The 72,089-nt window shown below is 37.2% G+C and overlaps 1 protein-coding gene and 1 non-coding gene across 2 annotated transcripts; both read left to right on the top strand.

Annotated features, from left to right (window-relative positions):
- The first annotated feature begins 33,530 nt into the window (after nt 1-33,530).
- On the top strand, nt 33,531-33,638 carry LOC112768492 (small nucleolar RNA R71). The gene has a single exon (XR_003185912.1). It is a non-coding gene; the product is annotated as a small nucleolar RNA R71 (small nucleolar RNA).
- A 12,864-nt stretch (nt 33,639-46,502) lies between these two features.
- Nucleotides 46,503-50,460, top strand: LOC112765134 (rhodanese-like domain-containing protein 7). The gene is made up of 5 exons (XM_025810998.3): nt 46,503-47,057; nt 47,743-47,994; nt 48,121-48,219; nt 48,713-49,000; nt 49,920-50,460. The coding sequence occupies exons 1-5, from the start codon at nt 46,638-46,640 to the stop codon at nt 50,295-50,297; spliced, it is 1,437 nt and encodes a 478-aa protein (XP_025666783.1). The 5' UTR covers nt 46,503-46,637; the 3' UTR covers nt 50,298-50,460.
- Nucleotides 50,461-72,089: the final 21,629 nt, after the last annotated feature.

Below are 72,089 nucleotides of genomic sequence, written 5' to 3'. Positions count from 1 at the left end.
TAGAAGTTCCTTTTCGGTAGTAGTGTAGTTGGATTGGGCTCCGTCTAATGTTTTGGAAGCATAAGCTATGACATAGGGAATCTTACCCTCGCGTTGTGCTAACGCGGCTCCTATGGCATAATTCGAAGCATCACACATGATTTCAAAGGGTTGAGTCCAATTGGGTCCTCGTACAATAGGGGCTTGTGTCAATGCTACCTTGAGTTTGTCATATGCTTCCATACATTCCTTGCTCATCTCAAATTCGGTGTCTTTTTGTAGTAATCGAGAGAGAGGTAAGGCCACCTTGCTAAAGTCCTTGATGAATCTCCGGTAGAATCCTGCATGTCCAAGAAAAGAACGGACTTCCCTCTCGGAGGAGGGGTAAGGTAAACTGGATATGACATTTATCTTTGCCGGATCTACGGAGATGCCTTCCTTTGATACTATGTGTCCCAAAACAATGCCTTGTTTGACCATGAAATGACATTTTTCAAAATTTAAGACAAGGTTTGTTTTGGTGCATCTTTCTAAGACTTTTTCAAGGTTACCTAAGCAATGCTCAAATGACTCACCATACACACTAAAATCATCCATGAAAACTTCCATCGATTGCTCTAGAAAGTCCGCAAATAGGCTCATCATGCATCTTTGAAACGTTGCCGGTGCATTGCATAGGCCAAATGGCATACGCTTGTAAGCATACGTTCCAAAGGGGCAAGTAAATGTGGTTTTTTCTTGGTCTTCTAGAGCAATATGAATTTGGAAGTATCCGGAGTAGCTATCAAGAAAACAATAATATGATTTACCGGCTAACCGATCAAGCATTTGATCGATAAATGGTAGTGGAAAGTGATCTTTTCTTGTGGCCGCATTCAATCTTCGGTAGTCTATGCATACTCTCCAAGAATTCTGCACTCTTGTTGCTATTAGTTCACCACTTTCGTTTTTGATTGTTGTCACTCCGGACTTCTTTGGCACTACTTGGACCGGGCTTACCCATTCGCTATCCGAGATAGGATAGATGATGTCCGCTTCAAGTAGCTTAGTGACTTCTTTCTTCACCACCTCAAGAATGGTTGGGTTAAGTCTCCTTTGAGGTTGTCGGACCGGTCTTGCTCCTTCTTCAAGAAATATGCAGTGCTCGCATACTTGGGGGCTTATTCCCACTAGATCCGCCAAACTCCACCCAATTGCCCTTTTGTTTTTCCTCAATACATTCAGCAATTTTTCTTCTTGTTGAGGAGTTAACTCTTGTGCAATTATCACGGGTAGCTTTTGGGCTTCATCAAGGTATGAATACCTTAAGTGAGGTGGTAGTGGCTTCAATTCCATCTTCTTGTCATTCCTTGAAGTTTGAGTTTCCGGATGGTTTGTATGGTGTGTGGTATTTAGTTCGCTCGACTCTTCATTTGCTTCTTTGACCATGCACTTCTCATCTAATCTTGCAAGATGCACTTCGGCTACTATGTTATCGATTGGGTCACACCGAAATAGAGAGTGGTTCTCCGGTGGATGCTTCATTGCTTCCTCTAGGCTAAAGCTTACAATTCTCCCATCTATTTCAAATGAGTAGTTCCCCGAGTAAGCATCAAGCTTAAATCTAGAAGTTCTCAAGAAGGGCCTTCCAAGTAGGATAGATGATGCTCTCTCGGTTTCGCTTGACGGCATTTCAAGGACATAGAATTCAATCGGAAACACCAACCCTTTTATATTCACCAATACATCTTCCGCAACACCCGCTACGGTTATTATGCTTTTATCCGCTAGGACAAATCTTGCCGTCGACCTTTTTAGTGGGGGCAAGTTCAATACCCGATAAACGGAGAGCGGCATGATGCTAACACATGCTCCGAGATCACACATACAATCTCTAAATTGAACTCCATTGACGGTGCAAGTGACCATACAAGGGCCCGGGTCATCACACTTCTCTGGTAGTGTTCCCATCAAAGCGGAAATAGAACTCCCTAATGGGATGGTTTCCAATTCAAGAATTCTATCCTTGTTTATGCATAAATCTTTGAGGAATTTGGCATATCTAGGAACTTGATGGATGGCATCAAAGAGGGGGATGGTTACCTCAACTTTCTTGAACATTTCTACCATTTTGGGGTCGAGTTCTATGCGCTTTTTAGCTTTCTTTGCAAGTGTTGGAAATGGAATTGGTTGAGCGATTTCTTCTTCCAAGGTTCTTTTGGCCTTGGTTGTCTCCCTTGTTGGTTGGGCTTCATCCTCAACTATGGCTTGTGGTGTCTCCTCTTCTACTACCTCTTCTATATCTATTCTCTCTTCCTCTTGGGTGGTTGTGATAGGACTTGGATCCTTTGCTTCCTTTTCTTTTAGTTGTGTACCGGATCTAAGGGTGATGGCATTGATGCCCCCTTTTGGATTTGGTTGAGGTTGAGAGGGAATGACACTTTGGATTGGGGGTTGAGGAGTAGGGGTCGATGGTGTGTCCATACGTGCAAGAAGAGCTTGTAGTGTAGAGGTGAGGCCGGTGAGGCCGGAAGCAAGTGTGTTTTGTAATTCCTTTTGGCCTTGGATGATGGTCTGGAGTGTTTCATCTTGGTTGGAAGGGGTGGTTGCATATGTGAGTTGAGGAGCTTGTGATTGGTTGGGTGGTGGTCTTTGATGTGGTGGTTGATATGTTTGGTAGTTTCTTTGTGGGTTTTGTTGATTGTATGGTTGATTTTGGAAGTTGTATGGTCGGTTTTGTGAGAAATTTTGCGAGTTGTTATTCCATCTTTGACCTCCTCCATTGTTGTTGTTATCCCTATTCCCTTGTTGATGATTGTCTTTCCAATTTTGATTATTGTGTCCACTTCCTTGGTTGTAGCTTCCTCCTTGATAAGGGTGTCCTTGGTTAGGATTACCTCCTTGGTAGTACCCTTGATTAGGGCGGTCATAGAAATTATGGGTAGCCGCCAAAGTGTTATCTTCTTGAAGGTTTGGGCACTCATCCGTGTAGTGAGAGTAGCAAGAGCAAATGCCACATACTCTTTGAGGGACCAATTGTTGGTTGTGTTGTTGAGGTGGTGGAGGTTGTTGTTGATATGTTTGAGGTTGTTGTGGTTGTTGTTGATTCAATTGGAGTTGCCTCAAGACGGATGTCATCTCATTCAAGGATTGAGTTAGGGCGGTAGCTTCACTACTAGTTGATACCTCGTTCACGGTCCTTGGACGGTTGACTCTTCGCCTCATATGTTGATTGGATTCAGCTAAGTCAATAATAAGTTGCCATGCCTCCTCCGCGGTTTTATATTTGGACAAAGAACCATTGCTAGAGGTGTCCAAGAGGGTTCTATCTTGCTCTCGCATCCCTTGACATATGTATCCAAGCAATACTTGAGTGTCGAGCATGTGATTAGGGCATGCATCTAGTAGTTTGCGAAACCGTTCCCAATACTCATAGAGTGGTTCCGTCTCACCTTGCACAATACAAGACATTTCTTTCCTTAGCCTATCCATCTTTTCCGGGGGTAAGAATTTATCCAAGAACCCCTTCTAAGTAGGTCCCAATCGGAGGTAACTTCTCTAGAGAGAGTGTAGAACCATTATTTGGCCTTGTCCTCAAGAGAGAAAGGGAAAGCAAACAACCATATAGCAACTTCATCGGACCCTTCCCGTCTAGTAGTCGAGCATATGCGGTGGAAGTCCTTGAGATGTCGAATAGGGTCTTGTGCGGGAAGCCCATGAAACTTGGGTAGGAGGTTGATCAAAGCGGTCTTCAATTCAAAGTTCGCATTCAAATTGGGGTGAGTTACATGAAGGGGTTGAAGGACATAATCCAGTGCACCCGCTTCCTTGATGGTAACTCTCCTTGGAGTGTCCATGGTATTAGTACCTAAAACAAAAGAAGAATTGTTAGTGAGATTGATGGGAGTATGATTAATGCCTTCTTTGAGTGACGGTTCAATGTTCACTTCTAGTAAGGTGGTTGAGGTGGTGAAAACCTCTTCACCTTTTCCAAATCTTAGCCGCCTCCGAGCTTGTCTAATATGAAACAAAGTTCGTTCTATTTCCGGATCAAAAGGGGCTAAGCTCGGATTTGGTTGTGAACGCGTCATGCAATGAAGGGGAAATGGGATTCATTGTAACGATGAGGAGTTAGTCAATTGAGCAATTTACAATGAAGTGCAACTATGTACATATATACATGCTTAATCCAAAACAATAACATGGCACACTAAGCAAAATTCCCCGGCAACGGCGCCATTTTGACAAATGAATTTTTGCCGGTATAGAAATTATCAAATGATCAATCGTAGTATAGTCTAAACCGACGCAAAATCCTTCATCAAACAAATCTACAATCTATATCCGAGAGTACTATTCTCCCGAGTCGTTCTCCCTTGGAATTGCCAAAGTGTGCATCTTATTGATTTAGTAAGCCTTGTTGGAATTCTTTGAGGGTTTTTTAGCAAGGTAATGAGAGACAAACAATCAATTATCAAAAGACTTGGCTTAGGGTTGGCATTAGAAATTCTATCCTTATAGTCCATTCAATGTTGATAACAATTAGGCCTTGCTTCATTTAGTTATCCCCTAGGTATAGAGGGAGGTCAAATGAAAGTAATCAACTTGAGTCACAAGTCCTAGCTTCACCTTATGGGAATCTAGCTTTAGTGCACTCCAAGCCAACTAGCAATCCCTAATTCCAAATCAACTATTGATGCAACTATTCAACTTCTTCCAAAGACCAAACCCTATGCCAAGTGTGAGAATTCTACTCCATAGCTAGTGTTGTCATTTTATCAAACATGTGATGAGCAAGAAGGAAAGTCATAGTAAAATGAGAAGAAAAGTCAAATTGAAAGTATTGCAACACAAAGATCTAACAACAAGTCTCAAAGAGTAGCAATGGAAATCAAATTCTCAAAATAGGAATCCAAAATTACAAAGTTGAATCTTAGATCTATGAGAGTGGATCAATTACATCTACTACTTGAAATTGGAGAAGAAAATCTATGACATGAACAAAGTGGAGTGAGAATTGTAATGGATCTCACCAAAAAGTCATTGAAAATTCAGAAATTAGATGAGGATGAACCCTAGTGAAGCTTGGAATCTCCCTCTTCTTCTCCCCAAAAGTGTAACTAACTCTCTCTTCTCCCAAAAAAAGGAAAATATCTAGATCTAGAAAAAAATGAACTAAAAGTGTCCTTAACCCTTGTTCCTTTGGTCTTCTTAAGCTTTTCCCGCCAAGGTGTTTCTCCAAGAGTGGGATCCTTAACTGCCTCCATGCCTAAGTCACGTGACTTCTTAAAAAATCATATTCGCAAATCGGCGCGCACGCGCAAGGCACGCGCACACGCCGTTGAGACGTCTTGTAATGTGCGCGGAGGCGTGATGTACGCGTGCGCGCCCATGAAGATCCTGGCTTAGCTGCTTCTCAAGCCGGCTCTTGGCTTTGGCTCCACAATGCCTTATCCGCGCGGGCGCGCAAGGTGCGCGCACGCTCCCATGCGGAGATTTCCAAAGCTTAATCCTCATGTTTTCTTCCTTTGTACCCGTCTTCCTTCTCTCTTTCGGTCCATTCCTACTCTATATCCTGAAACCACTTAACACACAAGTCACGGCATCGAATGGCATCAAGAGAAGATTAGAAATGTATCCATTTTAGTGCGAAATAAGCATGTTTTCATTCATGAGGCGAAACTAGGAAAGGAATGCAAAATCTTGTATTTTCATATAGAAAGTGTGTGGAATCATTGATAAAACCCCTGAAATCATCACAAGATAAATCCTCAAATTGGGGTTTGTCAAAGATCAAGTCGCTCAGTACCTAGGAGCTCTTATTAAGCTGAATGCCCAGCTGTTTGGTACAAAATCTTTGAAGGATGAACCTCCAGTGCTTACCAAAGAACTCAATGCTTTAATTCAGCAGAAGCTGCCTCAGAAGCTTCTAGATTCCGAATGCTTTCTAATTTCTTGCACCATAGGCACCATGACCTTTGAGAAGGCTCTGTGTGACCTAGGGTCAAGTATAAACCTCATGCCACTCTCTGTAATGGAGAAGCTGGAAATATTTGAGGTACAAGCTACAAATATCTTACTAGAGATGGCAGACAAATCAATGAAGAAAGCATATAGCTTAGTAAAGGATGTCTTGGTACAGGTTGAAGACCTTTACATCCCTACAAACTTCATAATCCTAGATACTGGGGAAGATGAGGATGAATCCATCATCCTTGAAAGACCTTTCCTAGCCATTATCAATGCTATCATTGATGTAGCTAAAGGAGAACTGATTTTTCAATTAGGGGAGGATCACATCTTGTTCAATATGCCTCACCCCAACTCTCCCTCTAAAAAAAGAGAGATAACTGTGCAACACTCAGTGTTCCAACTATCTCTTTCAGTGCAGAGCTTTACTAAGCCCCCAAACACTAATCCTAAGTTTGGTGTTGAGCAGCCATCAACAAGCACTGAGAACAAAGGTACTAAGAAGAAAGTACCTAAAGGCTAAAGGGACAAGAAAGTCCCTACTGAAGGCCTCTCACCTGACATGAGAGTTGTCTTCACCAAGAAGCCAGGCATACCACATACAGTGAGTTGTGTCCTGTCTCTCGAGCATGTGGAGCTTATCCATGAGAAGACAAAAAGAAAATTCACTGTAAAGGGCGAAATTCTGAGCCCATATCAATCTCCGTAAGGAGCTAACCGTCAAGCTAGTAACGTTATAGAAGCACTTGTTGGGAGGCAATCCAACCTTATTTAGTTATTTCTATTTCCTCTAATTTCTTAGGTTTGTTTTTCTTTAGTTATTTCTTTAGGTTCATGATCATATGTAGCAGTCAGAACAGAGACAGAAAGGTTCAACAATAAAAATAGAACACTCTAGATGGAGTGTCTTGCTAGCGTTGAACGCTAACCAGGGAGCACTGGCTGGGCATTCAATGCCCAAATTGGCAGACTTGCTAGCGTTGAACACTAGCCAGGGGCATAGCCTGGGCGTTCAACACCCCAATTAGCAGCATAGCTAGTGTTGAATGCCAACCAAGAGCATAGTGCTGAGCATTCAACGCCCATGAAAAAAGTAGGGATTTTGAATACCCTAGCCTCTCAGGACCAGTGGGTCCCAAAACATCTTTACCTACCCCACTTCTTCCTTCTTACTTTCACTCTTCCCCATACACTCTTCCCTATAAACCCTAACCCATTCAAATCCATATCACTTCCCCAAAACCATCATAACTCCCACCAACCCCCACCCACTTCAAAATCAAATATCCCTCCCATTTATCCTACCCATGACCGAACGCTAACCTAGCCCCCTCCTATAAATACCCCCTCTTACTAACCCTTCGTACACACACTTCATACACTCTAAAGCCCCCTTGGCCAAATTCCTTCTCTCCCTCTATCTCCACTTATTTTCTTCTTCTTCTTCTACTCCATTCTTTTCTTTTATTTATTTTTTGCTTGAGAACGAGCAAAGCTTTTAAGTTTGGTGTGGAAAAAGCGTTGCTTTTTACTTTCTATTACCACTTATGGCACCCAAGGTTGGAGAATCCTCTAGAAAGAGGAAAGGAAAGACAATAGCCACCACCTCTGAATCTTGGGAGATGGAGAGATTCATCACCAAAGCCCACCAAGACCACTTCTATGAAATAGTAGCAGAGAAGAAGGTGATCCTTGAGGTCCCTTTTTGGCTTAAGAAGAATGAATGTCCGGAAATTCGAAGAGAGATCTGGAGAAGAGGTTGGGAAGTCCTAACCAATCCCATCCAAGAGGTTGGGATCTTAATGGTGCAAGAGTTCTATGCTAATGGATGGGTCACGAAAAATCATGACATTAGTTTGAACCCAAATCCTAAGAATTAGAGCACCATGGTCTGAGGGAGAATCTTGGACTTTAGTTCGGAAAGTGTGAGGTTGGCATTCAACTTGCCTTTGATGCAAGAAGACCAACATCCTTACACTAGAAGAGTCAACCTTGATCAAAGACTAAATCAAGTGCTCTCAGACATCTGTGTGGAAGGAGCACAGTAGAAAAGGGATTCCCAATGCAAGGCAAGCCCATTCAACTAAGAAGCCTTGATCTCAAGCCTATAGCTAGAGGATGGTTGGAATTCATCCAACGCTCTATCACCCCTACTAGCAATTGGTCAAAAGTGACCATAGACTGAGCTATCATGATCCATTGCATCATGATTGGGAGTGAGGTAGAAGTACATGAGGTGATACCTCAAGAATTGTACAAGATAGCTGAAAAGCCTTCCACCAAAGCAAGGTTGGCATTCCCTCACCTCATTTGTCACCTATACAATTCAGCTGGAATTGTCAAAGAAGAATACATCTTCATTGAGGGAGACAAGCCCATCACTAAGAAGAGGATGGAGCAAACTAGAGAGCATGCACATGAGCCTGTGCAACTGCCTCAGCAAGAAATTCCTGGGATACCTCAAGGGATGCAATTTCCTTCTTAAGGCTATTGGGACCAATTGCATAATTCTCTTGGAGAATTGAACACTAATATGGAGCAATTGAGGTTGGAGTATCAAGAGCATTCCACCATCCTCAATGAAATTAGAGAAGATCAAAGGGCTATGAAGGAAGAACAACAGAGACAAGGGCGTGACATTGAAGAGATCAAGCACTACATTGGATCCTCAAGGAGGAGTAGTAGCCGCCATCACTAAGGTGGATTCGTTCTCTTAATCCCCTTTTCTTATGTTATTTTTCTGTTTTCTGTTATGTTTTATTGTCTATTCTCTTATTCTTATTGCATGATCATTTCTATCTATGTCTTAAAGTTATAAAATGTTCTATATATCTCTCACCTCACTTAAAAGAAAATTTTATTTGAAAAGAATTGAGAGATACATGAATTTCGACTTTATCTTAAGAATAGTTCAATTATCTTGATGTTGTGGCAATGCTTTTGTTTTCTGAATGTATGAATGAATAATGTATATTTGAAATTAAAATTAAGAATGTTGGCTCTTGAAAGAATGATGATAAAAGTGAAGTATTATTGGTAATCTAAAAAATAAAAAAAATTGATTCTTGAAGCAAGAAAAATAGCAAAAAAGCAATAAAAGAAAAAAAAATATATATATATATATATATATATATATATATGCTTGCGAAAAAAACGGAGAAGAAATAAAAAGCAGAAAAAGCCAATAGCTCTTTAAACCAAAAGGCAAGAGAAAAAATCCAATGACCCTTTAAACCAAAAGGCAAGGATAAAAGGATCCAAGGCTTTGAGCATCAATGGTTAGGAGGGCCTAAAAGGAGTAAAATCTTAGCCTAAACACTCCAAATGGACAGTGTCCTTAACTATATGCATATGGTGTGAAGGTGTCAAGTAAAAAGCTTGAGACTAAGCAGTTAAAGTCGTGATCCAAAGCAAAAAGAGTGTGCTTAAGAACTTTGGACACCTCTATCTGGGGATTCTAGCAAAGCTGAATCACAATCCAAAAGGGTTCACCCAGTTAAGTGTTTGTGGTATTTATGTATTCGGTGGTAATACTGAAAAACAAAGTGCTTAGGGTCACGACCAAGACTCTAAAAAGCTATGTTCAAGAATCAAAAGAACTGAACTAGGAGAGTCAATAATATCATCTGGATTCTAAGTTTCTAAGGATGCCAACACTTATGAGTTTCAATGGATAGTGAGATGCCAAAACTATTCAAAAGCAAAAAGCTGCTATGTCCCGCTCATCTAATTGAAACTGAGCTTCATTGAAAACTCTGAGATTTATTGTGTTTAACTCTAATTTTTATCCTACTTTGTTTTTGGTTGCTTGGGAACAAGCAACAGTTTAAGTTTGGTGTTCTGATGAGCGGATATTTTATACACTTTTTGCCATCATTTTTATATAGTTTTTAACATGTTTTATTTAAGTTTTATTAAGTTTTCATAGGTTTTAGTGCAAAATTCACATTTTTGGATTCTACTTTGAGTTTGTGTGTTTTTATGCAATTTTAGGTATTTTCTGGCTGAAATTGAGGAGCTGGAGCAAAAGTCTGATTTAGAGGTAGAGAAAGCACTGCAGATGCTATTATGATCTGACCTCCTTGCACTCAAAAGAGATTTTCTAGAGCTACAGAAGTCAAAATGGAGCGTTCTCAACGGCTATAAAAAGCTAACATTCAGAGCTTTCCAGTAATGTATAATAGTTTATACCTTGCTTCAGAATTGAAAGCCCAAAACTGGCATTCAACACCAACTTCCAGCCCTATTCTGGCGTCCAACTCCCAAGGGAGAAGAGACCAGCGTCCAACGCCCAAAAAGGACCCCCTAGCCAGTGTTCAATGCCCTAGAGGCCTCCTAGCACATGGATCTCAATCAAGTTCAGCCCAAACACTCACCAAGTGGGCCCTGGAAGTGGATTTTAGTACTAAAAGACTATTTTACCCTTCTTATGCAATCCTTAATCATTAGTCTAGTATTTATTTGAGAACTTTTACACTTTTGACAGAGACTTCCAGCATATTTTCGAATTCCACATTGTATTTTCTATCATTATGAGTTTCTAAACCTCCTAGGTTGAGGGCAGGAGCTCTGCTGAGTTTTATGGATTAATAAAGTATTACTGTTCTACTTCAATTCGTGTCTGATTCTCTATTCTAAGATGTATCTTTGTTCTTCATCCTTATGAATGCGTTGAACTGGCATAAGGTCATCTCATTCTACATGGGTTCAGAGTGAGTCTTTCATCGGACAATGACAAACCACTAGCTTGATTATACATCTCTTAGACGGCTAATCCACGACTTTGTTGGAGACTTCTCGAGACACCAGTTCAGCCGAGGTATGGGGAGATTAGAGTCTTTGTGGTAAAGGCTAGAACTAAAGGCACAGCATTCTCTGATCTGGAAGATTCGACCTTGCTGTGGTGTTTTGAGTAGGATCATCAAGGGGGATCGATCCGCACTAACCTTGGGGTTCAGATCTGGAGGAGCATTGGCGACCTCTCAAGAAAGGCGTTGATCACATACAACCTGCCATAAAAGAAAACATTCACAATTGGAGGAGGCAGTGAAACTGAATTGATCCAGAAGAACAAAGCATCTCCAAGCCTTAACCATCTTCTTATCATTGCATTCACCATCAACTGAGTAACGTTATCTTTATTTTACTTTTATGTGTTCTAAATAATCCAACAACTTTTCTATCCACCTGACTAAGATCTACAAGATAACCATAGCTTGCTTCAAATTACAATCCTCGTGGGATCGACCCTAACTCACTCAGGTATTACTTGGATGACCTAGTGCACTTACTGGTTCAGTTGTGCGAAGTTTAATTCCGCGCACCATGAGTTAATAAGGTTGTGGCATTGATGAAAATAGTGCGTGAATTCTAAGTTGCGTATAGTTTAGAACTCACACTAGCCTTTAAAAGCTATGTTACAACTACACAAAAGACGCATGTACTTCAGTCATTCTAGTGTGCTTGAGATACTGATAAACCCATATTTTATGATATATTTTGTGCTCAATTTAAGTGATTTATTCAATCTTTCACTCACTTATTCATGTTAATTGCTTGGTTTTACTTTCCCTTCCTTATTATGTGATGTATGTGAAAAACATGTTTTCTATGCTTTAAAAATAATTATTTTAATTACCCTTTTATTACCATTCGATGCCGTGATTTGTGTGTTGAGTAGTTTCAGATCTTCTAAGGCAGGAATGACTTAAAAGATGGAAAGGAAACATACAAAAATGGAAGGAAAGCACAAAATGGAGTTTTTGAAGAAGCTGACAGCGACGTGAACGCATGGACGACGCGGCCGCATGCCTAGCGCGAAAAGGCAGTGACGCGAACGCGTGAATGACGCGATCGCGCGCCATGAGCAAAACGCAGATGACGCGGGCGCTTGACCGAAGCGAACGCGTGACAAGGAAAACTCCAAATGACGCGACCGCGTGACCCACGCGGACGCGTGACAGAGGCCACGCACCAGAAATTGCAAAAAATGCTCCCAGCAATTTCTGAACCCCTTTTTGGCCCAAATCCAAGTCCAGAAGGCACAGATCAGAGGTTATGAAGTGGGAGAATGCATCCATTCAAAGGAGAGTCTCCAATTAGTTACTTTTGATGATTTAGATGTAGTTTTTAGAGAGAGGTTCTCTCCTCTCTCTTTTAGGATTTAGAATTAGGATTTCTTTTGCTTTCAGGGTTATCTCTTTTCATCAGGTTCAATTTTCCTTTTTATTATCTTCTCAATTTAATTTATGAATTTTTCTATGTCACAGATAATTCTCTTAATTAATGTTATTTGAGGTATTTCAGTTTATGATTGCTCTCTTTTGTTTATGTTATTATTATTTCCAATCTGAAGATATTTTTATTCGAATAGATTTACTTTTTCCCTTTTGGTCTTGGTTAAGAAATCAGTAACTCAGGAGTTATCAAACTCAACGTGATCGATAATGGTTATCTTTGCTAATTGAATTGAACTTCAATAATTTCAGTCTCTTCTTAGGGATTGACCAGAACCTGAAGTTCAGACTAATTAATCCACTTGATCTTCCTTTACTTTAGTAAAGGCTAACTAAGTGGGATTAAGACTCAATTCTCATCACCATTGATAAGGATAACTAGGATAGGACTTCCAATTTCTTATACCTTGCCAAGAGTTTATTTTACAGTTATTTATTTATTTTATTTGCCATTTAAATTACTCATTCCTTATTTTCAAAGACCCCAATTTACAATCTTCATAACCAATAATAAGAACATACTTCCCTACAGTTCCTTGAGAAGACAACCCGAGGTTTAAACACTTCGGTTATCAATTTTAAAGGGGTTTGTTACTTGTGAAAACCAAAACTTTTGTACGAAGGGATTTTCTGTTGGTTTAGAAACTATATTTACAACACGATTATTTTCATTCTTTACCGACATTGAATCTCGCTCGTCAAAATGGCGCCGTTGCCGGGGAACTGCAATCGTGTGCCTTATTATTGGTTATTGTAAATATTTCTCTTTTACTTGTTTATTTGTTCTTATTTTCTTCTTTTATTTTTATTAGCTACTATGAATTCTCACCCCTCTTGCTTTGAGTTTGGTTCTAATATTGTTGAAAGGAGTGAAAGTAATAACAAGAACGTGCATCAAGGTCTGAGCAATCAAAGATGGATGGAGCCAAGAGGATCTGATCAACTATTTAGGCAACAACACCCTCCAAGATATCATGGGCAAAGACCATTTTACAATGCATACCAAGCTAATAGATGTGGTGGACAACCTTGTAGTTACCAACAAGCCCCACCCTATGCTTATAGACCATCCTCTCAACATAACTTCGAACCACAACACTCACAAGCTGCTTTTCACCATTCACCACCATATGATCCTTATTTACCCCGATTCAAATCCAATTACTCCCAAATACCACCACTTCCCTATGTACCACGTCCAAATCTCTCACCTCCAGAATCACAGGTTCGCCTCAAGGAAATAGTAGATCAACTTCAAACAACCCTTCATCAACTGGAGCAAGAAATAAGTCAATTATCTTCTAGACGTTCGAACATTCAAGGACCTCCCACAGCCCCATGTGGACAATCTAATGAAGAGCGTAGCATGAAGGAGATACTAGAAACTCCAGTGGACAAGACAGAGCATGACTTCGTATTGGAGCAAGTAGAGGAAGCTGTCATTATAGAAGAAGAAGAGTTAGTTGAAGACTTAGGAGATGCTGAACTTCCATGGGAATCCAGAGTTGTGGAGAATTCTGTCAAGGACGTTACAATTGATGCTAAGGAGGATAGTGCACAACCCCCAAGGCAAATCTTTTATGAAGAACTAGACGGAATAATCCAAGAAGCAAGTTTCCTTGATGATGATAATATCAAGTCAAGTTCTCCTAGTAATGAACTTGCATCTGTGAGTGAATTCTTTGAGATTGAAGAATCTTCCCCAAGTGAATACAAAGATGATGCGGAGGTAGATTTCTCTCAACCTTCAGTTTATGACTTAAGTGACGAGGAAGACATAGAAGGCTTTGATCAGGACATGGATGCATTTGAAGAATTTTTCAAAGAAGTGGAGAAATTCACAGAAGAGCACAAGGGAGTAGAACTCATAGAACCACTGGAAACACCTATCCCAAGGCCATTACCACCCAATACAGGCTTCAAGTGGGTACAATCCTTAACCTTTAACTTTATCTTTCCACTCGAATATGGGTTGCTTGAAACAGATGGCCAGCTTAGAGCTCTCTACGGCTTTAAGAGTAAGAGGGAAATGGCTCGCACTCAGAGCTGGTACACAAGGTTCAATAAGGTTCCACGCTTCAACTCGAAGTGCGCGGATTGGCATCTTGTTCAATCGAATGGATCACGGAAGATATTTGGTCATCTTGGTGAGAATACAATTTCTAAACCGCCCGGATGGAAAAATATAGATCAAGATGAAGGCGGATTTAAAAGAAAAATTTGAGATCCTGAAATCTATTCTGACATTCGTCACCCCGGGAGCCTGAGAATCTGTTTGAAGTTGCTCAGAAGCTTTACATGCCTAGTTTGGGACCCCGGAGGCTATTGGCATTCCAAGCATTGGTGGAAATTTCTGGATGAATTTAAGCATAAGCCACCATAACAGGAAGCTCATCCAATGTCCAACTTAAGGACTTTAACTAAAAGTGCTAGGTGGGAGACAACCCACCATGGTATGGTCGTTTCGTTTTCAGTTTTATTTCGTGTTATTTATTTTTATTCTTTTTCAAATTGAACCTGAATATTATTCATTAGCATTGCATACTGCATAATTGCATGATTGCATTTTAGTTTAAAAAAAAAGAGGGCGTGTGACGCGACCGCATCACTCATGTGATCGCGTCAGTTGCGTAAAACACTCCCCACGCGTCCGCGTCATTCACGCGGCCACCTGGAGATCGGCGTAAAGATCCAACGTCCAGAAAGTTGGGCTGGAATCATGCGGCCGTTGTGCGTTTAGCACAAAACAACCCACGCGGTCGCGTCTATGACGCGATCGCATCACTTGCACAACACCTTTCTCACGCGAAAGCGTGAGCGACGCGATCGCGTCGCGTGGATTGCACAACACCCCAAAGGAGACAGAGAGTTGTGCTGAAACGACGCTGGAATTGTGCGTTTCGCCCAATTTCCAGCGACGCGGTCGCATGTCTCATGCGACCGCGTCATTCACCATTTTTTCCATTCCATGCGATCGCGCCACCCACGCGATCGCGTCAACCCCCATTCCACCCCAGCCACGCGACCGCGTGCCCCACGCGATCGCGTGGATTCAAATTCATTAACCCCCTCAGCCACACGAAACCCTACCCGTTCGCGCCCCCCCAACCCCATTCTCCTTTCTCTCTTCTCTGCAACCGTCCACCACCCAACCACCATCATCACTCCCAGTCACCACCTCCGACCGCCGCACCGCCAAACCCCCCCAGACCCCACCGCAACGCCACCTCACCCTCATTCTTCCTTCTTCTTCTTACACCCCCTTCCCTTTCTTCCATCGCCGCGCCCAACCACCGACCACCGCACCGTCACCGCCGCGCCTCCACGCCAGCCACCACCACCCTCACCCCCTCCCATCCTTCCTCCTTAACCCCTACCCCCATTACCCTACCCGAAACCCCCTGCCACCGGACAACCGTTCACCGCCGCGCCAACTGCCTCAATCGCCACGTCAGCCACCACCGCAACCACCCCCCAGCCATCTCTCTGCCCTACTTTCATTCATTCGCCTACCAGGTTCCACCGAATGCCACTCTTCTTTCCTTTCGCAGTTATTTGAATTCTTTCTGTTTATGTTCAAAATTAGGCTAGTTAGATATGCATGTTTGTAGTGGATTCTAGGTTGTTAGGTAGCCTAGGATGTGGTTAGTGGATTTAGGCCTGATTAATTGTGATGTTCGTGCTACTTGTTTTATAATTTTTGCAATTCTACTGTTGCTGTGATCTAAGTATTGTTCATATGATGTTCTTACTGTTCATGCTGCTATTGCAACTGCTCTTTCTTGTTTACATTATTTATATCTTTTTGCAGTTTCTTTTAATTCATATGAACTATTCTGCTTGCTGTTTATTTTCCGGGACCATCCACTTTTAGCCGGAATGCTGCCCAAATTTCTGTAAACTATTCTGATTTTCATTCATATTTTGGTTTTGGCAATTTGAATTCTGCTTTACTCAGCTTTTACCAAACCAATTCATGTATGCACGGGCAAGCTTTCTTATTCTTTTCGATTTCCTGGTTAATAAATTGCCTTTTGGATGATTCAATTCCATTTTTTGCTATTTACATATCTATATGAATCATCATCAACTTCCTTGTTTGAATGTGAGTTGACTGTAGCTTCTAATTGTAAATTTTTGTTACTTAGAAAATGATCATCAGACCACTTACTCTAACCTTCTTTTTACTAACTCACTGATTTCAACTTCCTAACCTCTTTTTCATTCCTAACCAACCTAACTTTCACAACATCTCTTCTTGGCTTTTCACTATTCTCTTTAACCTTCTAACCAAGGCATGATGATAATTTTTCCTAATTAACAAGAATTCTATTTATATCACATTTTGGATTGTGAAAGTTTTCTCAGATTTCTAACTCCTATACAATCCATAATGCACATTTACTCAACTTATTTCATTATTCTATTACTCCTTTGCCACTATGTGCTTATTTTGTTATTTGCCTACTTATTTTCCTGTTTTTTATTATATCCTGGATTTCTATTTTTCAGGATATCTGACACTCAAAGAAAAGGAAAAGGAAAGGCAATAACTGGCTAATGGAAAAGAGGAGAATCTTCTATGTCCATCCTGGACATCATGCACGATGACTCCTGGCGGGAGAAACACTTTACCCTGCAAGAGAAGGCTGACCAGCTACTCCCTGCTAATGACCCCATCAAGTTTGCCAACAGATATTGTGAGTTGAAGTATCCGGTGTTTGCAACCTCCAGGAACCTGTACCTGGAGCGGACTCTGAAAATTCCGGAAGAACTCCAGCAATACACCTCTGATCAGATCAAACATAGAGGCTGGTTCTTCCCGGAGAGAAACCTGACAGAGGTCAATGCTTCTTGGGTAAGAGAGTTCTACTGCAATTACTTCAAAACTTCCCTAGATGCTGTGAACCTAAAAGGGAAGTAGATACTGGTCACTGAAGAGGCCATTGAGGATATTCTGTAGCTTGAACCTAAATCCGACCAGCTTGATGGTTACCAAAAGACTGAGGAGGACATGCACTTTATGAAGTTTGACTGGGATGCGGTCAAGGAAAGGATAGCCCTTGACCCGACTGTCCCTTGGGTCATGGGTCAGAACACCACCATGCCTAAGGGAATCAAGCAGATATACTTGAACGATGAGGCTCGGCTCTGGCACCAGATCCTGAGCAACTTTGTTATGCCGAGTACTCACGAGACTGAGCTACCTGCCGCTATGATCACCCTCCTATGGTGTGTGATGGAGGGTAAGGACCTGTACCTGCCACGATTCATCCGGTACTACATGGCCAGGGTCTACGTCCGAGGCACTCTCCCCTTCCCATATCTGATTACCCAGCTCAGCCGTCGAGCTGACGTGCCTTGGGAGGATGCTGATGAGAAGCCACCTGCTGCAGAATGCAAGAAGATTATCCCTCACAGTAGGAACTTTCTGGCTTTGGGCTACAGACCTCCATTCCTCACTGCTACTGATGAGACAACCGCACCTTTCGTCGGACCTTCTTCATCTACAGCTACCACCACTGCACTTCCACCTGCCTCAGAGCCCGTTTATCACCTCGTACACTGCCTGTTTCAGTAGCTAGACCAGATGGAGCGCCGCAACCGGCGCCGATATGAGAAATCTGAGCGTCGCAGCAAGCGACGCTATGAGCACCTAAAGCTGCTGATCCGATCTGACAGCAACATCCCCTCCGAGCCTGACACACCATCAGAGCCATCTGAGGAGGAGGCGGATGATCACGAGGCGGAGACCCATCCACAGAGAGAAGCTGAACATGCAAGCCCGGAGCAGGCTGCATCACAGCAGGAGGTCCCGCATCAGATTCAGGCTGTAGACCCAAAGGTTCCTATTCAGTCAGCACCACCTCTGCAGCAGACAGATCCTCAGACCACCACTACAGAGACTCCAGCCACACATCCTTCCAGTGATGACACTCCTTAACACCCTGCTTGAGTGAGCATCGAGGAAGATGCTTTATTTTAAGTGTGGGGAGGTCGCCATCTCTGGCGTATTTTTCTTGGTGGACCACTACAGACTCTTTCTATTTTATTTTGTTATTTTTCTGTATTTTGATCTTTATTTTTATTTCTCAGTACTTATACATTACTCTTTTCATGTATTTTTACTCTATTTTTGCATTTTGCACTTTAGTTTATATTTTATCCATTTAGTTTAGTTGCAATTCTAACTTATTAGTTATAGAAAATATGGATTAATTAGTATAGTTTACCCTTTTTAGCATAAGATAGCTTAGTTCGGATTCAAAATACAAAAAGGAAGTAAACTAGAGACTTGCATAGAATAGAAACAATCCACACACCTTGTATATATAGCATTACATGTTAGTTAGTTAACAACATTTCATCAAGGAGAAACACTAAAACTTTAAAGCCACCCTAAGATTTACATTGAGAATAATGGGAACTCTTAATTTTTACCTGCATGACATACATAACTGATATATGATTTTTGAGCTAGAGAACACACAGCCTGTGAGTTTTGAGCTTAATTGTATGGTTACATTCAAACCATAATATTTTATTCCTGTGTATTTCGTCCTTCTTTTTTTCTGATGTTCTTTACTTTGTTTTATTCTATATGTCCGATTATAGAGTATAGATACATACCAGGAAAGTGATTGAGGCCATTGTTTGATTCTAGCTCACTTATCCCAAATTTGCTACCTTTTACATCACCCTTGTTAGCCCCCTTGAGCCTTTAAATCTCCTCTTGTTTTATAACCACATTACTAGCCTTAAGCAGAAAAACAAAATAAAAATTCCAAGTCGAATCCTTGGTTAGCTTAAGATAGAAATTGTGTAATTGTTTAAGTGTGGGGAACCTTATGGGAACATGGATGATAGAAACAAAGGTAGAAAGTTAAAAAGAATAAAAATATTTCAAAATAAAAGAATGTGGAAAGCATGCTCATGTGAAATCAAAGCAATTAAATTACCATGTGCATTAAAAAAAATTTATTTTTCAGTATTTGAATAAAGGGAATACAAAAGAATTCCCCAAATGCAAAATAAAGCAATGCACATGGGATAAAAAAAATTAAAATTAAAATTAAGGCATGAGCATGTAACATTAAAAGTGGGAAAAATTGGGTAAATAGGTAAAGAAACCTTTGAATTACAAAATATGTATGTTAGGTGAGATCTTAGACTAATCAAGGATTCACTTATTAGCTCACTTAGCCTTATACATATACCCTTACCTTTACCTTGGCCCCATTACAACCTTGGAAAAGACCTTATGATTTTTGTATGCCTATATTCTATAATTGTTGATTGGTTAGATGAAGAACAAAGTTATAGAAAGTAAGGATAAAAAGAAGAATAGAGTGATTAACCCAATAAACACTGAGTGACTAGAGAGTAAACACAAAATCCAGTGAGGGTTCAATAGCTCATCAACATATATCTCTGCTTAAATTGTTAATTGTCTTGCAAGTTTATAAAATATTTCTCTTTCCCATCTCAATTGTAAAGGTTATTTATCATTATCTAAGGTTTGGCTATGCATATATGATTCCTTGAGAATGTGAATTAATTTAACTACATGTAAGTTTTATATACAAGTGAATAACAATTAGAATTGCATGATTCATTTAGGTAGTTACATTTAGAATAGATTGCATTACATGAGATTCCACCACTTCAACCTTACTTTACTCTTTATCTTGGATTTAGCATGAGGACATGCTATTGTTTAAGTGTGGAGAGGTTGATAAACCCATATTTTATGATATATTTTATGCTCAATTTAAGTGATTTATTCAATCCTTCACTCACTTATTCATGTTAATTGCATGGTTTTACTTTCCCTTCCTTATTATGTGATGTATGTGAAAAGCATGTTTCCTATGCTTTAAAAATAATTATTTTAATTACCCTTTTATTACCATTCGATGCCGTGATTTGTGTGTTGAGTAGTTTCAGATCTTCTAAGGCAGGAATGACTTAAAGGATGGAAAGGAAACATACAAAAATGGAAGGAAAGCACAAAATGGAGTTTTTGAAGAAGCTGACAGCGACGCGAACGCATGGACGACGCGGCCACATGCCTAGCGCGAAAAGGCAGCGACGCGAACGCATGAATGACGCGATCACGCGCCACGAGCAAAACACAGATGACGCGGGCGCTTGACCGAAGCGAACGCGTGACAAGGAAAACTCCAAATGACGCGACCGCGTGACCCACGCGGACGCGTGACAGAGGCCACGCACCAGAAATTGCAGAAAATGCTCCCAGCGATTTCTGAACCCCTTTTTGGCCCAAATCCAAGTCCAGAAGGCACAGATCAGAGGTTATAAAGTGGGGAAATGCATCCATTCAAAGGAGAGTCTCCAATTAGTTACTTTTGATGATTTAGATGTAGTTTTTAGAGAGAGGTTCTCTCCTCTCTCTTTTAGGATTTAGAATTAGGATTTCTTTTGCTTTCAGGGTTATCTCTTTTCATCAGGTTCAATTTTTCGTTTTATTATCTTCTCAATTTAATTTATGAATTTTTCTATGTCATAGATAATTCTCTTAATTAATGTTATTTGAGGTATTTCAGTTTATGATTGCTCTCTTTTGTTTATGTTATTGTTATTTCCAATCTAAAGATATTTTTATTCGAATAGATTTACTTTTCCCCTTTTGGTCTTGGTTAAGAAATCAGTAACTCAGGAGTTATCAAACTCAACGTGATCGATAATTGTTATCTTTGCTAATTGAATTGAACTTCAATAATTCCAGTCTCTTCTTAGGGATTGACCAGAACCTGAAGTTCAGACTAATTAATCCACTTGATCTTCCTTTACTTTAGTAAAGGCTAACTAAGTGGGATTAAGACTCAATTCTCATCACCATTGATAAGGATAACTAGGATAGGACTTCCAATTTCTTATACCTTGCCAAGAGTTTATTTTACAGTTATTTATTTATTTTATTTGCCATTTAAATTACTCATTCCTTATTTTCAAAGACCCCAATTTACAATCTTCATAACCAATAATAAGAACATACTTCCCTGCAGTTCCTTGAGAAGACAACCCGAGGTTTAAACACTTCGGTTATCAATTTTAAAGGGGTTTGTTACTTGTGACAACTAAAACGTTTGTACGAAGGGATTTTCTGTTGGTTTAGAAACTATACTTACAACGCAATTATTTTCATTCTTTACCGACATTGAATCTCGCTCGTCAGATACTTTGAAGAAAACTTGTAGGTTAAGACAAACGAATAAGTAATAAAGAAGCATGAAAGCATTCAATCAAGAATCAAGTGATTGTGAAATGGATAATGAATAGAAATTAGTTGATGTACAAGGAAACTTAATAAACAAAAGAAACTATGAAAATCACACATCAATCAATGACACACTTTGAATTTTTGTTTCGTATCACCTAATTGACATAAAGTGGGGAACACAGGTGCTATGCAACTTAAGAAAAGTGAGATATAAGGTAAAATCAATCACATAGCAAGCATGGTTTATATAGCTTGAGAATTTCAAAAAGATGTCCCTAGGTGAGCTTACAATCCAATTTCACAATTTTAAAATATCGATGCACAAACTTGGTGATGTAAATAAAAATCAACATAAGCAAGCATCACCTAACAACAAATGCATCAAATAGAAGCAAATTTCCTAATAATAGATAATGAAATCAACTCATATGGTGGCCAAAACATGCAATTCAAAAGATTTAGAATGCTTTGAAGGTAATTTCATAAGTACTTAGTATGCACAAAATTAAGCGTAAAGAATTCAATACCAAGCAACAAATTATAATCTCAATAAAGAAATATAACAATGAATATTCACAACAAGGATGCTAAAATAGCATCAAGTCATTAATAAGCAGTAATGTCTCAGCACAATAAGCAAATCAAATCAATAATCCAACACTTATCACCAAAAGATACCTATTCTAACCAATTAATCTACTAAAATAGAAAATTAAACTAATTAACTAACAAATAGAGATGGTGGTAAATGGTGAATGATATTGATGGATGGTGGTTGAATGAGGGAAAGAAAAGAAGAGAAGGGAAAAGAAAAGAAAAGAAGCGGAGAGAAGAAAAGAAAAGAAAAATATGTAGAAAGGGGAGTCATGCATATACGGAATCATGTATGCGTATGCGTGACATCCTTTTTTTTTTGAGCTCGTGTACGCATTCAGAGAGTCGCATACGTGAAGGCTTGAACGTGGAGAAGAAAGATGCGTACGCAAGTAGTGGATATGCGAACGATACTCTCTGTCTGCATAGGTTGCGTACGCGGCAAGTGACCGCGCACGCAGGATGGTCCAAAAAAGCAGAGATGTGTACGCGGCAATATGGCCGCGTACGTGGGACCCCTTTTTTTTAAATAAGACTTTCCAACCAACTATTTACATTTTAAAACAAACCAAACTCCAAAGTTAACAAAATGTTTAACTTCTAAAAACTATCCAAACATTTAACTATGCATTTCAAACAAAAATACCATTCAAAACAAGATTTTCAACAAGATTGTTAATTATTAAAACATGCAACTTAAAATAAAAATTCTACCAAGCAAATAACATCTAAGAGCAGTATATACAATAGTGATATAAAGAAGGAAAGCACCTAATAATGGAAGCTCAATTTATTCATCAACTATATACAAAAGAGAGAATGGAAAGAGTTTACCATGGTGGGGTGTCTCCCACCTAACACTTTTATTTATTGTCCTTAAGTTGGACATTTGGGAAGCTCCTTGTCATGGTATTCATCCTTGAACTTCCACCAATGCTTGGACTTCCAATGATCTCCATGATTCCAATTGATATCCACCAAGCTATGATGAAGTTGCAAACAAGCTAAGAGCTCCCAAAATTGATCCTCTTCTATGTCAGGATCCCAAATCTTGTTCTTACACCCGTCTTCTAATTGACCATCATAATTCCATTCGGGTGAGAAGCACACAGAATTCTCATTTAGGCACCAAATTATCCTCTTAGACCCATTCAGTTTAGCATTCCTCCAACCATGGCGCTTAAGCCTTGAGGGTTCAACCTTAATGAGCTTAGCATTATTTTGCCAACTACTACACAACTCTCCCTTACTCTTCAATCCACAAAGAGTTCTAAGTTGACCATCCGTTTCAAGCAAACCATATTCAAGTGGGACAATATAGCTAAGAGATATGAATTTACCTACTCAAATGATATGATGGACGGTTGCTTAGTGAAAGAGACTCCAACTGACATTGGCAAGGTAATTGCAAATCCCTTTTCCTTTTCTTGAATTACCTCCACCTCTTGACAAGCTTCCTCAATTTCAATTTCTTGTTCACTAACTTCTTCTATACATTCCTCATTGCTCAAGTCATGTGTTGGAGGTTGTGAATGGTCCTCCTTATTATCAATTTCATAACACACTGAGGAAGGTTCAACAATCTCAAATAGCACATTGGTTGGTGCGGAATCATCTTCAATGGTGGGGCTTGCCGCTTGCTCAACTTCTTCCAATCTTTCATCGTTCACAATATGCCTTGGAGGTTGTGCATTATCTTCCCCAACATCAATTTCAAACTTAATGGAAGAAGATTCTACAACTTTGGAATCCACCTCACACTCAACTTCTCCTAGATCTTCAACCACTTCTTCCTCTTCAATTATTTCTACTTCTTCCACTTGTTCCAATACATAAGCCATCTCCTTGTTCTCATGTTGAGATTCTAAAATCTCCTTCGTGCTTCGCTCTTCGGTTGATTTTCCATATTCATCCATGGAAATGCTTTGTTTGTGGCATGAATCCCATGAGTCTAAGTTAGCTTTAATTTTGGCAAAGTTAGCCATGATAACTTCGTGCCTCTTTTGGGCTTCATCTTGCTCCTTGAGAAACATGATTTCTTTAAGCCGATCCATCCTTTCCATGAGATGATCCATTGACTCTTGTTTCACTTGCCTAACATAATTAGGATCATGTTGCTCTTGGATCGATGGATATGGGTACTCTTCCATAGAGGGTTGTGGTGGAAAGGAGAATTCATCATGTGGTTGAAAGTTCTTATATATGGGAGGTGGTTCATCTTAGTGAGGGTATGGAGGTGGTGTATATAGAGGTGGTAGTTCTTGGAAGTATTGATGTTGGAATTATGGTGGCTCTAAGTATGGTTCATATGGTTGTTGGTATGATGGATATGAGTTAGGATCATATAGAAGTGTTTGGTGGTATAGGGCTTGCGAATAAGGTTGAGAACAATGTTGAGGAGGGGGTTCATAAGCATATGGTGGTTGTGGTTGACAACCATAAGAAGACTCACCATAACCATTGGATTAGTGTGCACCATGGGATGGATCATGCTCAAAGTATGCCAGAGGAGGTAGTTGCCATGAATATTGTTCATATACTTGAGGCTCCTCCCACCTTTAATTTTTCCATCCTTGATGCAAATCTTCATTGAAATTCCCATTTTCTACAATATAGTTAGAACCAAACTCATAGCCAAAAGGGTGAAAATTCATAGTGACAAGAGAAAATAAAAGAAAAAGCTAATAAGAACAAAGAGAACAAAATCCTACAACTAGCAAACACTAACAAAGAAACTAAAGCAACTATTCACAATATTAACATATGTACAATAACTAATAACAAGCGCACATTTGCAATTCCCCAGCAACGGCACCAAAAACTTGACGGAAGAAAATCGTCGGTTTAGAATTTTCACAAAAATAATCTCGTCGTAGTATAGATCCAAACCAACAGATAACCCTCAATCAAAGTTTAATTTATTTGTCACTTAAGTCAAACTAATAAAATCCGAGAGTATTTAAATCTTGGGTTGTCTCTCAAAGGAATTATAGGAAAGTGTGCATATTATTGGTTATGAAAAAAAATGGGGGTTGTGATGACAATTGACAAGAAATGTAAATGACAAAAAAGTAAAACTACAACTAAGGAACTATAAATGCTAAAAGAGCTAAGAAATCAAAGCTAACAAAAAGGAATGACAATCAATCAATTTAAAAAGCCTTGGCTAGGGGTGTCCTATCCTCATTGTCATCCTCAATTGTGATCGTAAGTGTATATTGCTCTCACTTAGTCATCCTCTAACAATGAAAGAAAGTCAAGTAGTGAGCACAATTGACTATAGTCCACAAGTCCTAATCAAATTCTAATGAAAGATTAGATTTAGTGGAATTCAAGCTAACTAGCAACTTTTAATTACCAATCAACATTAGATTTTGACAATTCAAGAGTCTCCAATTACTCAACCCTCAAGTCAAGAGTGCGAAAATCTACTCTAGAACCAATTCAAGCATTTCATCAAACACCTAATGTGTATAAACATAAAGCATGGTAAATTGCATGAATTAGTAAAATCTACAACTACCCAATGCAAGAAAACAATAATAACAACTAAATTAAACTACAAGAAAACATAAAACAGTAAATTGCGTTGAAGAAAATCAAAATCCAAGAAGGGTTCATAAAAATAAAAATGGCAGCATAGAGAAATTAACAAGAGAAACTAAGAAGATTAAGATAATAGAACAAGAAAATATAAAGAAAATTGAACTAAAGCAAGAATTAAAACGTAGATTTAAAAAAATTTGACCTAAACTATCCTAAATTCTAAAGAAAAGTTAGAGTTTCTCTCTCTAGAATTCTAACCTAAAACATGGCTAAAACTAAATTATAACTACTTGGTTCATTCTCCCTTCAATTCCTGGTTCAATAGCATCATAAATAGGTTGGATTGGGCCCAAAATGCTTTAGAAATTGCTGATCACATGTTGCCTTAAGTGAGTCACGTTATTTGTGTCTGTGTATATGGCACTTTGGCTGCATATGTGGATGTCTTAACACCCGTCCACTATAGATAATTATATATCATTTTGAAGTCCCGGATATTATTAGATTTTTAATGCCACTAGAACCGCCTCATTCAAAGTTCTGTACCTCAAGTCATGATCACTTTAGTACGAAGAGGTTAGGATTGACAGCTTTGCAAATCCTTCGATTATTCATGAATTCTCTACTTTTGCATGCTTTTTCCTTACTTCTTCAATCCATACTTGCCTTGTAAATTTGAAATCACTTCAACAAACACATCAAGTCATCGAATGGAATATAAGTGAATTAAATTTAGCAATTTAAGTGCCTGAAAAGCATGCTTTCACTCTTAAGTACAATTTAGGGAGAATTCACAAAACGATGATATTTCAATGAATAAATGCAAGAGAACTCAATAAAATTCACCCAATTAAAGCAAATAAATACTATAAAATATAGATTTATTAGTAAGTTAATTAGAAAATTTACCTTAGTCCATATTTACTCAATTACAATTAGGTCCCTAATTTTTAATAAACTTGATACATAACAACACTCCCCCCTAAAGAATCACCTTGTCCTTAAGGTGATGAAAAAGAAACTAAACATTCCTAAAATATAATAAGCTACCTCCAAGTCCTCGCAAAGAAATATGCTTGCATCAGAATCGTGTCCATCACCTGAGTTCCATTTCTTGAAGAACAAACACTCGTTATGAGAATTTATCATAAGCATGGAGCTCCTCAATGTCAGGAACCCAATGCTTGTTACCATCTTTATAGCAAGTGGGGAAGTTTTCAATATTAAGCCATACTCTTTAGCTAAATGATATAGCTTTCCACTCCTACTATATCTTCCCAAATCCCGAGTTATTAATCCCAAATTAGTAATTGGCTAGTTTTGATCCTTGAAAAGTTGCTGCCTATAACTATTTTGCTTGTTGTGCGTAAAAGCCTTATCAGCTGCACATTCTTAATAATCACTAAACCACTCATTAAAGAAATTGGTGTTACCCTCAATCCCAACCTCTATAATACCATAATCAAAAGGTGTATTTCTAATGTTAGAATTGCCAAAAACATCCTTTTTACCCACTTTAGGAATATAGATTGAAACTTACAGTGGATGTAGCCCTCTCTGATAAAAGTTTTTAGAGGTATTCATCATTATTTTCCTAAATAAGCTTTGAAACTTGACTGGCTGCTAATTAGGTACTTATTTGGTTCATTCTAAACTACTTCCACAAGGTGTTCCTTACTTTTAACTTCACTATTTACTTTCGCACTAACCTTTTTAGTTAACCATAAATTGGAGATGGTGGCATTTATTATTCGGATTCCCTTAGGTGTGAAATAAGAAGGTGTCCCTCTGAATTTCGGTCCATCTCTATGATGCACTATTACTGCCATATGTTCCTTAATTCTCAATATTTCTATTGCATACAACCTAATTAGCTAAGGAAGTTTAGAAAATAAATCTTGAACATTAATGGCATCCCCAAAAGAATCAAGAATATCCTTTTTTTCATAACAGGAGTAAGGAAATTTATCAAATAGATGTGACATTTTTTCAAGTAAGTCTGATATCAACAAATATCTAGGTTGGCTCTCATATAGAAGATATGAAAATTGAATGGGTGAGTGTGTCTCTTAAGTAAATTGTAAATACCAGTTATAATATAATCAATTGAAAATAGACAACCTTTCTCTTGCTAGAAGGTAGCAATGTTGATGTTTGGCAAAGGCAAACTAATTTGGACTTCTCCCAGTAATTGTAACAGTTGAGTTCTCTTAAAATCTGCATCTTTAAATTGTTTAAGGACATTTTCAAGAGTTGGGTTGCATCTTCTTATTGCAATTAACCCAATGTGTTGACCCATAATTAATGTAGTTTCTTCAACAAAGTGTGTGAGTAGTCTCTTACAACTTTGGGTCTGGCCTATTAGGTTACAAAAATAATTCAGTACATGCCAAATCCTATCAATTTTCTGTTCTGCTTCAAAACTCGCTTCCTCTTTTGCACAACTGATGCGCAGAAATCGTGATCGTTCATTCCTTGGTAACGGCGTCAAAAACTTAATACACACGTTCATAATTTTAGTTCTTTGTCACAACTTCGCACAACTAACCAGCAAGTGCACTGGGTCGTCCAAGTAATAAACCTTACGTGAGTAAGGGTCGATCCCACGGAGATTGTCGGCTTGAAGCAAGCTATGGTCACCTTGTAAATCTCAGTCAGGCGGATTCAATTGATTATGGAGATTTAATAATTAAAAGATAAATAAAACATAAATTAAATATAGAGATACTTATGTAATTCATTGGTGAGAATTTCAGATAAGCGTATAGAGATGCGTTCGTTCCTCCTGAACCTCTGCTTTCCTATTGTCTTCATCCAATCATTCATACTCCCTTCTATGGCAAGCTTTATGTAGGGCATCACCGTTGTCAATGGCTACATCCCATCCTCTCTGTGAAAATGGTCCAATGCGCTGTCACTGCATGGCTAATCATCTGTCGGTTCTCGATCATACTGGAATAGGATTTACTATCCTTTTGCGTCTGTCACTATGCCCAGCACTCGCGAGTTTGAAGCTCGTCACAGCCATCCCTTTCCAGATCCTACTCGGAATACCACAGACAAGGTTTAGACTTTCCGGATCTCAGGAATGGCCATCCATGGATTCTAACTTATACCACAAAGATTCTGATTAAGGAATCCCAGAGATACTTATTCAATCTAAGGTAGAACGGAAGTGGTTGCCAGGCACGCGTTCATAGGTTGGGAATGATGATGACTGTCACGATCATCACATTCATATTGAGGTGCGAATGAATATCTTAGAATCGGAATAAGCTTGAATTGAATAGAAAAACAATAGTACTTTGTATTAATTCATGAGGAACAGCAGAGCTCCACACCTTAATCTATGGTGTGTAGAAACTCTACCGTTGAAAATACATAAGTGATAATGGAGTTCATTGGTCTCGGCCCCAGAGGGGGAACCAGAAGAACCAACCTTAAAATGATCCGAAGATAAAACTCAGAATGTAAATACAATAGTAAAAAGTCCTATTTATGCTAAACTAGTTACTAGGATTTACAGAAATGAGTAAATGATGCAAAAATCCACTTCTAGGGCCCACTTGGTGTGTGCTTGGGCTGAGCATTGAGTTTTACACATGTAGAGGCTTTTCTTGGAGTTGAACGCCAGTTTATAACCTATTTCTGGCGTTTAACTCCACTTTGCAACCTGTTTCTGGCGTTTAACTCCAGAATGCAGCATGGAACTGACGTTGAACGCCAGTTTGCGTCATCAAAACTCGAATAAAGTATAGACTATTATATATTTCTGGAAAGCCCTGGATGTCTACTTTCCAACGCAATTGAAAGCGCGCCAGTTGGAGTTCTGTAGCTCCAGAAAATCCACTTTGAGTGCAGGGAGGTCAGATTCCAACAGCATCTGCAGTCCTTCTTCAACCTCTGAATCTGATTTTGCTCAAGTCCCTCAATTTCAGCCAGAAAATACCTGAAATCACAGAAAAACACACAAACTCATAGTAAAGTCCAGAAATGTTAATTTTATTTAAAAACTAATAAAAATATACTAAAAACTAACTAAATTATACTAAAAACTATGTAAAAATAATGCCAAAAAGCGTATAAATTATCCACTCATCACAACACCAAACTTAAATTGTTGCCTGTCCCCAAGCAAATGAAAATCAAATAGGATAAAAAGAAGATAATATACTATAAATTCCAAAATATCAATGAAACTTAGCTCCAATCAGATGAGCGGGACTTGTAGTTTTTTGCCTCTTGAATAGTTTTGGCATCTCACTTTATCCATTGAAGTTCAGAATGATTGGCATCTATAGGAACTCAGAGTTCAGATAGTGTTATTGATTCTCCTAGTTCAGTATGTTGATTCTTGAACACAGCTACTTTATGAGTCTTGGCCGTGGCCCTAAGCACTTTGTTTTCCAGTATTACCACCGGATACATAAATGCCACAGACACAAAACTGGGTGAACCTTTTCAGATTGTGACTCAGCTTTGCTAAAGTCCCCAATTAGAGGTGTCCAGGGTTCTTAAGCACACTCTTTTTTTTTTGCTTTGGACCTTGACTTTAACCCCTTAGTCTCAAGTTTTCACTTGACACCTTCACGCCACAAGCACATGGTTAGGGACAGCTTGGTCCAGCCGCTTAGGCCAGGATTTTATTCCTTTAGGCCCTCCTATCCACTGATGCTCAAAGCCTTGGATCCTTTTTATTTACCCTTGCCTTTTGATTTTAAGGGCTATTGACTTTTTGCTCTTGCCTTTTGGTTTAAAGAGCTTTTGGCTTTTTCTGCTTGCTTTTTCTTTTTCTTTCCTTTTTTTTCGCTATTTTTTTTTTGCAAGCTTTTGTATTCACTGCTTTTTCTTGCTTCAAGAATCATTTTTATGATTTTTCAGATTATCAAATAACATGTCTCCTTTTCATCATTCTTTCAAGAGTCAACATATTTAACATTCATAAACAACAACTTCAAAAGACATATGCACTGTTCAAGCATTTATTCAGAAAACAAAAAGTATTGTCACCACAGCAAAATAATTAAACTAATTTCAAAGATGAATTCGAAACCCTGTACTTCTTGTTCTTTTGTTTTTAAAACAGTTTTCATTTAAGAGAGGTGATGGAGTCATAGGACATTCATATCTTTAAGACATAGACACTTAAACACTAATGATCATATAGTAAAGACACAAACATAATTAAACATGAAGCATGGAAACCGAAAAATAGTAAAATAAATAGACAAGGAGATTAAGAAATGAGTCCACCTTAGTGAGGATGGAGTCTTCCTCTTCTTGAAGAACCAATGGTACTTTTGAGCTCCTCTATGTCTCTTCCTTGCCTTTGTTGCTCCTCCCTCATAGCTCTTTGATCTTCTCTAATCTCATAGAGAATGATGGAGTGCTCTTGGTATTCCACCCTTAGTTATCCCATGTTAGAACTTAATTCTCCTAGGGAGGTGTTGATTTGCTCCCAATAGTTTTGTGGAGGGAAGTGCATCCCTTGATGCATTAGTGGTTATGGAAAAACAAAAACAAAAAAGTAATGCTTTTTCCACACCAAACTTAAAATGTTTACTCGTCCTCGAGCAAAAGAAGAAAAAAAGGATGAGAAGAAGAAGAGATGGAGAAGATGGAGGTGTGTAAATGGTTCGGCCAGGGGGGTTTACTTGGTAATGATGTGTGAAAAGGAAAGAGTGATGGTTTGAATTTGAGTGGGTGGGTGTAGGTGGGTTGTATGATGGTTTTGGAGGAGTAATGGAGGTGATTGGTGAAGGGTATTTGTGGAAGAGAGTTATAAAAAGGTGTGAAGAGGAGAGAAGAAAAGGTGGGGATCCTGTGGGGTCCACAGATCCTGAGGGGCCAAGGACTTAACATCCCTGCTCCAATTAGGCGTGTAAAACGCCCTTGCTGTGCAATCCTGGCGTTTAACGCCAGACTGCTGCTTGTTTCTGGCATTAAACACCCAAATGTAGCCTGTTTCTGGTGTTTAACGCCAGGCAGATGCTTGTTTCTAGCGTTAAACGCCAGCTTGGTGCCTGTTTCTGGCGTTAAACGCCAGACAGATGCTTGTTTCTGGTGTTTAAATGCCAGACTGCTCTCCTCCAGGGTGTACTATTTTCAATGCTATTTTTCATTCTGTTTTTTATTTTTCAGTAGTTTTTGTGACTTCACATGATCATCAACCTAATAAAACACGAAATAACAAAAAGAAAATAAAATAGATATGATTAAATAACATTGGGTTGCTTCCCAACAAGCGCTTCTTCAATGTCAATAGCTTGACAGTGAGCTCTCATGGAGCCTCATAGATAATCAGAGCATTGTTGGAACCTCTAAACACCAAACTTAGAGTTTGAATGTGGGGGTTCAACACCAAACTTAGAATTTGGTTATGGCCTCCCAACACCAAACTTAGAGTTTGACTGTGGGGGCTTTGGTTGACTCTGCAGTGAGAGAAGCTTTTCATGCTTCCTCTCCATGGTTACAGAAGGAGATCCTTGAGTCTTAAACACAAGGTTGTCCTCATTCAGTTGAAGGACCAACTCTCCTCTGTCCACATCAATCACAGCTCTTGCTGTGGCTAGGAAGGGTCTTCTAAGGATGATGGATTTATCCTCATCCTTCCCAGTGTCTAGGATTATGAAATCAGCAGGGATGTAAAGGCCTTCAACCTTTACTAACACGTCCTCTACTTGTCCATAAGCCTGTTTTCTTGAGTTGTCTGCCATCTCTAATGAGATTCTGGCAGCTTGCACCTCAAAGATCCCAAGTTTCTCCATTACAGAGAGTGGCATTAAGTTTATTCCTGACCCCAGGTCACACAGAGCCTTCTCATAGGTCATGGTGCCTATGGTACATGGTATTAAGAATTTGCCAGGATCCTGTTTCTTTTGAGGTAATTTCTGCCTATCCAATGCATTTAGTTCATTGGTGAGCAAGGGAGGTTCATCTTCCCAAGTCTCATTATCAAATAATTTGGCATTCAGCTTCATGATTGCACCAAGGTATTTAGCAACTTGGTCTTCAGTAATGTCTTCATCCTCTTCAGAGGAAGAATACTCATCAGAGCTCATGAAGGGCAGAAGGAGGTTTAATGGAATCTCTATGGTCTCTAGATGAGCCTCAGATTCCTTTGGTTCCTTAAAGGGATACTCCTTATTGGTCACTGGACGTCCCAGGAGGTCTTCCTCACTAGGATTCACGTCCTCCCCCTCCCTTGTAGGTTCGTCCATGATGGTTAAATCAATGGCCTTGCACTCTCTCTTTGGATTTTCTTCTGTATTGCTTGGGAGAGTACTAGGAGGAGTTTCAGTGACTCTTTTACTCAGCTGGCCCACTTGTGCCTCTAAATTTCTAATGGAGGACCTTGTTTCATTCATGAAACTTAAAGTGGCCTTAGATAGATCAGAGACTATATTTGCTAAGCTAGATGGATTCTGCTCAGAATTCTCTGTCTGTTGCTGAGTGGATGATGGAAAAGGCTTGCTATTGCTAAACCTGTTTCTTTCACCATTATTAAAGCCTTGTTGAGGCTTTTGTTGATCCTTCCATGAGAAATTTGGATGATTTCTCCATGAGGGATTATAGGTGTTTCCATAGGGTTCACCCATGTAATTCACCTCTGCTATTGCAGGGTTCTCAGGATCATAAGCTTCTTCTTCAGAAGAGGCCTCTTTAGTACCGTTGGATGATTCCTTCAATCTATTTAGACTCTGAGAGATCATATTGACTTACTGAGTCAATATTTTATTCTGAGCCAATATGGCATTCAGAGTATCAATTTCAAGAACTCCCTTCTTTTGAGGCGTCCCATTATTCATAGGATTCCTTTCAGAAGTATACATGAACTGGTTATTTGCAATCATGTCAATGAGTTCCTGAGCTTCTGCAAGCGTTTTCTTTAGGTGAATTGATCCACCTGCAGAATGGTCCAATGACATTTTAGATAATTCAGACAGATTATCATAGAATATATCCAGGATGGTCCATTCTGAAAGCATGTCAAAAGGACACTTGTTGGTCAGTTCCTTGTATCTCTCCCAGGCTTCATAGAGGGATTCACCTTCTTTTTGTTTGAAGGTTTGAACATACACTCTAAGCTTGCTAAGCTTTTGAGGAGGAAAGAACTTGGCTAAGAAAGCCGTGACCAGCTTATCCCAAGAGTTCAGGCTATCTTTAGGTTGAGGGTCCAACCATATTCTAGCTCTGTCTCTTACAACAAATAGGAAAAGCATAAGCCTGTAGATCTCGGGATCAACCCCATTGGTCTTAACAGTATCACAGATCTGCAAGAATTCAGTTAAGAATTGAAAAGGATCTTCAGATGGAAGTCCATAAAACTTGTAATTCTGTTGCATAAGAGAAACTAATTTAGATTTCAGCTCAAAATTGTTTGCTCCAATGGCAGGGATTGAGATGCTTCTTCCATGTAAATTGAAATTTGGTGCAGTAAAGTCACCAAGCATCTTCCTTGCATTGTTATTATTTTCAGCCATGTCTCCTTCTTTTTCGAAAATTTCTGTCAGATTTTCTCCAGAGAGTTGTGCTTTAGCTTCCCTTAGCTTCCTCTTTAGAGTTCTTTCAGGTTCAGAATCAGCTTCAACAAGAATGTTCTTGTCCTTGTTCCTGCTCATATGAAAAAGAAGAGAACAGAAAATATGGAATCCTCTATGTCACATTATAGAGATTCCTTTATGTGAGTAGAAGAAGATATGAATAGAAAAAGGAGAATCCAAACACAAGGGTGAGGAATAGGTTCGAATTCTTGGATGAAGAGGAGTGTTAGTAAATAAATAAATAATTAGAAGGAGATGAGGGAGAAGAATTTTCGAAAATTAGATAAATTAAAATAAAAGTATTTTTGTTTTTAATTTAAAAATAAAAATTCAAAAATTTAAAAATAAAATTAAATCAAATTAAAATTAAAAAGAAATTTTGAAAAAGAGGGAAGGTGATTTTCGAAAATTAGAGAGAGAGTTAGTTAGGTAGTTTTGAAAAAGATATGATTGAAACAAAAGGATAGGATTAGTTGGAAAGGATTTGAAATTTAATTTTGAAAAGATAAAAAGTTAGAAAAGATTTTGAAATTGATTTTGAAAAAGATGTGATTGAAATTTATTTTGAAAAAGATTTGAAAAAGAAATTTAAAAAGATTTGATTTTGAAAATTAAAGTTGATTATTTGACTAACAAGAAACAAAAAAGATATGATCCTAGAGTTTAAAGATTGAATCTTTCTTACTAGGCAAGTAACAAACTTAAAAATTTTGAATCAATCACATTAATTGTTAGCATTAATTTCGAAAATATGAATTAGAAATAAGAAAAAGATTTTGAAAATCAATCATAAAGTTTTCGAAAATATGAAAGAAAAAATGAAAAAGATTTGATTTTTGAAAAAGATTTGAAAAAGATAGAATTTTTAAATTAAAAATTTGATTTGACTCATAAGAAACAACTAAATTTTAAAAAGTTTTGAAAAAGTCAACTCAAATTTTTGAAAATTTATGAGTGAAAAAGGAAAAGATATTTTTTTGATTTTTGAATTTTAATAAAGAAAGAGAAAAACATCAAAAAGACTCAATGCATGAAAATTTTGGATCAAAACACATGATGCATGCAAGAACACTATGAATGTCAAGATGAACACCAAAAACACATTGAATGTCAAGATAAACACCAAGAACTTATTTTTGAAAATTTTGAAGAAGAGAAAAACATGCAAGACACCAAACTTAAAGATTTTTAATTTTTAGACACTAACAAATTAAAAATGCATATGAAAAACAAGAAAATACACAAAACAAGAAATTTTAAAGATCAAACAAGAAGACTTACCAAGAACAACTTGAAGATCATGAAGAATGCAATGCATGAATTTTCGAAAATGCAAGAAAAATAACAATATGCAAGTTGACACCAAACTTAAAAATTGACACTAGACTCAAACAAGAAACATAAAATTTTTGGTTTTTATGATTTTATTAATTTTTTTGAATTTTTCGAAAATTAATTTGAAAAAGAAAAATAAGGATTTCAAAATTTTTTTATGAGAATTCCAGGAATCTGCAATGTTAGTCTAAAGCTTCGGTCCAGGAATTAGACATGGCTCACTAGCCAGCCAAGCTTTCAGTGAAAGCTACGGTCCAAAACACTAGACATGGCCAATGGCCAGTGGTATGCGAAATTGTTACTCAGGTTGTGAATTATTGTTCAAAATTGATTCCCTGGCGATGGCACCAAAAATGGATGCACAGAACCATGGTCTAAACATATCTTCACAACTTCGCATAACTAACCAGCAAGTGCACTGGGTCGTCCAAGTAATAAACCTTACGTGAGTAAGGGTCGATCCCATGGAGATTGTTGGTATGAAGCAAGCTATGGTCACCTTGTAAATCTCAGTCAGGCGGATATAAAATAGTTATGGAGTTTTCGAAATTAATACTAAAATAAGGATAGAAATACTTATGTAAATCATTGGTGAGAATTTCAGATAAGCGTATGGAGATGCATTCATTCCTCTGAACCTCTGCTTTCCTGCTGTCTTCATCCAATCAATCTTACTCCTTTCTATGGCTGGCTTTGTGTAAGGATGTCACCGGTGCCAATGGCTACTTTCAATCCTCTCGGGAAAATGGTCCAAATGCTCTGTCACAGCACGGCTAATCGTCTGGAGGCATCACCCTTGTCGTTGGTTGCATCCTATTCCTCTTTGTAAAAATGGTCCGATGCCCTGTCACTGCATGGCTAATCATCTTGGAGGTTCTCGATCATACTGGAATAGAATTTACTATCCTTTTGCGTCTGTCACTACGCCCAGCACTCGCGAGTTTGGAGTTCGTCACAGTCATTCAATCCCAGAGTCCTACTCGGAATACCACGGACAAGGTTTAGACTTTCCGGACTCTCATGAATGCCGCCATCAATCTAGCTTATACCACGAAGATTCTGATTAGGAGATCTAAGAGATACTCATTCAATCTAATGTAGAACGGAAGTGGTTGTCAGGCACGCGTTCATAGGGAATGATGATGATTGTCACGTTCATCACATTCAAGTTGAAGTGCGAATGAATATCTTAGAAGCAAAATAAGATGAATTGAATAGAAAACAGTAGTACTTTGCATTAATCTTTGAGGAACAGCAGAGCTCCACACCTTAATCTATGGAGTGCAGAAACTCTACCGTTGAAAATACATAAGTAATGAAGGTCCAGGCATGGCCGAATGGCCAGCCCCCAAACGTGATCAATAGATCAAAAGATAATCCAAAGATGTCTAATACAATAATAAAAGGCCCTATTTATAATAAACTAGCTACTAGGGTTTACAGAAGTAAGTAATTGATGCATAAATCCACTTCCGGGGCCCACTTGGTGTGTGCTTGGGCTGAGCTTGAAGTCTACACGTGGAGAGGTCATTCTTGGAGTTGAACGCTAGCTTTTGTGCCAGTTTGGGCGTTGAACTCCACTTTGCAACTTGTTTCTGGCGCTGGACGCCAGAATTGGGCAGAGAGCTGGCATTGAACGCCAGTTTGCGTCGTGTAAACTTGGGCAAAGTATGGACTATTATATATTGCTGGAAAGCCCTGGATGTCTACTTTCCAACGCAATTGGAAACGCGCCATTTTGAGTTCTGTAGCTCCGGAAACTCCATTTTGAGTGCAGGGAGGTCAGAATCCAACAGCATCAGCAGTCCTTCTTCAACCTCTGAATCTGATTTTTGCTCAAGTCCCTCAATTTCAGCCAGAAAATACCTAAAATCACAGAAAAATACACAAACTCATAGTAAAGTCCAGAAATGTGAATTTAACATAAAAACTAATGAAAACATCCCTAAAAGTAACTAGATTCTACTAAAAACATACTAAAAACAATGCCAAAAAGCGTATAAATTATCCGCTCATCAGCCAGCCAAGCTTCAGCAGATACAAATCAGACATACAACAGCTGATACTTCATCCAACTTCATATGCTGATAAGTGGAAGCCTCGGTCCAAATGAATTAGACATGGCTTTACAGCCACCCAGGCTTCAACGTGCTTCATGAAACTCTAGAATTCATTCTTAAAAATTCTGAAGAACACAGAATAAAATTTTTTTGTTTTGTTTTTTTTTTTTGAAAATTTTTTTTCGAAAATAAAAATAATCAAAACAAAAAGCTTAAGATTAAAATAAAATTACCTAATCTGAGCAACAAGATGAACCGTCAGTTGTCCAAACTCGAACAATCCCCGGCAACGGCGCCAACAAACTTGGTGCGCAGAAATCGTGATCGTTCATTCCTTGGTAACGGCATCAAAAACTTAATATGCACGTTCATAATTTTAGTTCTTTGTCACAACTTCGCACAACTAACCAGCAAGTGCACTAGGTCGTCCAAGTAATAAACCTTACGTGAGTAAGGGTCGATCCCACGGAGATTATCGGCTTGAAGCAAGCTATGGTCACCTTGTAAATCTCAGTCAGGCAGATTCAACTGATTATGGAGATTTAATAATTAAAAGATAAATAAAACATAAATTAAAGATAGAGATACTTATGTAATTCATTGGTGAGAATTTCAGATAAGCGTATAGAGATGCATTCGTTCCTCCTGAACCTCTGCTTTCCTATTGTCTTCATCCAATCATTCATACTCCCTTCTATGGCAAGCTTTATGTAGGACATCACCGTTGTCAATGGCTACATCCCATCCTCTCTGTGAAAATGGTCCAATGCGCTGTCACTGCATGGCTAATCATCTGTCGGTTCTCGATCATACTGGAATAGGATTTACTATCCTTTTGCGTCTGTCACTACGCCCAGCACTCGCGAGTTTGAAGCTCGTCACAGCCATCCCTTCCTAGATCCTACTCGGAATACCACAGACAAGGTTTAGACTTTTCGGATCTCAGGAATGGCCATCCATGGATTCTAACTTATACCACAAAGATTCTGATTAAGGAATCCCAGAGATACTCATTCAATCTAAGGTAGAATAGAAGTGGTTGTCAGGCACGCGTTCATAGGTTGGGAATGATGATGACTGTCACGATCATCACATTCATATTGAGGTGCGAATGAATATCTTAGAATCGGAATAAGCTTGAATTGAATAGAAAAACAATAGTACTTTGTATTAATTCATGAGGAACAGCAGAGCTCCACACCTTAATCTATGGTGTGTAGAAACTCTATCGTTGAAAATACATAAGTGATAATGGAGTTCATTGGTCTCGGCCCCAGAGGGGGAACTAGAAGAACCAACCTTAAAATGATCCGAAGATAAAACTCACGATGTAAATACAATAGTAAAAAGTCCTATTTATGCTAAACTAGTTACTAGGGTTTACAGAAATGAGTAAATGATGCAAAAATCCACTTCTGGGGCCCACTTGGTGTGTGCTTGGGCTGAGCATTGAGCTTTACACGTGTAGAGGCTTTTCTTGGAGTTGAACGCCAGTTTGTAACTTGTTTCTGGCGTTTAACTCCATAATGCAGCATGGAACTGGCGTTGAACGCCAGTTTGCGTCATCTAAACTCGGGTAAAGTATGGACTATTATATATTTCTGGAAAGCTCTGGATGTCTACTCAAGTCCCTCAATTTCAGCCAGAAAATACCCGAAATCACAGAAAAACACACAAACTCATAGTAAAGTTCAGAAATGTGAATTTTATTTAAAAAATAATAAAAATATACTAAAAACTATGTAAAAATAATGCCAAAAAGCGTATAAATTATCCGCTCATCAACAACCACTTGAAACAAATGGCTTAGCAACTAGTTGCCTTACCATGGAGCCTTTAGCATCTTTTGTCCAAGGTTCCAGTGCCATTAGCAGCAAGTCAAGTAGTGATAGGAATTGGTTCAATCACCCAAAGACCCCCATGCTCAACAACAGGTTGTGTCTCCTCTCTCTCTACCACTGAATTTGATTCTGATATTTTCAGAGGCAGCGGTTGCATTGCTGCCACCGTTATCGCATCCCCAAGGTCTGACAGGTCTGGTGGCAAATGTAGGTCGAATCCGTTCCGCCTCACGTTGTCTATGATACAATCGTCCACCTCTGGAATATTTCTTCTTCAACCTCCATCGTTCTCCTCCAACATCATAGAGGTTGTTGCAAATGGCTACCTCAATCGTTGCTTTTGGTTTTCCTTCTTCAATACGACCGCTGAGGACCTATTTTATAGTATGGCTCTTCCTCACAACGACCCTGTCATCAACTTTGTAATGTGTAGCGATCCCATCGTGGCCGGCGGAATGTGTCGTTTGAAAATTCAAGTGGTACCAACGGCGGAGGCAAGATGATAATTTCCTTCATCGTTTCTTCTCTTTCACCCCTTTTTCTTGTAATCTTCACCTTCATTTTGACCTTCTTTGGAGCTGAGCTTGGAGAATGGTGAGCTACCACTTGTGTCGTCTCTTAATGTAGTCGACTTGACGTTTTCTGGACTTTGTTAGGTAGAAAGCGACAAAAGAAATCTGATTAGAATCTTGTCCAAGTCAGAAATGGAGTCCAATCCTCCCACCATTGAGACCATGCCCCAGCTTCCCCATCCATAGCCTCCATCTCCAAGTATGCGCGATCTCTGTTCGGTACTCGAGCCACTTGGAAGTAGTACTCTGCTCCTACTATCCATCCACTTATATTTTCATTAGAAAGTTTTGGAAGGTCAATTTTTGCATGTCTTGACCCGAACCCAAAAGGACCTGGGTATGATCCCAAAAAAATCAAACCATCTAAAGGGAAACCAAGATCGGGTTTGGGCCATGGCTCCGGTTACCCAGCCCGGCCGAGTGAGTAGGTTAAACTTCAAATTTGAAATATATTTGTATGTAACTTAAATATTTGATGTTAGGTTTAATTACTCTATTGGTCCCTATAGTTTCGCAAAATTTTCAATTAGGTCCCTATACTTTTTTTCTTTTAATTTGGTCCCTGCACCAAAATTTTTTTCAATTAGGTCCCTCTTAACGATAATTGGTTTAATTGTACAGGAACCCAACTAAAAAAAATTGGTGCAGGGACCCAAATAAAAGGAAAAAAAGTATAGAAACCCAATTAAAAAAAAATTTTGGTGCAAGGACTCAATTAAAAAGAAAAAAAAAGTATAGAGACCTAATTAAAAATTTTGCAAAACTATAGGGACCAACAGAATAATTAAACCTCGATGTTATTAGTATTGATTATTGATTATGCTTTAACTTTAGAGTTTGGTTAATACTTGTTATATTTTTCTAAGTGAATTTTATCGTATGAAATAATTGTTAAAATTTGGAGATTATCACATGCTAGCATTCAAGAAGTTAATATGTTTTATCTTGAACTTGTGTTTTTAAACTAATATTGTGTAATATTAATTATAAATTGATCCATGTATTTTTAATAAAAATTGTGAAACTAGGAAAGAGATACAAAGGTGCATGGAATATTCATGGAGAGATTCAAATTCAACATTGACTACCAACTTCTTCGTAACAACTAATAAGTAAATTTTTATCTCTTTTTACAAATTATTATTAACAGCCCGGTTTTTATCCGATTTTTACCTGGTATAATTGTGGTCCAAATGTGTATAGGTTTGATCAGGTCTATGACTGAATTTAGGGCCAGATCTGAGTTAGGACAAACTCGGTTTCATCCGGTCCATGTACATCCCTAGACTACTAACAACCCATTAAGTAGAAGCTGTAAGAAGCTGGCATCTAGATTAAGTAGAAGAATGAAACAGTAGTAAAAGCGCATCGGGCAAGGGAGATGCAGTGACATCAGTGAGATATTATCCAATTTTTTAGTATTTGTTTGTATTATGCAGTAAAAGGACTGAGTGACAAAAGCATTAGGTATTCGAGATATATGATTCTCTCTTATTGCTTAATCCTATCTTTTCTCTCTTTTTTCACGCCTTCTTACTACTTCTCACATGCCTTTATAGTTTCTACCTCTCTCTTATAACAGAATGCTCCCTCTCTCTCACTCACTTTTCAGCTAGGCAAGTTAGTTATAAAATTCATCTTAAACCCATATTCACTCAATTACAAGTAGATCTCTAATTTCAAATAAACTTGGTATGTAACAACAACATTTAGTTCCTTTAACATATCTTAATTTTGCAGTCCCTATTATAAGAAAAATGTTGAGTACCTCGGATTTAGCATCGCAGAGTAGCAACGGATTTATGTTGGATTTACCAGCGATAACTACGTTGAATTCGTAAGGTTTTTCAATTACCGGTGGATTCTATTTTTCGACAGTACATCTGCTAGTAATTTTTGAAAGAAAAATAAATTAAATTGGAGCATCCTTTTAATGTCGGAGTAATCTGACGGTAACTCAGTTTAGTGAAATAATGCGCTTTAGTGACCCGCAATGGTGTACCGTTAAAATTTTTCGACGGTAAAGGTGGCGTAAATTCAAATCACGAACCCTTTCCCTCATTCGAACCCTCACCACCATAACCACAACTCTCTCTCTCTCTCTCTCTCTCTCTCTCTCTCTCTCTCTCGTACTAGCCGCCTGCCATCCGAGACCACCGCTATCACCACCCCCTCTCCGTCGCTGTCAACCCCCATCACTGACGCCTCCTTCTTCTCCTTCTTCCCCTTCCTCTCAGCACCACCACGGTCCTTTCCTCCTTCGCTTTTCACCTTTCTCAGCCCATAGCCTCCAGTTAGTTTTAGTTCATTGGTTTAATTAGTTGAGTTAGTTTAATTTTCTGTTTTAGTAGATTTAGGTGGTTAGGATAGTTTAATTTATATTTATGGGTTCTGAATTATTGTTGAAAGTGTCTAGAACTATTCTGAGTTTGTTGATTGAATTAATGAAGAAATTGCTGCTGAGTTTATTTGGTTAATTATTTGATTGTGCTCATTCACTGTGTTAATTGCTGTTTTGTTGTTTTGCTACTTTGAATTAATTAGACTGATGTCTAATGAATTTATGATCAACAATGCTGACTTGCTATATTTTTTTGTGTTATTAATGTTGAATTTTATGAATTGGTGTTGCACAGATTACTTGTTAATGCTAAGTTATGTTGTTTATAACTTTGGTTGCCAAATATTTGTAAATATGCCTAAAAATCCTTTTATTGAAAATTTTGGTCAATCCCTTGAAATCATTGCTTATTCTTCTCTTGTTTTGATTATTTGCATTGATGGTATTTGATTTGTTTTTCGATTGACCGACGTTTTGGAATTTTGAATGTTTGAGGTTTCTTATCTAATATTGCAAGTTTGATACACTTTACCCTATGGAATTTGATTTGTTTAATTTTAGTTGAATTTAGTTTAGGTTTGATTAGAATTTCAATTTTAATTTTCAATCAGTTTCGAAGTTAGTTCAGTTTAGTTTTTTAAACAGAGTGAATTTAGGTTGATTAAGTTAAGTTAGATTCAATACATTAGGTTTTTAAATTTTTGTAGTGTTTGGAATCATTTAATTGTGTTACTTGTTGATAATTTGATATTTGCAGACATGTCAACAGGCAGAGGTGTTGTGGATCAGGATGTTGATCGTGGATGTAGCCGTGGTCAGGATAGAGGGAACATTTCTTTCGGTACCCCCCGGGACTTCTGGGTCCTCTCCGTCTACTCCGACCACGCCAGTGATGCTACAGGTTGCGGGTTTAGCGGACCAGCCGTTCATCATGGTCCCTAACCCGAACTACGTGCCTTCATCTATGGGGACGATATCGCCTGTTATCGGTCAGCAACCCGCATCCACGGCGACACCGCCTCCAGCGATGGGTGCCGCAGTCCCGGAGTCCAACCACGGAAGTGAGGCAGCAGCTGATGCCCATCCACCACCTTCTATCGTGCGGTTGACCATTTGGCTTGATGGCGGCACGGGGTAAGTATCGCGTTCAGTATCATGTATTTCATGTTTATGGTTGCCTGGTTATTGTTTTAAGTTTCAATGATTATAATTCCTATTTAGTGGATTTATGTTGGTTTGGTTATTATTTTAAGTTACAATTATTATGATTCCTGTTTAGTGGAGCCTGAGGAGGGCTTGGATTTGAGGCTACAGGTGCATGAGCTCCAATGCAATCTTCAGCAGTAGGCTTAGGAGCTTAACAATTATCGAGAGAGGTATCAGGAGATCCTCAACCGAGTGACGTCTACTGATAAGCTCAAACTGGAGTTCAGGGAGTCGATAGAGCGGTTGTATTGTATGGTAGCTCAGATGGAGGTGTACTAGGCCTAGATGCGCGCCGCTGGCATCGACCTTGCTGGTGGCAGTGGTCTTGCTGATGGCATACGGACATCACTACCTTCTGCGCCACTGACTCAGGGCCATGGAACCGACGATGACGACTACCTAGATCTGTAGTTATTTGTGTTTTGTTTTATTACTTCATTGTACATATTTGATGTAGTTGATTTTTAATATATTTGAACAGTGTATTATTTATTTTAATTAAATAATAATTTTTAATTATTTATGAATGGAATACTAATTGTGTGAAAAAAATTAAATTTAAAATTAAAATTGACCATGTATTTTAAATTTAAAAAAATAAAAATTTAGATTACCGTCGGAATTACCATAGGAATAATCCGACAATAACAGTGCGCGAAATAACATTTTTGGGTGCCAACAATACTGTTAGAAGAATCCGCCGGTAACCAATTGGTTTGTCGAACCGATGACCCATCACAACTTCTGACAGTAATCACCGTCGGACGAAAAAATCTGACGGTAAACATTTACCGATGAGGTTCATACCATCTGATTATTTTTGACGGTATTTAAATTATCGTAAGATTTTATTCGTTTTTTCGACAGTACTCATCAATTTTCTTATAATACCAAAGCAATGGGACTCTAGCACTCCTTTATGTCGTGAATTATAATTCCATAGTTCAGGTAGTAACTATCTAGTAGTCTTTCATACTTTAAATTCACCCAAGTTTTTGGCACTTCCTTTCTTGCCATAGAAATTTCGACTAAGCTACGACTTGAATATATCAAATGCCATTTTCACTCTGATTCTCATTAATGTGTCATATCTTTTGAGATTCTCCACTTCAACCAGTATCCCCATCATATTGCTAAAAATTTTTGCTATTTCTTCATTCATAAAATTTAGTGAGACTTCGTGTATTTAGATCTAAAATTTCATATCCTCGTACTTGACATCATAGACAAATTTGCCATATGTCCACATTTTCAGGTTAATCAAGTCCCATTTAGGATTTGTCATCTTTTTCTCTAATTTTTGCCTATAAGATGACGCAATCGATCTTGAACTCTTGGTTTCTTGTATAGTTTAGTGTAATGATTTTTCTTTTTATTAATTCTATTTTTTGCAAATTATAACTGATTTACCATTGGCTAATGGATTGCTACTGCATACACAAGGCGGAATTTGAATCTCTAACACTTACTTAAAGGAATAAGTGAGTTGACCACTTGACTACCTTAAGTTGGTTAACACCATTTTAGTTTTTTTTTTAGTTGTCTACAGAATCTCCTAGTCCGACAAAACAAAGACTAATCTGTTATGAATCTGAACTCCATTTTAAAAATTGGGAAAAAGACAGATAGATCCCCGACTTTTTAAATTTTTGACAAATACATCCCTGACAAAATTTAAATACAAAAAAGTCCCTGACTTTAACAAACGGAGGACAATTTAGTCCTTCCGTCTATTTGCCTCTCATACACCAAACGGAACTGGCTGACGTGGCTGAAACGGTGTCCAAGTGTCCATTACGGTGTCACGTTGGAAGGGGAATAAAGTTCGAAGGACAAATAAGTCCTTGACGTCATTTTACAAATAAAGTTTAAAGGACAAATAGGTCGTTGATAATTTTTTTTTCATTATGCTTCTATTATACTTCTATTATGAGAATTTAGTTTATATAATTATGCTTGTATTTTGAAATCTAGTTAACTTGTTGTATTCTGCAATTTAAATTATTTGTATTAAAATTGCAGAAATTGGGCTTGTTCTGTTTCTACTTTTTTTTCTTAAAATGCATTAGTTCAGTTTTAGTGTATTTGTGTATTATATTAGAATTTGTTAAATTGTATTAGTTCAGTTTTCATCATACCAGTGGCATTAGTTAGCATCAGTTCATTTATGCATCAAGTTAGCATTAGTTTATTTGTGCATCATTCATGTATTAGGTTAGCATTAGTGCATTTGTGTATTATATTAGAACAAGTATTTTTATCCATAATAACATTACGAGAATAATTTTTTTTTTTTAAATTATAGTTCACTTTGTTCTAACAGTATAAATTATGCATGACACAAAAGATTTATAAAATCAAACTCTTTTTACAAAAAAGTCGTAAGTTGACAAAAGTTTCTGACTAAGAAGACCAAGATATCTGCAGATAACAAATTAAATAATAAGATTTTTAGTTATTATTTTTATATGAAAAAGTCTAATTTTTCATTAATAATTAATTTTAACATTCGTTATCTAAAATTTAAAATAATTTAATGTGTATATTTTTACATTTAAAATATTTTAATTGTAAAAAAAATATCAAATGACATATTTTGATTTGTTAAATTACTAATAGAAAATATAATTATACATAGAATAAAAATAGTAGAGAGAAATATAAAATGGAGAGAGGTAGATGAGAGAATTTAGGAAATGAGTTTATTAATTTTGAAAAAAAATTATCAAGAACCTATTTGTCCTTCGAACTTTATTTGTAAAATGACGTCAAGGACTTATTTGTCCTTCGAACTTTATTCCCCTTCCAGCGTGGCACCGTAACAGACACCTGAATACCGTTTCAGCCAATTTTATTTGGTATATGAAAGGCAAATAGATGAAAGGACTAAATTGTCCTCCGTTTATTAAAGTCAAAAACTTTTTTGTATTTAAATTTTGTCAGATATATTTATCAAAAATTAAAAAAGTTAAAAATCTATCTGTCTTTTTCCCTTAAAAATTTGTCACCAATGAATCACTCCATATACATGATAGGATTCAATAAATCACTGATAGATATCGTGAGATTCGAACTCTATTATGGTTTTTAATGAGCTTCAAGAAGTATTGGGCCTGAAGAAACCTTATGACATATGAGCGTATACGAAAAAGAAGTTAGTTCTTCTAAGAAAAAAAGAAAACAAAAATGCAATGCTGCGACATCCAAACGTGGCCTCCACACTAAGGAGCAGAACAACACTGTCGCTACCTCCGCCAACAATGCTCTCGCCGTCGCCGCCGCCTTCCGCCGCGTCTCCCACCAAAACAACGCTTCCATCCTCCCTCTCCACCGCACCTTCCAAGCCCTCATTCCACCACTTCCCTATCTCTTCCACATCTTCGAACTCTCACACACTTCACAGCATAATGACCCGTTCCAATTCCAAGTGTTTCTTCTCCTCCGGGAACACCACAACACCGATTGCCATATCGGAAATGACCCGAACCGAAAATCCGGAACCCGAATCCGACGTGGATGAATCTCTGGTGGTGGTTTCGTTCTACAAGTTCGCGGATTTCTCTGACCATGCAGCTATGAGGAAACCCTTGAAGGAGCTTTGCCAACAACTTGTAATACTCACAACTTTTAGCACTTTTTCTTAATCCATTATTTTTGTGATTGTTATATGTATAGGGGCCTATTACTTCATTATTAGAAATTTGACTAATCTGGTTCTAGAAATTGTAATTGGAAGTTGGAATTAGCTAAGGTTGGGTTTGTATTCTGTCTAGGGTTTATGATTTAGCGAAAAACATAGACAGTGAGATAGGTACAAAGACAGATGCAAAAAATAGAGCTTTTGTGTCTACTGTATCTACATTTCTCTCTTAGAGAGAGTATCCAAATGCAACCTAAGGGAAAGTGAGAAATCATTCTTGATGTTACGAAATTAATTCTTGTTCAGATTGTTCGTTATAACAAAGATGATCTTTTGATGCATACCATAAGTATAAAAGTTTCTATTGTTGATATTAGTAACTGAAATATTTTCTTTTCATCATAGTTTGTAGAGTGCATTGATGTAAATTGTAATGATTAATAAATTGTTGAATTTGCATACTACAAGCTAATCAAGTAGCTTTAACAAGGGAGAATATCAAAAGTGCAACTTAAAGAACCAATTTCTAGCTAAGCAAGCTACCTGATTTCTAACAGTGAAATATGGTAATATTAAGAATAAAAGAACTAATTTAGTATTTTCGTTGACTTGAAGCTGTGGTAATGCTCGTGTCTCACTGATCTGATGCTACTCAGCGTGTTTCAGGCGGTATTATTCTTGCGCCTGAAGGGATCAATGGCAGCATATGTGGCATTCGGGAGTCGGTGGAGAAAGTTCTTGCATTCATACAAAGTGATGACCGATTGAAAGGGCTAAGACGGGTTGAATCGCCTGTTAGTCCCGAGGAGGAAGCCATTCACCATGGACACAGTGCCAGTTCTCCTCTTGCTGCAGGGGAAGATGCACCTTTCCGGTGGGATCATGTGAGGGTCAAATTGAAGAAAGAGGTAGCGCTGGCCGTTGAATTCGCAATGCCGAAAGAATGAACTCCTTCATTAAATATCAATGTATTTGAGGCATTTTACCAACCTGCTGTGGTTCTTATGATTTTTTGTTTATTTACATTTTGGCAGATTGTCACTCTTGGGATGCCTAGCATATCACCTATTGAAAAGGTTGGGAAATATGTTGGCCCGAAAGAGTGGAATGCTTTGATTAGTGATCCAGATACGGTATGTAACAAACTTCCCGTTATCATTATCTGTCAGTATTAGATTGTCTCTTTATTTGATCCTATAGGTGGAAGGACCATATTAAATATGTTTAGTTTTTTCTAAATGATTGGGGTTCTTGATGGCATTAAATGTTTAAGTTGTGCCAAGTCTTTGCATTCTGGCTTGTTAGAACTAGGATTTTCCAGCTTAAAGAATGGAAAAAAAATATTGTATTTCTGAAAATTTGTAAATGAACATTTGAAGCATTGTATTTTACTGGCTCTTCGTCATGTATTGATGTCAGAGGTATCACTTTTATGGGGGTTGCTCTTTGTTTTCTTTTCATTTGGTGTTGGGTTATGCAAATCTGACCATCAGTTCTACTTGTATGGATTGCAAACTGCACATCTCCAACTCTCCAGTGTAGTCAAAATATGTTTTTGAGAAGTATGCAAGACAATGTCGCATAGTATTGCTGCTGTATTGATCAAGATTAACATCTCATGTTTAGGTTGTGATTGATGTGAGGAATAACTACGAAACCAGAATAGGAAAGTTTAAAGGAGCAGTTGATCCATGTACTTCATCATTCCGAGAATTCCCCTCTTGGGTGGAGGAGCATTTCCAGCTTACTGGATGTGGGCTTCCGGAAGTTGAGGTAGACAATTCAATCAAAAGTGATGAAAGTGAAATGGAGAATCCAAAACAAAATATGCCAAAACGTGTCGCAATGTATTGCACTGGAGGTATCCGATGCGAGAAAGCAACAAGTCTACTTCTCAGAAAAGGTTTCAAAGAGGTAATTCTCTGCTTATATTCTATTCTGATTTGTGCAGCTGATTCTTTGAGAAAATCATTTGTTGCGTTATTCTTCTTGTGAAAAGGGAAAAAAGGTATAGTTTATTTTTTCTTCAATTATTTTTTAGCATGATATCATATTAGTGTCTCTAAGGACTTTGCATTTTCTAGTTTGGAACTTGATAGCACTGCCAAGAGTCTATCAAATAAAGAGATGTCCTTTAATTTTTTATCCGCTTAATTATTGTTTAGGTCTCTATAGTTTCAAATACTAGGATGGGAGGAATTTGGCAGGTCTTGCAAGTGTACTTGTAAATTCTGTTTTCAGAATATAAACTTCAAATCCTTTATGCCTCATCCATATAGAGGCATTTATCATCGATATATTGAAACACAAGAAACATGGCTAAAATCACGAGGCACATGCTTCCCATTGTTTCCATGTATCCCACACCAATTATTTTCTTTTGCCTAGTCTCATGTTAAACCACCTCACATATTTTAGAGTAACACATAGACTGATTATTTAAAAAAAAAAATAAAAAAAACATAATAACAGTTTGTTTCAGTTTCTATTTTTTTTTTTAAAAAAAAAAAGAAGTAATTTTATGACTGAAATCTTCTATATAGCTGGAAAGCTGATAAACAGGTTTTCTGAAATGGAATGGTTGAAGCACACTATTTTCAGCATCTACAAAAAGCTGGAAAACCTTTTTTATTTATTTAAATATTCAGATTATTTTAATAAAATTATCCAAATATGTGGAAACTTATTTTTTAAAAGTGATATTGTAAAATAAACTAAAACAAACGCATGGTAAGTATCTGTTGGTTTCACATGAGCATAAGCTTTTGCTCGTTATATTTTTCAATTGGTATCCAATATGAATTTTGTTATATTTATATGTAAAAAATCCCAGGTCTATCACCTTGAAGGTGGAATCCTGAAATATCTCGAGGAAGTTCCAGAGAAACAGAGCCTCTGGGACGGTGAGTGCTTTGTCTTCGACAAGCGAGTCTCCGTTGAGCATGGATTGGTGCCAGGAAACTTCAAGCTCTGCTATGGTTGCAAGCAGCCTGTGAGTGATGCTGACATGGAATCCCCTGAGTATGAATATGGAGTTTCTTGTCCTTACTGCTTTTCGTCGAAATCAGAAGAAGAGAAGGAGAGGGCTCGTGCGCGACAACGACAATTTGAGAGGTGGGGAATCATAGGTGGTCCGGATAAGGGTCGCCGACCATCAAGTAAACCGGACAGTGGCTGTGCAAAACCAAACCAGCTTTCACGTTCTGTTTAAGATCTTTGATATTGTTTTTGGGACGAATGTTTAGGCCTTCTGTCTAATTGTCTTCCTTTTGCTTCCTTCCTTGAATGTGTTCAAAGTGCATGAAACCAAACTATAGATGTATGTTTTAATTTTTGAAGTATGATTAAATTTGAGAGGACTGTTTTTTGGTTTATGGTTTTGTTTTAACTTGATTATAAACTCAGTTTTGATTCCTTCTAGAAGATCAATGCTGAACTGAAATACTGCAGCCAGTGTATAGTAGCTGACTAGCTGTACTAGTGAAGTGAAATTCTGGACAGTAGGTTGGCTGACCCCTAAATCAGCAGATGCAGGTGCATGAATTATAGGCCTCCTCATGTGATGGTGATGCATGAGAATCATGAGAAGCATGAAATGCATGAGATGCATTAGGAACAGGGAAAGAACTACCATAAAAGGGGTCAACAAAGGCTTGAGGAGAAACAACCCGTGATGGATTTGCATCAAGTGTGGACTTGGGCAAATGTAAGGAAAGCAAGACTCAAAAAACATCGCATTGTTTGATAAAAATATTTCTCTAGAATATAAATCATAAAGAACGTCATAAGGGAGTTAAAGTGACTTTCGGGCTCTCTTGCCAAATTTCTTCCTTCATTGAGTTAAAGTGGACACAAGCAAGACAACCAAAAGTTCTAAGGTACTTAATATTTACATTCTTTCCAAATAAAACATCATAAGGGTTTTGATTTTTCAAAATGGGAGTAGGCAGTCGGTTTATTAAATGAACGGCTTGCCCCACTGCAAAGATCCCAAAAATTTTTGGAAAATTAGTTTGAAAAATCAGTGCTCTTGCAACATTGAGAATGTGCTAAGATTTTATCTCAATAAAACCATTTTGTTGAGGGATTTTAACACAAGAAGTTTGATGCAATATCCCATGTAAACAATAAAAGGAAGAAATATTAATTCAGGCCCATGGTATAGTTTTGATTTGTGTATTAAAATGTGTGTGAACAAAAGTAACTGTTTTACTCAAATTTTTGTTAATGTTTAAAATAAAAATGTGGGTATCTCAATGTCGTAATTGTAACATCAAATAAAATTAAAAGGAATAAAAGTAATAAATAAACATATAAATGCAAGATGCCGGTGGCAAAGTAAACTGCAGAAATTGAAACAAACAGGAAATTAAAAAGAAGATGAAAGAAGAAACATGAACGTAAAAGAGAAGAAGACGTAAAAGTAGAGGAATTTATTAATAAAAACTGGGAAAAAACAAAGTACAAGTGTTTGAGTTCAAAGGAATTACTTAAGATTCCCAATTTTACTCTGTGATGCCAAGGGGCTGAGAGCGTTTTTTGGGGTTCTAAGTGTTTTCCAAGAAGAACTGAACTGATTACAATGTTTTCCTAAAACTCTATTTATACTAGCCTAATGTCAGCTGACAGTTACTCTTTATACACTACTTGCGGAAAATTTGAATTGCACTTATTAATAAAAACTGGGAAAAAACAAAGTACAAGTGTTTGAGTTCAAAGGAATTACTTAAGATTCCCAATTTTACTCTGTGATGCTAAGGGGCTGAGAGTGTTTTTTGGGGTCCTAAGTGTTTTCCAAGAAGAACTGAACTGATTACAATGTTTTCCTAAAACTCTATTTATACTAGCCTAATGTCAGCTGACAGTTACTCTTTATACACTACTTGCGGAAAATTTGAATTGCACTCGTAACTGTTCCCGCACTTGTTGCTTGATGTTAATTTCAAAATTTAAATAAATAACCAACTGTCAAATGATCTAAATTAATTTTAAAATAGATATAAATATTATATATGAAGACATCACCATGTAACTAATTATTTCTTTTTATAATTTTCTCGTAAAAATTATATTTTGTCTAATATAATGCCCCCAAAATTTTTCACTTGAAGTCGTACAGTGATTGAAAATGAAAAGAATTTTCTTTTTTATAATAATAAAAGAAGTATATACAAACGAATGTTTATTTATTTATTTATTTATTTATTTATTTTATTTATTTATTTATATGTATATGTCTTTTTTTTTATTTTTTATTATATATATATATATATATATACATGTTAATAAGAATGAAATTTTGAGACATCATTTAAAAAGCACAAGCAAAATAGTTCAGTACTCCTATCTTCTTGTGATACTTGTGAGAGAGAGAATACGTTAGTGTTTGAACATCAGGAGACTTCTTCTTCAACTCTATGCCTCCCATTCTCCCAAATTTCATCTACTATGGTGGGCTTTTTCTGTTCACAAGGGTTTGATTATTCCTAATTCTTCTAATATTTCAGGTAAGGTTTCACTACTAGCCTCATTTTTATCTTTCTTTTTTCCATTGCTGATTGAGAAGAACTCTAACCCCAAAAATGGCATGCAAAAATATCCCTTATATTATTCATGACTATGAGTACCAGGATCTTACTTTAAAGAGCATTTTCCTTTTTTTCTTTCATATTCTTTGATTCAAATTATGATTTGAATGTTGAATCCTATTCTTCAATTCTACTATTTTGCTATCTTTTTTCTATTTTCAAACAAAAATATATTTTTGTCCATTTTGCTCCCAAAAACAGGATAAAAGGGATAATTCATTTTCTTGGCATAAACCTGTCGAAAGTTCATTCTTTTTTATTATTATTATTTTTTATTTTTTATTTTTTTTGGTAGTATATTATTATATCTACAAATATAACCTGATGTTCCCTAATTGAATATGTGATGTCCCAAAACTTGTTTCCGATGCATTGAAGATCAAAAACTTTAATTTCTTTAGTTTGCTTTTCCCTGGTTCAACGGTCTTCTAATTCCTGAGGTCTTGCTGAAGGAGATGCTTTACCAGACTTCTTTGTGTACATATTTGCCAACTTCTTTCTAACAGTAAGTGAGCTTGTTTTTGCCCCTTCATTAATATGATCTATTTTAATTTAACTAGACTTTTCCAATGTAAGTAGAAACAATTGCTGTCTTGTGACCATATTAATTATGAATAATTTAGCTTTTGCATCATTTTTTGTTATTGGGATTTTTAATGAAGAATGCAATTTTAGGATCTCTACTAATGCTCTGAAATAACGTTACACAAATGCAAAAGAATTTGCTTAGATTATATACACATTCTCCTTACTTTCAGCAATGATCAATCTAGTAGATAATGAATTTTTTCATGTTTCATTTATGATTTTTTTTTCTATATTCATGAGTGTTAGCAAGCAGTATTAAGTCTTGTTTTATGTTAAATCCTTGCTTACTGCTTAAACCAAATTAAACCCATATAAGTTCAATTTTTTTTACAGCTTGTTTGTTGATCATTGATAACCTCAGCACCCAATACTTGAATTTTTTCAATCTGCATTGTTATGGCAACCTCAAGCCACCATCTGTCAACAAGTCCTCATTCTTCATCTAGAGTAGCCATTTGTGATAAGCCTATTGTCAAAAATGGCAAGGATTTTGCTCCTGAACCAGAAGCCTCAAAATCAAAGATATGGGAATCTCAGGTGCTACTCCCTTTAACCGTTGACGGTGTAGATTCAGCTTTTGTTGGCCCTATTATCTCTTTTAAAGTAGCAAACAAGATAAAAAAATATTTTTCCTGGTCACCCACAAAGAAAACCTGTTATTTTTCAAGACTCCATTCCCATTGGATACTTCGACTCCAACAATAGGCTATTCAGAAATCCCCCAAAGACCAACATTGAAGGTTACCATGCTTGGTTAGGTAGGGTTGAGACTGAGAAGATGACCTTGTGGAAAGAGATTGGGATATATGACCTAATTCAGTTTAGTAAAAACTCCTACACTGTTAACTCATGACTAATGGGAGGCGCATTGTATTTCTGGGATGAGACTTCTCATACGTTTCACACCCCATATGGTATGATTACTCCTACTCTTCTGGATGTAGCTGCAATAACTGGCCTACCTCCCTTGGGAGAGAAAATTTTAACTACTACCCGGTCAACCACAGGAGTTGAGTATGCCATTGATATCTCTTTCACCACCTATCAGAGCTTCATTCTTAATAACAAAGGTCAAGATGGAGAACCTGTTTCTAATAATGAGCACATAGCCTTCCTTCTCTATTGGTTGAGCGGCGTTATTTTCTGTGCCCGGAGTATTCAAGTTGAAATTACTTATCTCCCATTGGCCATTATGTTAGCCGAAGGTAAGAGGCTGTGTTTAGCCAAATTGTTCCTAGCTCGATTATATCTTACTCTAGATTGGATCACAGACCTTATGAGAAAAAAGAAGAGGATCACTAATGTTGACGGTCCTGTTTAGTTTTTTCAATTGTGGCTGTCTGCTATTTTTGAATCTGAGCTACAACTACGTTTGACCAAAAAAGGTCCTACAGACTCTCTTATTGCAGGACATCGTCTGCTCAACTTAATTTTTTCTGACAAGTTAATGGCCTCACATGATAAGATGAAACACTTCTTCCGTGCTTTCTACTACTTGCCAGAGAAAGACCACAACATTAATCTGATTCCTTTTGCTAATTGTCAAACTGGTCCAGAATGGTTGACGCAATCTCTTACCCCAACTAGGATTACACAGAAGGAAAGTATCACTATTTGGTCGCAGTTTTTGACTCCCCAATTACTTTTTGCTGGGTTCCCAGGTGAAGATGACTTAAGAACAACGGTTTACATGCCAAACGCCGTTTCTAGACAATTTGGGTTAGCTCAAGCCATTCCGTCTCCTTACCATCTTCAAGATTCACAATCTTTGCATGTCAAAGCTACTTCATTAGAAGATCTGTTGCACATTCAGAAGGATAATACTTCGCGGAGACATAAATTTCACCTATTCCCTTTTAAATCTTGCCAGTTGACCACATATTCCTTCTTCTCTTGGTGGAAAACCTATTACTCTTCTATTAAAGTTGCTTTCAGTACCTGTTGTCAAAGGATGACCACTGTTCTTGTAATGCAACAAGTGAGAAGAGCACCAATCGTCAAAAAGGATAATTACAACTAAATCATTTGCTCATTTTAATTTCAAAAATTATGGTCCTCTCTGTGTTGTTGCTATTAATGTTATTTTCTTCATGCATAATGCCTTCTAAGAATATCACAATGGCACCTGTTTTAATTATTTTATTATTCTTATTATTATTACAGAGAAAACAACTACCCCACTTGTTGCAAATCCTCCTTTGAGAAAGTCTTCTAGTAGGCTTGTAGGAAAAAAGAAATTCAATTTTAATTATTCAAGCCGCCGGGTAAAAAGAAGACTTGAACTAATTGAAGTGTCAATATTTTCAAATAGTGATGATGAGAATGACACATCAAATATATCCGATGACAATCTTGATGGGTCGGTAATCTCTCAGCACAATGAAGTGGAAAACGAGAACACCTCGTCAAGTGATAAATCAGTGAGTAAGTTCTCTTCGGGAGATGATGTTGATGCTCTTAGCCCCAGTGATCAACTTGCTTCTCAGGTATTTTTATATATTTTTACATCCTCTATATTAAAATAGCATTATCTTGAAGAACTTACATGATGATGATATCGCTCATGCTGATTTTTTTTAAATCTCGTTAATTACCTTTGTCCTCATTTTACTTCTTGTTTTAGGTTACTGTGGCTCTTACCATTTCTTTGATTGTGCCTAGTACTGAAAATATGATGGCTGTCACATCTGATAAGCCTACACCTAAAGCCAATGCCAATAAGGTATGACATGTCATTTAGCCTGATTATTAGTATCTCTTCCTTGTATCTTCTTTATTATTTATTTTTTTTTATGTTAACACTTGCTTTTGCATTCTTTGTCTAGCTTCAAAATTCTAAAATCCCCCCAAGTGAGCGGTCAGAAAAACAAATTCCAATCACTTCTAGGGGTGAGCACGGGTCGGTTTGGTTCGGGTTCAAGGTAAAATTAGAACCGAATCGATCAAAAAGTAATTGGTTTGGTTTGGTTCGGATTTGCGTTTTTTTGTGCTTGTACCCGAACCAAACCAAACCGATTAAGAGCGGATTGGTTCGGTTCGGGTAGCGGGTACCCGATGACTTTGAAACTCATAAAAAAAAGCCAAATTGAAAAATTTTTATCTTAAAAATTCAAGAAATACAATAAACATGTAACATTAACAGAAATAATGCAAACATATTAAATACCAAATATATTAAAAACTAAACTCATCAAAATCCAAACATATTAATAGTAAATAATCCTGTCTAATGAAAATATAAAAGTGCAATAGAAATATTAGAAGTTAAATACAAAAGTCTAGTGAATAATCTTTGAAAGAAGCTAAAACCAAAACACATTAAAATCTAAACATTAGTGAGATAGGATTAGGGTTATGAGTTAGAAAACACATAAAAAGTCATATATATATATATATATATATATATATATATATATATATATATATATATATATATATATATATGATCGGGTATACGGGTTGGTTCAGGTTCCGCGCCCCCAAAACCGATACCCGAACCAATCATCAGCAAATGTCATTGGTTTGGTTCGGGTTGGACCCGATTACCCGTCGGTTCCAGACCCAATTTGATTGGTTTAGTTCGGGTTCGGGTGGGTAATCGGGTACCCGCTACCCGTGCTCACCCCTAATCACTTCCATTCCTGATCAGACCCCTAATGTGGCGAAGGATTTATTGGCTGATTTAGAAAGCCTAAATGAAGCATATGCATGTAGCATGGATACACGGAAGGCCATAGTTGAATCTTGTTCCACCATTCAAAGTCACCTCTCAACAGAGCAGCCCCATACTACACCTCCCACAACCAAGATTGAGACAATTCCATCCTGCTTCCATTGGGCCAACAACTCAGTGTCATTCTATCCAAACCTGTTTTGACACTTGCTACCGATCCACAGTTTAAGGCTCAACTTTCTGATATTCTGCAAACTTTTTCAACTACACCACATCCTGAGACTATTGATCCTTTGTTGGCTCACATGCAAAAAGTTTATGAGGACCTTTATGCCAAATTTCCGGATTATCAAGCAGCTATCTCATCATATCAACAATTAACTGAATCTCTTTCTAAGTTGAAACAAGATACCTCCTCTTTTGAGACTGCCAAAGCTACCCTGGATGCCCATATTATAAAAGCTAAAGATCGGGCTCATGAGCTATCTGAGGAGATCCGAGACTTAGAACAACAGCTGACTGTCAAGAGAGGAGTAAAAAATAGGCTGGATGCTGCTTTGATAAAGAATGAGGCTCAATTTGCCAAAGCAAGTAGCATGCTTGACAGTAGCAATGCAGCCTTACAGTCACTTGAAGAGAAGATGCCCTCCTCACAAGAAGCTGCCAAAGAAGCCAGGAACTTCCAAACTGCTCTCCAGGCTGAAGTTACTCGCTTGAAGGAGATCTTTGAAACTTAGTCTTGCATTTCTTATATGAACCTTTGTGATTTTAATATGTGTCTGCAATCTTCACTTTTGGAACTTTTAGAATTTTGTTTATTACTTGCTTTTGTATGCACTCTATCCTTATTTTGGAGATTAAACACTTGCTACTTTTTTGGGAAGTTATTACATTACTTCACACTAAATCAATTATTAATATCACAGTGACCTCTTTTGTATTTCATCTGGGATGACCTCTATATCTGTCCATGTCAGGTTGCACTGGTGCATGCCATCTTGTGTGCATTCGCCTCAAGTGCTGTCAAATTAAATCAAATGTGCATTTATTGACATGCCTCTAGCTTCATACATGTTTATTTACTAAATTTTTAGTTCTATATGTTGGTATGTACTATACTGCACTCACAAAATGATAAATTTTTTGTATTGACTTTTATTTTAAATTGATGCTTTGGACACATATTTGTCTCATAATCTTAATGCTTTACACTGTCAGTAGAACTTGCAATTCAAAGAAATCACAAGGACATGTTAGCTTTTACAAACTGAATTGCAAATATTAATTAGCTCTTTATTTTTTCCTTTGACACTTCAACTAGATATTTTCATGTCCTTAAACATGTGGAATGTTTATCTCATGTATGTCTGTCCTATATACTTTTAAATATTTGTCATTTATTGAAGGAATTCTTCTTCCTGATCCGATTTCAATAATCTTATAGGCATTTACAGAATAAACCTTGTCAACTACATAAGGTCCTTTCCAAGTTGGAGACCACTTACCATAAGTTTTTGACTTTTTTTCTATAGGCAAAATTGTTTTTCACACTAAATCTCCAACTGCAAATGTCTTTGCTTTAACACGGCGGTTGTATGATTTTGACATAATATTTTTTTGTCGAATCACCCGCTCTAAAGCTCTCAACCTTTCATCATCTAGTTCATTGAGCTCATCATGCAAAGAATTCCAATAATCTACTACTGGTATCTCATCTTGTCTAGTCTCCCTTATACTTTGCAGATTAATATCAATTGGCAACACTGCATCATGACCGTAAACTAACTTATACGGGGTGGTTCCAGTAGAACCTCTTGGAGAATTTTGGTAAGCCCAAAGAACTTGACTAAGAGTTTGGTGCCAATTTCTTGGCTGCCTTCCAATGTATTTTTTAATTAATGCAATCAAAATTTTATTCGCTGCCTCTACTTGTCCATTGGCTTGGGCATAATACGGCGTAGAAGAAAGCATTTTTATATCCCTAGACTTGGCATATTCCATAACCTTTTTCCCGATAAACAATATTCCTTGATCAGTGGTAATAGATTGAGAAATTCCAAACCTATGCACAATATGCTCCTCAATGAAATCAATTATTTCATTGTGAGTCACCTCCCTTAAAGGGATAGCCTCTACCCATTTGGAAAAATAATCAACACCAACTAAAATGAACTTATGACCTTTAGAAGAAGGTGGGTGAATCTGCCCGATCAGATCTAAAGCCCAACCTCTAAACGGCCGTGGTTTAATTATAACATGCAATTCTGACGCTGGAATATGTTGAAGGCTCCCATGTTTTTGGCATTTCTCACAAGATCTAGCATAATTTATACAATCTCTTTGAATGGCTGGCCAATACAATCTTCTCCTATTTATCACCCATTTCATTTTTTTTCCTGACTGATAGGCGCCACAAATTCCCTCGTGCACTTCGGCAAGAGCCAAATACGCTTTTTTTTTCTCCCAAACATGTCAAGAGGTTTCCATCAACAGATTTCTTAAACAAGATATTACTTATTAGAACATAACTTTGAGCCCTATATTTAAGTTTTCTATCGACACTAAGACTTGGATTTTTTAAATATTCTACAATTGGTACTCTCCAATCTTCTGGGTCTAGTTTTTCTAATGACAACACTTCTCTTTCTCTCAAAGGCATAAATATGTCCTTTATTCTTACCAATTTTTCTAGTGTTGAGGGCTTGATCTTATATCTTGAAGTAATTTGAGCTAATTCATTTGCTTCTTGATTTAACTCCCTTGGAGCATGCCTTACAATGACATTATCAAATTTACTCAACAACTCTGTAGCCACATTGAAATACTTTCTTAAATTTTCACTAATACACCTATATTCAAGTGATACTTGACGGACTACAAGTTGTGAATCCCCGTAAATTTCCACATTTTTAACTCCTCTTTCTAATAATAATTCCAATCCCATTATTAACGCTTTATACTCTGCCTCATTGTTGGAACATGAATAATTCAATTCAAAGAGGAATTTACTTGGCTCGCCACTTGGAGAAATAATTAAAATTCCTATACCAACACCACCCTTATGGCATGAACCGTCAAAATATAATTTCCAAGGCACCAAACTAATGAAACCCAGTATACTCTCATCAATGTCAATACAAGGATGGTCAACCAGGAAATCAGCTAGAACCTAACCCTTAACGGCTCTTGCAAGAACAAAATGTAAAAAAATTCCGTTAAGGCCAACATCCATTTTCCTAGTCTGCCATGCAATATTGGAGAAGACAACATATATTTAAGAACATCAAACTTAGAAATTACATAAACATTCCTAGGAATTAAATAGTACTTAAGTTTTAAACAAGAAAAATATAAAGCTAAACAAGGTTTCTCAATTGGAGAATAACGGCTCTCAACATCATTTAGCACACGACTGAGATAATAAATCACTCTTTCGTTGCCATTCTCATCTTCTTGAGCCAGAATTCCACCAATTGTTACTTCAGAAGCTGACACGTAAAGTTTTAGAGGTGCTCCGTGCCTTGGAGGTGTCATAATAGGAGGATTAGCTAAATACTGCTTGATGTTGTCAAAAGCTTCTTGATGCTCTGTTTTTCATTGGAACTCTTCCTCTTTTTTCAACTTGATCAGAGGCGCAAAAACCTTGGTTTTTCCTGATAGATTGGAAATGAACCTTCTGAGGTAATTGACCTTCCCTAAAAATGCTTGCAGTTACTTTTTGTTAGCTGGAGGAGGAGCCTCTAAGATAGCCTTTGCCTTATTTTTGTCAATTTCAATCCATTTTTTCTGCACCAAGAAACCAAGAAAATTCCCTACACTCACACCAAAAGTACATTTTAAGGGATTCATTTTCAATTTATGCTTTCTCATTCTTTCAAATGCTTTTTTAAAATTTTCTAGATGCTCTTTTTTAGCATTTGATTTAACAACCACATCGTCAACATAAATTTCCATAAAATTTCCAATAAAATCATGAAAAATCTTATTCATCGCCCTTTGATAAGTTGCACCAGTATTTTTGAGCCCAAATGGCATAACAACCCATTCAAAAGTTCCTAAAGCACCTGGACACCTAAATGCAGTTTTTGACACATCTTCCTCAGCTATGTATATTTGATTATAACATGAATATCCATCCATAAAACTTAACATTTCATGACCAACAGTAGAATCTATCAACATATCAGCTATAGGCATTGGATATTCATCTTTTGGTGTTGCAGAATTTAAATCTCTAAAATCAATGCAGACCCTTAATTTTCCATTCTTTTTCATGACAGGAACAATAATAGAAATCCAGTTGACATACCTTGCTGTTCTTATAAACTTAGCCTTAAGAAGTCTTTCAATTTCTTCTTTAATCTTTTGCACGACTTCAGGAGCAAATCTCCTTGGTGGATGCTTGACAGGTTTAACATTAGCTTTCAATGGCAATTGATGCTCTACTAATTCACGACTCAAGCCTGGCATCTCTGCATAATCCCATGCAAAACAGTCGCAATATTCCTTCAAAATCTCCACTATTTCTTTTTTGAAATCATCAGGCAGCATCTTGCTCACATATGTTGGTCTAGGATAATCTCCGTTACCAATATCTACTTCCTCCAAAGGATCCTGCACCTCAACCTTTTTTACAATGTCAGTATTATTCTTTTCAAAACCTAAAGGACCATCATCATATATACAATCATAAGGTACACTGTCAATGCACCCTTCTCTGTCTGCCATATAGGTTGACAGCCGAGCCAGTTGGCTCGTCGAACTCATCATCTAAGTTTCTCCTGAGGCCGTATCTGCCCCGGCCTTAGGGACAAAAATAAAACCATTCATATCTATTTTGTACATCTCAATACTTTCAGGATTAAATACCTTGGTGTCAACTGTCAGTGGCTTGACTCCAGGATTATACATCCTGAACTCCACATGCATCTCATCATAGTAACATGTACTATTATCAGCAGAAACTTCTTCCACTCCTCCATCTTCATTCTAGAAAATAAACTTTTGATGTAGAGTGGATGGAATAGCACCTATTCCATGAATCCAATCATGTCCCAAAAGCAAATTAAAACCAGCCTTAGAGGGGACAACCACAAATAGAGTTAGCCTATTGACAGAACCAACCTCAATTGACAGCAGAACCACACCTCTAACAGAAGAAGTCCTTCCATTAAAATCTGTTACCCCAATGCTACTTTTGATCAGATCTTTTTCAGTCTTTCCAAGCCTCCCCATCATTCTTTCAGGCATGAGATTGACAGCAGCTCCCCGTCAACTAAAATCTTATTAACTATCCTCCCATCAACACGAGCCTTAATATGCAATGGACGCAAATGCTCCTTGTCATTTTCAGTAGGTTTCTCAAACAATCCTCCACCACACATATTGTCATCTAGTAACAAGCATTCACTTCCAGAAAAGACATCATAACAATCATCTTCTAATGACTCTACTTCCTGGACTTGACTATACTCCTCAGGCAGTATTGACACCACAGTTATAGGTTGCTTAACACCAAATATTATTTCTAAGCTATCATCAAAACCAGTGTCAAAATTATCAGTAATTAAATCTTCATCTTTTTCTCCCTTGTGTTCAACCATTACCTTCTTTCCAGCAAGATTCTTCTTTGTATTTCTGTGTCCCTTGTATGGATCTAAAGGAACATACTCAGGTATATTATCTTTTTGCTCAAAAGTTGTAAAAGCTGAATACTTTAGAACATTTTGACAATTGGGCCAAGGAGAATAATTAGGAACCTGCTGCATGTTAGGATTATAACAAGAATAAATTGGCTTTGAGGGAATAGGCACATTTTTTGGAATATATATACTACCTCCGTCTTGTGCATGATTCATGTTCCATAACTGAGACTCGTAGTACCTGGGCTTAAAAGGTCTAGGCTTCACCCATTTGTTTTTTTCTCTTGCAAAGGCAGTAGGTTGATTCTGCACATTCTCACAATTTGGACCCATTTATTGTTTGAAATTTTGGTGGGAGGAACTCTTGTCTTTTGAGAAAATCCATCAGGTTTTTCATCAATCATGACTACAGTCTTCATCTTCTGGTTGACGGGTTGTATCCCAGTATTGTTGACACACTTGTTTAAAGGAGCCTGACTGCCCAACTTTTGTTTTCCCTCGGCTATCTTCCGCTTTAGTTCGTTAGTTTTATTTTCTTTTTAAGCAATCTTCTTTCTCAACTCAGCCTTTTCTTTCTCTTCAACTTTGTACTTTTCAAACTCTTTTGCAGCTTCCTTGTCAAAAATAGCATTGCACTTTGGGCACATGGCGATGGTGCTGTCAGATTCTTTAATTCTCAACAAAAAATCTAACAGATCCTCACCCGGATGAGGATAAACTGGCTTCTTATCTTGATCAAAGACTCTCAAGCCTTTATTTTCATCTTTAGCACTAACCCTTGTGGCATCAACTTCTACCATGTTGACTGACAAATTGAATGGCTCAACATAATTTGAGTCAGCAGCAAATGGTTCAGTGTTCACCTTCATAGTAGTTTCATCCTCAAACTTCAATCTTCCCTCCTCAATTGCTTTTTGTATCAAGTCCCTGAAACAGACGCAATTATTAGTGGTGTGTGAGAATACCTGATGAAACTTACAAAACTTTTTATTCTTTATTTCATCAGCTGAAGGCATCTTTTTTCCTTCTGGTAAAATAAGCTACTTATCCTTTAATAAAACTTCAAATATTTGATCTGCTCTAGAAATATCAAAAGAATAAGTCTTATTTTCAGTTTTAGAATATGGAAAAACTTTTTGTTTTCCTTTAACAGGCTTCAAGGATTTGCATACATAAGGAGGACCTCCTCGCAATTCAGCAATATAAACCTCTTTCTCATCTGAATTACTACTATCGGAAAAACAATCAACATATGCAACCTTTTTAGAACCTTTTTTGAAATTTTCTTTTTCTTTTTTAATTTTTTCTATTTGTCTTACTCTTTCAGCTAACTAGGAAAGATCTAAAGTATGTTGATTGACAAGTTTCTTCCTAACTCCAAATTCTAACTCATTAGTAGCCATTTTGACAACTTCAGATTCTGGAATCGGAGTAAAATATTTATTTCTCATATTTCTAAACTGTGCCAAATAGGTATCAATGGATTCTCCCTCTGCACGTTTAACAGAGAATAAATCTGTAAGACTAACTTTTAATTCACTTCGGAAAAATTGATCATGAAAATTTCTTTCTAACTGTGCCCAAGAATGAATAGAATTTGGTCTCAAGTTGGAGAACCATGTAAATGCATTTTTTGTTAAAGAAGAAGGAAAATATCTCATCTTGAGATATTCATTAGAAGCTGCTTCCCCAATCTCAACAGTATATCGAGCAATATGCTCTACTGTAGACTCATTTTCTTCTCCAGAAAATTTTGTAAGGGATTTTGGAATTTTCCAACCTCTTGGAAGCTCTGCTTGTTGGACAAATTCAGGAAAAGTGGACACGAAATACGGCCTATTTAAGCAACCAACATTAAATTCCAAATGGTTTAACACTTGTTCAACATTTCTAGCTAGATTATAATGCCCCCCTAAGTTGTTTTGCCTAAGTCTTTCTAACATATCATCAGCATTTTGACCATGTCTAGGCATATGGACATCATAATTAGGAATTGCTCCACCATTTTGATTGACATTATCAAATCTTAAACCCTGGTTATCATTTTCTTCTAAATTTACCACAGTAGCAATTCTATTAACTTGCCTATTTAATTGTTCAATTCTAGTGTTTGTGTTTTCTAAAAGAGGATTTAAAACTGTCACCATTTGATGAGTTAATATGTTTACTAGATCATGGTGACTTTCATCCATCTGTTGCCTAATATTTGCTAAAGATCCCACAGTTTGACTAGGTTGGTTAACAGGCATTGCTCTTGACATGTCAGAAAATACAGGTCTAGAATTTTCTACCCTAGTGACAGTAGATGTAGTAGAATTAGATGCACTGTTATTTCCTACATTAACAGCATGTGAAAAATTTTGTTGTGATATGTGTGAACCTGACACCCCAGAAACAGGTACATTTGACATGCCAATGAATTTTGATAAATAGGATTTTAAAAAGTTGAGTAGAGAGGCACAGGTAATCCTTGTGTCACCATGGGGGGGGGGACATACCCCGGTGGCAAGCCATATGGCGGCCACCCCACGGTATTTATGTGAGTTGCATTTAACCCTGTATAGGCATGGCCAACGCCATCATGCCTCACTGGCAGCAAGGTAGGCTCTGTGTTTGGAATCACAGGAGAATTTCCGGATTCATTTCCTCTAATCTCATCATTAGAAGTAGAAGAAGATGCTACAGAAGTATTTGACATGTCAACTGACGCTGATTTCTTTGGCTCTGGACGTACGAACTTACCACTGCGCAACCACATGCAAATTCAAAACTCTTGGTTTTCCTTTTGACAATTCCAATCTATTGACAATGTCCCACCGGGCGTGCTAATTTGTTTTACTCAAATTTTTGTTAATATTTAAAATAAAAATGTGGGTATCTCAATGTCGCAATTGTAACATCAAATAAAATTAAAAAGGAATAAAAGTAACAAATAAACATATAAATGCAAGGTGCCGGTGGCAAAGTAAACTGCAGAAATTGAAACAAACAGGAAATTAAAAAGAAGATGAAGGAAGAAACATGAACGTAAAAGAGAAGAAGACGTAAAAGTAGAGGAATTTATTAATAAAAACTGGGAAAAAACAAAGTACAAGTGTTTGAGTTCAGAGGAATTACTTAAGATTCCCAATTTTACTCTGTCATGCCAAGGGGCTGAGAGCGTTTTTTGGGTTTCTAAGTGTTTTCCAAGAAGAACTGAACTGATTACAATGTTTTTCTAAAGCTCTATTTATAGACTAGCCTAATGTCAGCTGACAGTTACTCTTTGTACACTACTTGCGGAAATTTTGAATTGCACTCGTAACTGTTCCCGCACTTGTTGCTTGATGTTAATTTCAAAATTTAAATAAATAACCAACTATCAAATGATCTAAATTAATTTTAAAATAGATATAAATATTATATATGGAGACATCACCATATAACTAATTATTTCTTTTTATAATTTTCTCGTAAAAATTATATTTTGTCTAACAGTAACAAAAGATTTAGGTAGTGTTTGCCTCTGATTTTAATTTCATGAAATAAACCCACGCAAATATATTTTTATCATCCACGATTATTAAAAAATACTTAAAACCTTGTATAGACAAAACGGTCTCCAAATGTCTACATGAATCAAATCAAAACTATTTTTGCTGTTGGACTAACTAAGAGGAAATGGCAATCTCCTTTGCTTTGCAAAATGATAAGGATCACATGATCTATTACAATCAGCACTAAAAAACTTACATATGGATAAATTTGTTTAACTATGTTAAATCTATATTGCGGTATATGTCCTAACCTATAATGCCACAAGTCACTAAGAGAAAGCTCTTGATGATGTAAATGCAAATCGGCTGTTTGAATATTTGAACTAAAACTGAAATTTCTCTTGGAATTCTCTTTATTTCTGGGAAGTGTCATGGGTATTGAATGCTTAAAATGTGTTAGCTCTAATAATGATGTACACAAATTTGAAGTGGAGTGGTGCGCGAAATTGAACTCGCACAACTTCATCGGCAAGTATACCGGGTCGTCCAAGTAATACTTCAGGTAAGTGAGGGTCGATCCCACGAGAATTGTTGGATTGAACAAGCAATGGTTATCCTGCAGATCTTAGTCAAGTGAATAGAAAGGTAGTTGTTGTTGTTGAGTGCGCATAAATAAGAAAATAAAGAAAACAGTAAAGAATTGATGTAGAAACAATAATGATAAAATAGTTAAGCCTTTGAGATGCTTTATCTTTCTGGATTAATACTTCTCACAAACTACTTCAACAATGAATGATTCGTTCTATGACAAAGCTGTAAGTGATTAACTCATGTCCTCTCATCAAGTTAATCTCCTCTAATTCATATCAAACGCCGTTGTCAATGGTCATTCAATATGAACGAGGATGAAGCCCGCGCAATTCACTCTCCTTTGTTGATCCTACTCAAAACGCCACAGACAAAGTCAGATCTTTCAGATCGGAGAATGAAGCTCAATGATTCTAGCCTTAGCTCCACAAGAACCTCATCACCCATAACTAAATGGATTATATGTCACATATCCTCAATTAGGCCAGATAAATTATTGGTTCAGGTGATGTATTCTCAAGCTTTAGCTCAAGTGAACTTTTTCCGGTATCACAAGAACTCATGTAGAGAAGGGACATACACAGTCTCATTTGGATGAAGAACGATACTACATCATAGAAAGGAATCAAGCATATATTGAAATAGAAAAAGTAATATTATTAATCTATAGGAATCAGCAGAGTTTCTAATCTTAACCTAGGAGGTTTAGTTGTTCATAGTTTACAAAGAAAATTTAGATTTGAAAGTATGATACAAGTTTCTTCATGATCCTAAGTGATATCCACTATATATAGGAGATGCTAACCGTAAAAGATGTTAATTTAAAATTAAAAAGTACAAAGATAAGACTAGAAAAGCTAAGGAGTGCTAAAATCCACTTTGGGCCCACTTTAGTCTTGTGCTCGTCCAAGCCTGGCGTTCAACTTGGAGGATGGGCATTAAACGCCAGTTAGGGGGGTGAACGTGCTTTCTTCTGGTCCCTGGCTGGCGTTGAACGCCAGATGTAGACGTTCAACGCCACTTTTGGGCATGATTCTGGAAAAGAAGTATAGACTATTATATATTGCTAGAAAGCTCTCGAAGTTAGCTTTCCAACGCCATTGATAACGCATCAATTGGATCTCTATAGCTCAAATTATGTCCGTTGGAATGCACGGAGGCCAGGATTTGATAGCATCTGCTATGCTTTCTTCGTCTCTGAACAAGGCTTTGCCAAATTTGTCAATTTTGCCCAAAAATCTTCTAAAATCATAGAAAAAATACAAAAACTCAAAGTAGTATCAAAATAAGAATTTTTGCAATAAAATATACTAAACTTAATGAAAATTACTAAAATCTAACAAAAATACTATGAAAATGCTATGAAAAAGCATATAAGATATCCACTTATCATGGAGCTCATAATGTATAATCCATTTTTGGCTCTAGCTATTCCAGTTGTCTTTAAGGAACTCTGATTTTGTATTTCAAAAAATTCATTGGTGAAAATACATTTGCAAGGCAAGCCTTTAGTGAGTTTAGATACAGAGAGTAAATTAAAATTGAAATTGGATAAATAAAGCACATCAATAAGATAGAGTGTATTGGAGAATACCACTCTTCCACTCACACTTGCTATTGTATGTGATCCATTTGGTAACTGGACCAAGATGGGCCTAATATGCCCAAAAATTTGAAAAATAAATGCAACGAGTGACACATATGGTTAGTAGCCCCTGTGTCTCACACCCATGAATTTGAAAAAAAAATTTCACTTACAAAAGATATGCAATATGAGAGCTCATGCAAAGTGTGTAAACCTTTAAGATTATACCTCTCTTTCCTGCAGTTGGTTGGCAGGCAGGAATCTCTCACACTGTCGTCTTGAAAAGCCTGTGCACACTCCTATCGAAGAAAGGCATATGGTGCTAGCTATATATAGAAATACTACACCACTATTATAATTATTATCTAACCACTACCAACCTAAATCCATTTACTAACAACTCTAATAAATAGTGATTCATCATAATTGAATTTGTTTTTGGAAGAGTGAATAACAATCTGTGAGACAGTAGCTTCATATTATTGTTGGATTGGATCATCTTGTGTGGACTAATTGGAAACATTGTTACTTCTATTTTGAGCTGAAGTAGTAGATGAATTTAATATGCCCCTCCAAGTTAGAGGATGAAAGATATCAAAAATACCAAGTTTAGAAAGGTTGAGATGAAAGGGATGAGGGGACAGTGGCTTTGTAAAGATGTCAGCCAATTGTCCTGAAGAAAAAATAGGGAGAAGTTTTATCACTCCAACTTGAGCCTTTTGTCGAACCAAAAAACAGTCAACTTTCAAATGTTTTGTCCTTTCATGAAAACGGGATTGGCTGCAATGTGAAGAGCACTCTGATTGTCATAGTAAAGAACTAGAGGTTTCTCGGGTGCAAGATGAAGGAATTGCAACATGTTAATTAACCCTTAAAGCTCACAAGTTGTGTTGACAAGAGCACACTACTCAACTTCTGTAGATGAATGAACAGTAGTATTCTGTTTCTTAGTCTTCTAAGAATCAAAGACCTCCTTAAGAAGAAACAATAACCGACCAAGGAGTGACGGGTGTCAGGGCAGCCTGCCCAGTCTGAATCGCTAAAGCACAAAAGTTGAATGGTGGAGTATCTTGGAAAGAAAAGACCCTTTCCTGGAGTGGCTTTCAAATAGCGTAATACACGAGTGGCAGCCTGAAAATGTGCTTGAGTAGGAGAAGCCACGAATTGAGTTAATTATTGTGTAGCATACATAATATCTTGCCGTGTGGTGGTAAGATAAATGAAGCGACCAACAAGGCATCTATAAAGAAAAAGATCATCAAGCAGGAGACTATTATCTTGGTGTAACTGTGTGGCACTATCTATAGGAATAGAGGTAGGTTTGGCTCCGAAATAACCAAAATTCTCTAATAGATCAACACAATATTTTCGTTGAGATAAAGAAATTTCTTGGGCAGATTGAGCAACCTTAATGCCTAAGAAATATTTTAAAGTGCCCAAATTTTTTATTTTAAAATGTTGATGTAAAATAGATTTAATTGTAGTCATTTTAGATAAAGAATTTTCAATTAAAATAATATCATCAACATAAACCAAGAGAATAGATATGTCAGTACCACAAATTTTAATAAATAAGCTATAATCAGAGATAGTCAGCTGGTATCCATAAGAAGGTAAGAGTTTGGATAACTTCTCATACCACATATGATTGACGCAAACCATATAACGATTTCAATCATTTGCAGTACTGATTTGGGCGATTGGATGCAATACTAAGAGGGAGGGCCGTATAAACATTCTCTAAAAAGGCATTATTGACGTCAAGCTGACGGAGAGGCCAATTCTTCATAGATGCTAATGCCAGAACTAATCTAATAGTTGTAGGCTTCACTACTGGAGAGAACATTTTCAGAAAATCAACCTTTTCAATTTGTGTAAATCCTTTTACCACAACATGGGCTTTGTACCTTTCGACAATACCATCAGGTCGACGCTTAACATAGTATACCCATTTACAATCGATTGGGTTGATCCCAGTAGGACAATCAACAATAGACCAAGTTTTGTTCAACTCAAGAGCACCAAGTTCGTCCTTCATGGCATTTCGCCAATGCGGACATGTATTAGCATCTTGAAAGGACCTTGGTTTAATTTTAGAATGCAATGATAGAGTAAAATTTTTGTGAGAATGAGAAAGAGGTGACAAAGACATAACATAGGATAAGGGATATCGGCACATTGAGGATAAAGATTTTGCGTAGATAAGAAAGGAGCCACAGATGTAATCAGAAAAATGTGAGGGTGGTTGTCAGTCTTGGTGACTACGGCGAAGGGGTATGGATACTATTGTAGGTAATAGGTGAAAAGACAAAGGTGATAAAAGAGAAGGTAGTGTAGTGAGGGTAGTACTATGTGGTGTTATCTAAGGCATGGTGTCAGAAGTGGTAGGATGAGAGGATAAAGATGAAAAAGAACTAAAGGTTGCGGGTGAAGAAGGATGCGTTCTTGATGCTGAAGGAGGCACAAAAGTATCGTGGAGTGTGGAAAGAGGGTTTGGGTCAATAGGAATTGGGTGAGGCCTAATAGGTAGGCTGGTAGATTGTATAGTGTTTGAGTTATTGTTATATGGAATATTAGTGGTTATTGGATTGGATAGAGTAAGAATGGAATGTGTTTGGGCTAATCGCATTATCATTTCATGAAAGACAACATTTCTAGAAATTTCAATCCTTTTGAAATCTAAGCTATAAATAATATACTCTTCAAAACCATTTTTGAAACCAATAAAAATGGCATTTTTATCCCTTAGATCAAATTCTGATCTATTTGTCATGAGAGTGAAAACATAACATAAACACCCAAAACTTTAATGTCATGATAATTTGGTAAATGTTGAAATAAAATTTTAAAAGGTGTTTTAAATTTTATGAAGGAAAAAGTACCTATTAATTAAATAGAACGCATGATTATAACACTAAAAAGAAGCAGGTAATTTTGATTGAAACATGAGGGCACGAGCCACATTTAAAATTTGTTGATGTTTACATTCCACCCATCCATTTTGTTGAGGAATTTCTACACAGCTCCATTGATGGATAGTTCCTTTAAAAGCATAAAAATCATTTAGAAGAAATTAAGAACTATTACCAGAACGAATAAATTTGACTTTGGAATTAAATTGCGTTTCAACTAATGCAATAAAATTTTTGACATGATTTTGAACTTCTCCTTTTGATTTTGGAAGAATTATCCATGTAAAACGAGTAAAATCATCAACAATAATTAGAAAATATTTATGATTGTGAATAGAATTTTGGCGAAAAAGACCCCATATATTAAGATGTAATAAATCAAAGGCATGATTAGCTTTGTTTAAACTTTGTAAAAAAAATTTTCTTTTGCTTGAAAAGATGACAATATCACAAAATTGATCACAATGTGTGGAAATAAAAGAAAATTTTCTATGTAAAAAATTAAGTCTTTCTCTAGAAAGATGTCCTAAACAAAAATGTCATAGATTTGAAGGTGTGATGGGAGTGGCTTGTATGGTGTTGATGGAGTGTGTAGTGGATGCATTATTGGTGGTGAAGAATTTGTTAAGGATATATAACTCCTTTCTCAGGCTATCCAAACCAATCATCTTCGAATTGTTGTTCTGTAATTTGCATGATGAACATAAAAAAGTGAGTTCACATTTTAACATAGAAGTTATTTTCAAAATGGAAATAATATTGAAACTAAAGTTTGGAAGGTAAAGAACACCACGAAGAATTTACGAATTTGAAAATTTCACAATTCCTTTAATGAAGCAATAACTTGTAAACCACTTGGCATATGAACAAGTATGAGACTAATTTTAGAATAAGAATAAAACCAAGATAAATTTGAGATAATGTGATCGGTGGCACCTGAATCAATGATCC

Source organism: Arachis hypogaea, chromosome 17 (genome assembly GCF_003086295.3).
Source record: "Arachis hypogaea cultivar Tifrunner chromosome 17, arahy.Tifrunner.gnm2.J5K5, whole genome shotgun sequence".
Lineage (NCBI taxonomy): Eukaryota > Viridiplantae > Streptophyta > Magnoliopsida > Fabales > Fabaceae > Arachis > Arachis hypogaea.
Note: the sequence above shows the minus strand (reverse complement) of the source record. Positions and strands in the feature narration are given on the sequence as shown.

What these genes read in the sequence shown, in the direction of transcription:
- LOC112765134 (XM_025810998.3), top strand. Translation starts at nt 46,638, where the DNA reads ATGCTGCGACATCCAAACGTGGCCTCCACACTAAGGAGCAGAACAACA. An exon ending in GGGTCAAATTGAAGAAAGAG is followed by an intron (nt 47,995 to 48,120) that starts GTAGCGCTGGCC and finishes ACATTTTGGCAG; the next exon opens with ATTGTCACTCTTGGGATGCC. An exon ending in TGATTAGTGATCCAGATACG is followed by an intron (nt 48,220 to 48,712) that starts GTATGTAACAAA and finishes TCTCATGTTTAG; the next exon opens with GTTGTGATTGATGTGAGGAA.